This window comes from Pelodiscus sinensis, chromosome 19 (genome assembly GCF_049634645.1).
Source record: "Pelodiscus sinensis isolate JC-2024 chromosome 19, ASM4963464v1, whole genome shotgun sequence".
Taxonomy (NCBI): Eukaryota; Metazoa; Chordata; order Testudines; family Trionychidae; genus Pelodiscus; species Pelodiscus sinensis.
The window spans coordinates 22,259,563-22,325,183 of record NC_134729.1 but is presented as its reverse complement, the minus strand read 5'-3'; the positions used below and the strand labels follow the sequence as shown (position 1 = coordinate 22,325,183).

Genomic DNA, 65,621 nt, shown 5'->3' with positions numbered 1-65,621 from the left:
ACCTTCCATCCAACATTCGCAGCTCACTCTACGAACACGATCGTCTTGGCAGGTCAGCGGAGCCTTTACGCAAACAGGGAAACCGAGGCAGGAGGAGGCCAAGTGGTTTACCTACTTCGGGGCAGAACCCACTGGTCCCAAGCTTGTACTTTACCACAGACCATACTCCCTGCCAATGCCATCACTGCTTCCCTCTCATCAAATGGAAAAATAACCAGGGATTCTGAATAGTCTGTAACCGCGTCAGGTTTCAGCTCATCTCTAAGTGCTGCAAATCCGCAGATATCCATGGGTAGCTGCATCTGTGGACGTCGACGTGGCTACGTGATGCGGGTCGCCACACCTGGGGACGTCGACGCGGCTACCCGATGCGGGTCTCCACACCCGGGGACGTCAATGCGGCTACCCGATGCGGGTCTCCACACCCGGGGACGTCAATGCGGCTACCCGATGCGGGTCTCCACACCCGGGGACGTCGATGCGGCTACCCGATGCGGGTCTCCACACCCGGGGACGTCGATGCGGCTACCCGATGCGGGTCTCCACACCCGGGGACGTCGATGCGGCTACCCGATGCGGGTCTCCACACCCGGGGACGTCGATGCGGCTACCCGATGCGGGTCTCCACACCCGGGGACGTCGATGCGGCTACCCGATGCGGGTCTCCACACCCGGGGACGTCGATGCGGCTATCCGCGGCTCATTTTTGCAGGTACAGATGGGGATACAAATATTATATCTGCACAGGGCTGTACTGATCTCCATCCCCTTTCTCATGACATGGGCCTTATGGCTGAGCGGGAAGGAGGCAGCTACTGCAGCCACTAACGGGAAACTCTTCCAGCAGTGCTACGCAGCTGGGAGACCCGGGGAAATGCGTGTCTGAGGGAAGCCGGCTCCGATAAGGGTTGACAAGCGCTGCCTGCAGAGGATGATAAAGATCTAGGAGGACAGGACAGTGAAGAATGGAACGATTGGGGAAGCAATGAGGCAGAGATGGATACCCCGCACCAGGCGGTAGAATGGAAAGCCCCTAGTAGCAGGTGATCGGAGGGGAGTGAAGGAGTGGGGGTAAGTGGCCATGGCAGAGTGGAGGATCCCATGGAGCAAGGAATGGTGAAGGCACATGGGAAAGGGTCACTAAAGACAAAGATCCATAGCAGGCAGGCAGGGGCATTGGCGGGGAGGGCTACGAAGCAGGGAAGCAATAATGTAGTCGATTAACCGATTAGCAAAAGCTTATCAATTAATCATAGAATCATAGAATAATAAGACTGGAAGGGACCTCGAGAGGTCATCGAGTCCAGCCCCCCGCCCTCAAGGCAGGACCAAGCTCTGTCTACACCATCCCTGACAGATGTCTATCTAACCTGTTCTTAAATATCTCCAGAGAGGGAGATTCCACCACCTCCCTTGGCAATTTATTCCAATATTTGACCACCCTGACAGTTAGGAATTTTTTCCTAATGTCCAATCTAAACCTCCCCTGCTGCACTTTAAGCCCATTACTCCTTGTCCTGTCCTCAGAAACCAAGAGGAACAAATTTTCGCCTTCCTCCTTGTGACACCCTTTTAGATATTTGAAAACCGCTATCATGTCCCCCCTTAATCTTCTTTTTTCCAAACTAAACAAGCCCAGTTCATGAAGCCTGGCTTCATAGGTCATGTTCTCTAAACCTTTAATCATTCTTGTCGCTCTTCTCTGGACCCTTTCCAATTTCTCCACATCTTTCTTGAAATGTGGCGCCCAGAACTGGACACAGTACTCCAGCTGAGGCCTAACTAGTGCAGAGTAGAGCAGCAGAATGACTTCACGAGTTTTGCTTACAACACACCTGTTGATACAACCTAGAATCATATTTGCTTTTTTTGCAACAGCATCACACTGTTGACTCATATTCAACTTGTGGTCCACTGTGACCCCTAGATCCCTTTCCGCCATGCTCCTTCCTAGACAGTCGCTTCCCATCTTGTATGTATGGAACTGATTGTTCCTTCCTAAGTGGAGCACTTTGCATTTCTCTTTATTAAACCTCATCCTGTTTACCTCTGACCATTTCTCTAACTTGCTAAGGTCATTTTGAATTATGTCCCTATCCTCCAAAGAAGTCGCAACCCCACCCAGTTTGGTATCATCTGCAAACTTAATGCTATGGACTACATGCATTTCCACCCCCCTCGCCAGTACATTTTTTAGCAGGCTGGCCAGCAGCCCAGTCCCGGCTTGCGCTGGGTCCAGGACCTACCTCTGCTGTGGCTCCGCATTTAAAGAGTATTAGGAGCCCAGCTGGCAGGCAGCCCGGCTCAGTTCTGACTTCCTTCGGGTCTGGGAGCTCAGACGCCCCTGGATGGGGCAGCTGCCACCCTGCACTGCTGCCTCTGTATCAGAGGCAGCAGCGGGGGGTGACAGACAGCCGGTCCGCAAGAGGAGCTGGTTTTTAAAACTGGCTCCCCTCGTGGACCAGATCCCTCCTGGCACCCCACGCTGCTGCCTCTGATTCAGAGGCAGCAGCATGGAGCGGCGGGGGCTCGTCAGGAGTGAGCCCTGGAGTGCACTGGCTGCCAGCTCCGCCCCCGGGGACTATAGAATAGTCGAGAAACCGGTAAGAATTCATGAGGTTAATCGACTATTCAATTAATCGAGATTTAACATCCCGACTCCAAAGCCCCCACTGACAATGGGGCTAGCAGGCTCTTCTGTTTACCTGGAATGAACTGAAACCTCTCAACTCCTCATAGTCACATGGGGCTCTAGGTCAGTGGTTCTCGGCCTTCCCAAGCTACTGTCCCCCTTTCGGAGTCTGCTTTGTCTTGTGTCCCCCAAGTTTCCCCTCCCTTCAAAACTATTTGCTCATAAAATCAGACACCAAACCCCAGAAGCACCCCAGCCCCACACACTGAAAAACAGCGTATGGTCTCCTTTCTACCACGGCGTTATAAAATAAATCCAGTGGGAGATAAATACGATACTCACCTTGCCGCGTGCTGTACACAAACACATCATTGCAGGACATCTCTGCTGGTACGGACTTTGCTAGAGCTTTTCAGGGAGCTGGTTATAAAACTAGGCAAATGGCTGGATGAGTTGATGTGACCTCCAAAGACCTCTGTGTACCTGCACATCCCCCGGGTTGGGAACCAGGGCTCTAGGCTGCCCTAGAAGCTGAAGGAATAAGGACCCTTCGCTTGCTGGTGCATGGCAGCAAGACAGAGGGGCTTGCCGAGAAGGCATCAGCCTGGGACTCTGAAGGACAGAGTTCATGCCCCACCTTTGCTGCAGACTGCCTGAGTGAACTCAGCAGGACAGATATAGGAGCCCTGGCCCTTAGCAGCCATCTTCTCTACTCTGAGGGTGTGTCTAAACTACATGGCTCCATCGATGGAGCCATGTAGATTAGGCTGATCAGCAAAGGGAAATGAAGCCGCGATTTAAATAATCGCGGCTTCATTTAAATTTAAATGGCTGCCACGGTGAGCCGATAAACAGCTGATCAGCTCTTTGTCGGCTCAGCGCGCTAGTCTGGATGCTCCCGCGCCGACCTGAAAGCCCTTTATCGACCTCCCCGTTATGCCTCGTTGGATGAGGTTTACCAGGGAGGTCGATAAAGGGCTTTCATGTCAGCAGGGGAGCGTCCAGACTGCCCCGATCTGCTGACAAACAGCTGATCGGCAGAGCGGGGCAGCCATTTAAATTTAAATGAAGCCGCAATTATTTAAATCGCGGCTTCATTTCCCTTTGCCAAACAAATCTACATGGCTCTGTCGACGGAGCCATGTCGTTTAGACGTACCCTGAGAGGCCAGGACAGCCCCACTGTAGGGGTATGAACAGCACTTAGCACAATGGGATGCTAATCTCACCAGGTTTGCTATTATGACACAAATAAAAGGCGAGTTGCAGGGGCTAAAAGAGGGATAGAGGGAGGGGAAGCTTGGCACGTGGGAAACAAACTTCCATTCTCCAAACTTCTCCAAACTTCCATTCTCTTTACAAAAAGTAATGGAGAGGTAGCCCTGTTAGTCTGATCTTGCTAAAACAAAAGGAAAAACTATGTAGCACTTGAGTCTTTAAAGTGCTACATAGTTTTTCCTTTTGTTTGTACACACAGTGTTACCCAGCAGCTGTGGCCACGCAGGTGCAATGGTCCAGTCCGAACCAGCTGCTGCGAGAGTGCCTGATCTCAGAAAAGGAATGTGAAGGACTAGTCGACTATCCAATAAGCAAAGGCTTATCAAATAGTTGACTATCCTGTCAACTAGTCCTCCCCCCACACACACACACTTGCTGCCTCTATCAGACAGAGGCAGCAAGGTGGTGGGGAGGGAGGAGAGACCCGGGCTCCGTGGGGCACTGCTGCTTTAAAGTGGCCACACAGCTGACTCCGGGCTCCATGCAGTGCTGCCCCTTTGAAGCGCCACGGCGTTTCAAAGCGGCAGTGCTGCGTGAACCCCGGATCAGTGGGGAGTCCTTAGCTGATCCCGGGCTCCGGGCAGCGCCGCCCCTTTAAAAAGCCGCTGCGGCGTTTCAAAGGGGGAGCACCGCCCTATCAACTAATTGAACAGTCGATGCAAAAATGCATCGACTACTCAATTAGTCAATTACACGGTACTTAACATCCTTACTCAAACACTGGTGACATTATAAGGAAAGTAAGCCATCCCTGCCAAAGGCTGCAGCGATTTCTGGCAGCAGCAAAGTGGCGCAAGAACATGGAGTCCTCCTCGCTGTCATCGCAAAAGAAAAAAAAGAGACGGCGGCCCAAGAGAAATGGGATTCCAGTGAGACAGAGCCGTCCCATCGATCGCCGTGAGTAAACTGGAGCTGTAGGGCTGCTACACACATGGAGGCAGCAGGTCTGGCGGACGCAGCACGGCACAGCTATGCCAGCAAGGCTTGGCTACTCCTTCCTCGGCTGCCCCTGCAGGCGTTTGCTCACCCTTTTTAGATTAATCTAATTACTAGTGTTCTGAAAGCCATTAATGTCTCTCCACGGAGTTAGCGTCTCCTGGCTGCTGGCTCCTTTCCGGGGCCTGGCCGGGCACATCCGTGAAGACAGCATGCAGTTCAGATGCAGGCAGCACAGCCGGAGCAGCCTGGCCACTGTTGTCTGAGAGCTGCCCCCCAAGAAAGGAGGCAGGAGGGAGCAAAACCAGGCAACAGCACTAGTTGATAGCACCCAGCTTGAGTCCTCTCCCTGCAGCTGTTGGTTTGACCTTTGTAAGCCTGGCAGGAGCTCAGAGAGCTGCTCCAGTGCACAGCTCACCCTGCTTTAAAAGCCTGCCTGTGATCAGACAAGGCTCTGCTGTGATTTCCCCGAGCAGGACTTGCAGCCTTAGCAAGGGCCGTCTCTGGCTTTGCACACTCATAGGTGCTCACACTTGTATCCTCCTGGCCTCTGGGTCACTCTCCCCACTGCCTGCTCCCGAGCCTTCAGGTAAAAGCAGCTGACGGAGCCCTGATGGGAAAGGGGGCCCAGGGGCCCAGGCTGAAGTCAGGAATTGAGACAGAGGTTAACGCCTAAGTACTGTTGTTTGACCTCCGCTTCTTTGACTCACTCCAGTTAGGCAGCCACAAGGAGACAGAATGGGGGGACGGGGGAGATCTAGAAATCCCCACTAATACTCAAAAGCAAGAAACAGCATGTGGAGAACACAGGGAATGTACATGACAGAGCTAGGGAAGGACTTGGGGAAACAGACACCACAGGGAGGTTTGGGGTTTTTTTTCTGACTCTTTTGAGAACCCTTAAGACAATGCAAAGTTCAGGGGGTGGGGGTGGGGATTTCACCTTCCTCTGCAGCATCAGGCCTAGGTAACTTGTGGGTTTAAACTAGTGTAAATGGTGGAGTCTCTGTAACTTGAAGTCTTTACTTTTTTGTGATTTGAAATAACAAATAGTCCTGTGGCACCCTAGTGACTAACAAAAACATAGTATCATAGGCTTTGGGATTATTTTACATTTTTATATGTTACATATTTTTGTTAGTCTCTAAGGTGCCACGGGACTACTTGTATTTAAAGTTACAGACTAACATGGCTACCCCTCTGAGACTAAGGGTATGTCTACACTTGCACCCTCTTTCGAGAGAGGGATGCAAATGAAGAGATTCGAAATTGCAAATGAAGCCTGGATTTAAATATCCCGCGCTTCATTTGCATATTCCCATTATGGCGCTAATTTGAAATAGTGCTATTTGAAAATAACAGACGCTGTTAAGAAGCGGTTATTTTGAGAGAAAGCCCTTCTCTCGAAATAACTGGTAAACCTCATTGTATGAGGAATAAGGGTTGTTATTTCGAGAGAAGGGTTTTCTCTCAAAATAACCACATCTTAACACTGTCTGTTATTTCGAAATAGCGCCATAACGCAAATACGCAAATGAAGCGTGGGATATTTAAATCCCGGCTTCATTTGCAATTTTGAATCTCTTCATTTGCATCCCTCTTTCAAAAGAGAGTACAAGTGTAGATATACCCTTAGTGATTTGAGGAATTCAATAACTCAGCCAAACACTAAATGTCTATTGTCAGGGGGGGTGGGGGGGTGGGGAGAGGAGATTCTGTGGCCTGCAACATGCAGATCAGATTAGGTGCCCAGACGAGGTGCGGACAAAGAGCGAAGGACACTCAACAATAGCATGAAGCACACTGTTGCAGAACTCTCTGCTCGCCCTGTGTATTCTGTGGGCAGAGGTTCGATCCAAGACTTGAAATCTTTTCCATCCCTCACGCCACAAATCCTATGAATTAATCACCCGCAGCACATTTCTGCAGACCTCTTGAACAGGGAGTTTAGTGACACCCTGCTTCTCAGTTGAAACGGTCACATCCTGAGCCAGCAAGAGGACTCCGGGTCCTGGCTCCCAATCTCCTACTCTGACCATTAGGCAATACTATCTGGAGACTTTACAAAGAATGACAGGGGAAGGGAGACGTGCTCTTCAGAATCCTTTATTACATCTGAAGTTAAACAAGGGTGTTAAAAATTGCACCATCCTCATGGGAAATACGAGGCACTGGCGCTGCCTCGAGATGCACAGGCAAAATGTTGCAATGTTGGAGTGGACCCAAGAGTCCAGCAAAAAAAGTTACATGTTAAACCATGGCCTCACGCCAAGATTTCAGTCCTGGTGAGAATGCACAGAGGGGTCTGGAGACAGACTGGGCTGCACAGGAACACCAAGCGACTGTTTCTGGTGAGGGAGATGCTGGTTTATGGAACCACCCACTTCATTACACCCCACTTAGCTGTTGATGACAAGGCTTTTGATAAACACGGTATGATGGATTCCAGCCAAAGTCGGTGACCTGCTGCTCTCAGCTCCTTCTGACATGCTCTGGGGCCCAGCTCCAGCTATCAGGCTGGGCAGCCACTGTCTACTCCCCAATCTCCCAAAATACATGGGCAGGAACCTTGCTCCAAGGATGCGGGACACAGGCCTGAAAAGAGGGAGCTTGTCTGATCTAATAGAGATTCTTCCCCTGGGCGGTTCTGCTTTGCTGGTGCCACCATCATTTGTGACAGGCTGTCAGGAGCCCGGACTGATGAATGTGTAATAGGAAGAGATGCCGGGAGGCAATTCGGCCACAGCGGAAGCATCCTCCTGTATCCCAGCTTGAAGGAATGTTGCCACATGACAATATATTGGGGCTTTCCAGGAAGGGAGAGCAGCTCTGATTACACACAGCTGGCCACGTGTGCAGTCAGCCTGGGAATCCCCTAGGGATCTTCTATGCACAAGGATGCCAGCTCAATGGCAGAGTTTGGTTGTTAGGACAGTAGCTGCCTAGTGCTGGGATGAAGAGAGGAAACTCGGCCCTCTTCGCCCCCCATTGCCAACCCCTGGCCTCGCGCTGCTGCAGCTGGGCACGGCAGCAGAGCGAAAGCCCTCAGCAGAGACCTACAGACTCAGTCACTGGTGCTGTCGTCACTGTCGGAGTACGCCCCCAGCAGGCTGAGGGAAGAGCCCTGGGCAGCTGCCGGGGGCTGGGACCCAGCAGGGAATGAGGAGCTCCGACTTCCAGCATCTAGAAGCCAAAGAGAGCAGGTTCGATCAGTCACACCACACACCCACCGCCGGGGAACAGAGCGCCGCAGCGGGCAGACGGCTGATGAAATCAGGAGTCCTAGCACTCCTGCTGCTGCATGGATGGGCTTCTACCACCGCGCCTGGCCCAGGCTATGCCAGGCCCTCGCCCTGGGCATCCACCGCGACACTAGGCATTAGGGCCTGGAGTGAAGCTGTTTTCTCAGTGCCCTGCCTGAATCTCAATGAGGATTAAAAGGTTTCCCATTGCTAGGGGAAGAGACTGTTGCATTGCTACTGAGGCCCAGCTCCTGCCCCCTTGTGGTGCCATAAGAAAATGGAAATGTCGGATTTTCTTCCGGGCATGGGGACTGCCTGTGGCTAGAAGAGGGCGAGGGGAGTCAAACCTGGGAGGGGGCCTCTCGTGTGTGAAACTGTCTGGTTTGTACAAGCGCCGAAGCTGGAGGGGGGGCGGAGGGACGGGTGCGTGGATCACGTCGGGAAGGCATTCAATCAGGCTGTTAAAGCACCAGGTTTGGCTCTGCGCCAATGTCATCTTACATAAGCACGGCCGGACTGCGTCAGACCAAAGGTCCATCTCGCCCAGTATCCTGTCTGCCGGCAGCGGCCAATGCCAGGTGTCCCCGAGGGAGTGAACAGAACAGGAAATCATCACATGGTCCTCCTGGCAGCCATTCCCAGCCTCTCGCAAACAGGAGAGGGACATCATTCCTACCCATCCTGGCTAACAGCCACTGATGGATCTAACCTCCATAAATTTATCTAGTTCTTTTTGGAACCCTGGTCTTCACAGGAGTTCCTGTCATGAACAAACTACATGCAGCCCCAGGATCATTTCACCCACCATCAAAATGCAGTCACCTCGGTGACAGAACACAGCCACTGTTCAGTAGAACAATGCAATCCCACACCACAGCTTACAACAGGAAGTAAAGAATACCGTATCCAACAGGAAGGGCAGGGACGTTTGGGGAGGGCAGAACAGCATTACCCAAATAGCACGGCATACAACATTATCTTCCCTGTAGCAGCAAAGGGAGATTTAACCAACATAAAAGGAAGACAGAAGGTTGTTTCTGAGCTGTTCCAGGCTGTTTATGTTATCGCAGTAGACTCCTGTGCCGGTTGTTTCAATATCGTTATGGAAAGTGTATTTTGGAGCAGCACAGTAAATCAAACTCCGTGCCAGACCTCATGTTACCATCTGTATTGCTGGAGACCAGGGCCCTTTTGGGTTAGGTGCTGTGCAGACACAGAATCAGAGGAGCTCAATAATTTGATGAGCAATAATAACTATATTATTATCATGGTGCTTCCATAGACCGCACTGTCACTGTATGGGAGCATGAAAATGTCTATATAGAAACTCAGCTGCTGTCCATCAGCTTTCATGCTTCAGGTCACAAGCTCTTTGCCAGAGTGGTCAGGAAGGAATTTTACTCCCCCATAACAATGCACTCTATGGAAGGCTGGAGAGAGGAGACAGCTTCCTCTCTCAAACACTGGGCCTTGACCCCTACTGGAAATCCAACACCAGACTCGATGCCAATCTCTTGGGGCGTGAATGACTCAAGTGCAACGTGTCACTGAAGCCAGCACAAGCACATGTATGATTCAGCTGTTTGATGCCAGGTGAGACGGCACTAAAGTTACCTGAGCTTAGTGATGTAGTTTGCTTCTCCACGCCGTTAGCTGCAGCGGAGCTCGGGGTTTGTTTCTTCACAGTGACCAGGCCTGCCAGCTGGGACTTGCTGTTCAGTTTGCCCACACTCTTCTCCCAGCTTTCGGTCTTTAGCTTCTTACTCTGGGGCTCCATATCCTACAAAAGGAAGCACAGATATTAACCGTCTCTGTCTGTGGGGCAGCTGGTGGGGAAGAGAGGCTATAACGACAACGTCAAAATCAAGGATGGTTTGGAGCTGCGGACACAGAGGTTTCATGTCACAGAGCAGCAAGGAAAGAGGGTAGCTAAAGGGGGTGAGGAAAGGGTTTGGCTAGGATGGGACCCAGCACTGTTAGGCATCAAGGAACAAAACGAGCACACGAAGATTCAGGCGGGATCCTGCTGTCCCCAAGATCAAAGAGGCTGTGGAAGAGCATCCCCACTGGGTTTAACACACTCCTGACTAGATGGCTCCGGACAAGTAGCACTGGGACTGGGAACATTTCACAGTTCAGCTCCAGCCTGGCTAAGGGGCCACTGGAAAGCTTTCACCAGCCTGTCAGTGGATGAAGATCAAAGAGACACCTGCAATCAGCACTAACTGGCCTGTTTGCTGGATTCACTGTGGCAATTCACACCAAGGACCAACCGAGCTCCCTCTGCCTCAGGGCTACCAGAACAACAGGCTGGGCCCATGCCAGAGAGCTCGCTCGCCCTGCTGTGAATAAGCACAGGGCTTCAGCCTTCAGGGCTGTCCAGACAACACTCCCACCACTGCTAATCTTGTACAAATGTAAGCCGTAGCAATACAACAATTACACCATTCTGATCCTTTCAGGTACAAGCCGAGACATGCTGACCACTGAACCCTCGTCAGGCATAGCGCTGGGGGTAGGGCTCTCCGCGGCGGCTCACTCCCATGGAGATGAGCCCTTTTGTTAGGTGATACAGGCTGACATTTACTTAGACCACAACCTCTCATTTCTTCCTTTCCGTCTAGTACACGAAGAGCCACATTTTCTAAATCGCATACGACAGAGGCAGTTCTGTCTCCGAGTCTGCAAACCAAGGGATTTCACATGCAATGTGGTCTGCTGGGTTTTAGTTTGCCTCCTTGTGGAAAAATATCCCACCCCTGTGAGCCACAGTGCTGGAAAAGCCCCTAGCTCCAGGATTTACCTCTTGCAAGATGTCTGTGGGTTTCATTTTTGGTACTGATCTCGAGGGCACTTTGTCAGCTTCCTCATCAGAGTCAGAGTCTTCCAGGAACCGCCTGCTCTGGGCTTGCTCCAGCATAGCTCTGCAAAACAAAGGGATCCCCCCACGGAGGTGTAATGGAACAACTTGATTACAGTTTAGACATAGGGTAGGCAATAATTTTAGATGGGGCCACTTCACTTATTTTTTAAGTGGCCCTGGGCCACCCCGGAGGGGTTCTGAACAGCTAGCGGGTCTCTCTAGGCACCTGCCTCCTTGCAGGGCAGGAGGAGACTTTGTGAGCTCCCACCTCACACCAAGGCCAATCAGGGCCTGGGGGCAGAAGGAATGTGCAAAGTGCTCCCCGCCCCCACCCTGCATGGGGTGCGCAGCACTTAGAGTGAAAACACTGCGCTCCCTGGCAGGGCAGGAGGAGACTTCGTGCATTCCTCCACCCCCAGGCCCTGATTGCCGGGGGGCGGGGGAGTGGCAGGACGTCCGCGGGCCGGATCCAGCCCTCAGAGACCCCTTTGTCCACCCCTGGTCTAGAGATACCCGCATGGTATTTGATAACGGCTCTCCAATCTAGCAGGAAAAGGCAGAGCACGCTCAAATGGCTGGATGTTGAAAGCAGACAAATTCAGACTGGAAGTGAGGGGCTATGTTTTTAACCTGAGAGAATAATTAACCATTGGAACTAGTTACCAAGGGTGCGGGGGAGGGGGGGGGGGATTTTCCGTCACTGGTAACTTTTAAATTAAGACTGGGTGATTTTTCTGAAAGATCTGCTCTGGGATCTATTCTGGGGCATTGCACAGGAGGGCTCGCTCAATGATCACTATGGACTTTTGGTCTTGGATTCTAGGACGCAATGAAACCCATCCACCTTCAGGAGCCCTGCAGCGAGCCATGGTGTCCTGCACACGATACGGCTCTGCTATGCTACCACTGAGCTGGGACAGCCTCTCCTGCCAGAATTCAACAGCTGCCTTAGAGCCGCTGGACACAATCAGCCGTTCCCAGGCTGTTAGCTGCTACAGCATGGCAGGCCTGGAGTCTGTCAGCGCTCCAAGTCTTCTTTTTCAGGAGCAGTTCAGCGCTGCTGAAAAGTCCATCATGTCGCCCCAGAACAGCAGCATGGACGAAGAGTTAGGAGTTTTCCCCACACCCGGACACAAAGGCGCTTTAGCCCTCCTACACCCTGGAAGAGGCTTCCTCTCAACGAGTTCAGTCTCAGAGGCCAATTCAGCTGTTGATCTCTTTGCCAAAGGTGCCGGCTGGGACAGTGATTTTTGGCATGCAAATACCTCTCCATGGAGGAACACGTCACTTACATTTCCCTTACCTGCCTCAATACTTGGGCCAGCACACCTGGATCTCCTCACATCCCAGTTCACACCACCACCCAGCTATGCACACGTCCCACAACCTCAGATCGCAAGTGTTGCCACCCGCCCCTACCCCCCTTGGCCCTGTCCTTCCCATTAGAATACCGGGGGGGAGGGGGAAGGGGGAGAAGATTGACAATACTGCCCAGCCCACAGATGTTAGCCTGGAAAGTTTCATATACCTAGGTGTGACCAGAACTCAAATATAAGCAATGTTTTCAGCAGACTCACTTCATCTCCTTTTCATCTTCCTCTAGTTCCCTTCGTTTCCGCTCCTCCTCGTAGTCCTTATACTGCTTCAGCATGGATTCAAAGTCCACATTTGCCTGACGCTGGTTCAGCTCCTTCAGCTCTTGTAGGTTCTCCAGCACCTCCATCTCCAGCTTGGAGTCCTTTGTTCGGTTCTCCAACACCTAGCAGGGAAAGCAGGAAAGCCCTTGAAGCACTGAGTAAGCCACATCAACAACTCCTGAACTGTAGTTTCCATTACTAGTATGGAAATTCTCAAGTGTCTGCTGCTACGGATTAGCATGTGTAATAGGCAAGCAACAGCAGGACTGTGGGAAGCCTCATTTTCAGATCTTAACAAGCACAATTAAAGACTATGGTAAAATCCCTTTCCTCATCCTAGGATACGACAGAACCTAGCAAAAGCAGAGACCTCAGTTACCATTTCTGTTTTGCCAGTTCCAAACGGTTGCTGCAGAACCGGGGCAGTAGCTTCCTACCATGCACCGAAAAACAAGTGGCCTGTGACTTGCTAATCTAAGTTGCCCATTCACCATGGGGGAAAGGGCACATTCAAATACCTTCATGGGATTGTTCAGCTCTTCCTCCTCTCTCTCCTTCTGCACCCTCTTCTCCTCTTCCTCCAACAGCTTCTCTGCTTGGAAGTTCCGAGTGGCGCCATGCTCCATGGTATAGTCTGTGTTCTCAGGATCCGTCTGAGGAAGACATGAGCAGCATAAGGGAATTATTGCAAGTGTGCCACATGCAAGACAGGCTGCTATTGCTCCAGTCATTCTTAATGTATTCTGGGCTGGTTATAAATGGCCAGGGTGACTTTCAAAGCAACACATGAAGCTACACAAAGCATTTCAACCTTGTTTTAGTCACATCCCTGCTCCTGCCAAAATAATAATTAAGCCCTAGAAACACTCATCATTTGACCAATAATAGTGCACTATTCAAACTATGAATGGGACACTTCACTGTTTGTTGTAAAGGGAACAAAGATCAAATTTGACCTATGATTATCTTAAAACAGCAGTATTTGTTGGGTGCCATCTAGGCCTAGGACTGAAGTCTCCTGACACACAGTGCCTCAATCTCTAGACCATGCTGCCTCCACAGAGAGTCCAGCTGATACAGAACATTCAAAATCTCCACCTTGAATGTGATTTCTGCCAGGCAGCGGGTGCACTTGATGTAGAAGCGAAAGATGGGAAGCCCCAAGTACACTTCATTCTGAACCGTCTCCTTGCGAGCATTAAATTTCTTGCCTTTATAGATGTACTCGCCACATGTCTTGCACCTACGTGAAGCAAACGGAAAGTGAATTACGTTGACAACATATAAAAGAAAACTAGAGAAAAAACAACAAGGAGTCCAGTGATACCTTAAAGACTAACAAATTTATTTGGGCACATGCTTTTGTGGGCAGGAAACTTCAGTGCATCTGACAAAGTGGGTTTCAGCCCACAAAAGCTTATGCCCAAATAGCTTTGTTAGTAAATAAATGTGTTAAGTATTTACAGTTCCACAGGACCTGTTGTGTTTGCTGAAACAAATGAACATGGTTAGCCCCCTGAAACTAGAGAAAGACAAGAGTCTGACATACAAAGGAGCTAAGCCCAATTTTCGTAGGCAGTGTCAAATTGAGAATCACATTCCCACTTGATCATTTTGTACCTATTCTTGTTATACATAACCTTTAAGATGACCAAAACAGAAAGACATTAGATACATAGCTAATTTTTCCATTTAATTTTTGATCAGTGTTACTTCTGTTGATTGACACTTCCCTCCCTCTCACATAATAGTTGGGGGGTGGGGTGCTCACCTGCACACTCTGGATATTTAGGTACTTATATGACCTACTTCCCCCTCCCCACCCTTCTGGCCACTTTCACTTCACTGAGAGAGCCTGTTGATGCTGATGATGTCATTCTGCCATCTGGCAGGAACAACTTTTTTATTCAGAGAGAGATTATTAGTGGACAGATATGAACTGCTATGAATTAAAAAAACAAAGGACTGAGGCAAACGACCGATTGGGTAACTTGCCCAAGCTGACAGAAGGAGGCAAGGCAGGAATTGAACTCAGATCTCCTGAGTCATGATGCAGTGTTTTATCCACTACCCCATTCTTTTCTATCCACCTGTTTTTGGTGAGGTGTTTTATAGCAACATGGAAGCTGAATCTGAAGAGGCAGATGCATCAATCACAAGCAAATGGCTGGCTGGACTTGAGTCTGGTCACGCTGCCTTCAAGCCTGCTTGAAAGACCCTTACAAGTGCAGCAGCTGAACATTTGCTCAGCCTTACTATTTAAGCATCTGGCTATGTATGCACATATAGCCGTTGGGGTGTCTAAATTATGCCACTCTAGAGGATATTCGGCTATTTAGTTTACAGCTATACAAGGTTGGTCTGCCCCACAAAAGGAGTAAATTGTAAATATTCTGGTGCACACAGGAAGTTGCTCAAAGGAAATCAACTAAAGCCTCAAAAGCATTCCTTATTAACAAAATCCGGTCAGTACATTCTGCAAGTAGCTGGATTCACTCTCCACTCCAACATATAGTCAGGTCAGCTCGATGGAAACATAGTAAGAAACCACGGCAGGGATATGCTAGGTAACACGCCAAACTCTTGTGACAGAACGCAGTTCCCGTAGGCCCTCTCACCTCATGTTGAATGGAGCCATCAACCGCACAACATATTGACGATCCTTTGGGAGCTTGAGCTTTGGGATTTTAGATGGATCGAAGTCTGGCGGGTAGTATTTCTACAAGAACAAAGCAGACAGGCATCAGCTGGGAGGGAACAAAGCCTAACATGGGGAGGGTGACATGAGAGGACTTTGCTCCTGCACTTTGGGATCCACAGAGAATCAGAGCAGGGCCAATGTCGCGCTCACATTAGGAATCTGCCCATTGCCTCCCACGCACAAAACTTATAAAGGCCTCCCAGAAGCACAGATGTAGCTGCCCCCTCCCCCACTACAGGACCCCCTATGTCTCCCCCACTACAGCCACCCCGGTTTTCCCCTCCCCCACTACAGGACCCCCCCATGTCTCCCCCACTACGGCCTCCCCGGCTTTCCCCTCCCCCACTACAGGACCCCCCCATGTCTCCCCCACTATGGCCTCCCCGGTTTTCCCCTCCCCCACTACAGGACCCCCATGCCCCTCCCCCCAATACGGACCCCCTGGCCCTTCCACTGTCCCCTCCCCCCCATTACGTCCCCCAACGGGTCTTCCCCTCTTCCCTCCCCCCCCAGCCCCCTCCCCCACTATGGGGCCCCTCCCCGCGTCTCCAGGCCAGGCCGCCGCCCGCCCCCTACTCACATTCAAAACCTTCCTCTCCGACATTTTGCCCCCGGTCTGTGCCCAGCTCGGGCCGTCCCGCTAATTCTTCCCCTCCGCCGCAGCGCAACGGGCACTTCCTGGAGCCACCCCCTCACCCTCCCATTGGTCGGAAACAAGAGGACGCCGAAAATCCTTATTCTCTATTGGCTCTCGCTGCCGCCCCTCACGATCTAATCCCGCCCACTGGGCTCGTGCGCGGCCACTAAAGAAGCCCGTCTACACGCAAAGCCCTGACGAGAAGGGTTCCGGGTGGAGCTGTGTCCTAACCAGACCCTCTAGCGAGAAGGTGCCTCAGCATTAGAGGCTCTCGGGGTTTCGGTGCATTGGCTACGCCTAGAGACTGCTTTCCCAGGGCATTTAGCCACCTCCTCTGTGGTATACAGAAAAGCCAGGCAACAAGCCGCCTGCTCCCGAGTTTGCCCATGGCAAGGAAATATGGAGTGATGTGGGGTTTATGGTGCAATGCCAGACAGACCTCACATTCAGCATGACAGGGATAAAAGGGCCCGGCTTCACTGCAAGAGCTCTCTCTGCCCCTTAAAAGAGCATGCTACAACATTTCTCCAGCTTCCTACACATGCTCCTGCCGTTATCTGGTTCTACACAATCCCATCGTCTAACCGTTATCTGGTTCTACAAATTCTATTGTTGCCTATCATCTTCCAAAATCACAACGGAGGGTCTAAAAATCTTGAGATTATTTTAAAAAAAATACATTTTCATTTGCCTTCTGGCTTGTGAGCCTTTCGGATGTACTTGGGTCTCATTCTCAAACTTTACAGCCATGAGGACCTATAAACTTTCTTACAAAAATTAAAGCCAAGAGTCTTGTGTGTGCTCATTACTACAGCTGCTGGGGCTTTCAAAAGCAATCAAGGAAATCTCATGAAAGCAAGCTGTGTGATAAAATTGCAAGAGTTGGCAACACGGCTGAACATGTTCCCAAATGAAAGCCTGGCTTCAAATATATGTCATCACTAAGGCTAGGCAGGACCACTGTGATAATCTAATCCAGGGGTGAATAAGCAGCCTTTGGGCCGGATGTGGTTCACCCGGGTTAGCCCCTGGCAAGCTGCCAGATGTTTTATTTATTTCCCTCATGTCCATAGGTACGGTTGCTTGCAGCTCCCATTGGCTGAGGTTTGCTGTTCCCAGCCAATGGGAGCTGTGGGTAATGGTGGTTTAGCCTTCCGAGCTTCTAGCAGCTCCCATTGACTGGAAATGGTGAACCCCACCAACGGGAGCTGCAAGTGGCCATACTTGTGCATGAGCTGGTGAATGAAGTGTCTGGTGGCCGCCAGGGGCTAAGCCTGACGAACCACGTCCAGCCTGTGGGCCACCTATTGCCCACCCCAATCTAGTCTGACTCCTGCCTAGTTAAGCTTGCAGGGATTCAATTTTTTATTGGTAAATGTTGATTTCACAGTATCCACAAGGACAAAAAAGATGTCTATGAATAATAATCAAAACCTACAGCCAGGCAAAGTACAAAAAAAGCTACTCAAGAATTTAGTTTGATGTAAGGATACTTACATGGGATGTTGACAATTTGTGCTCTCATGATTATAAAGCTTTAACTTTTTGACTCTCAACATCTATTGTCCTTAAATAATTATTGTTTCCTGTAAGCAAGGGCTAAACTACTCCTTGCTATCAGCCAGCTAAAAGGAGAGAGCTGCCCTGGGGGTGGGTGTGCTCACTCAAAGGCTATGTCTACACTGCTGGCTTTTTGTGCAAGAACAGATGTTCTTGCACAAAAACTTACAGACCGTCTACACTGCATGTGCATTCTTGTGCAAGTAAATTTACAGTACAGTTTCGGAAAACAGGGCTTCTTCTGGAAGAGTTATTTCTCCCCATGAGGAATAAGCCTTCTTGCGCGAAATCTCTTCCACAAGAAGGCAGTGTAGACAGGCAACATTAATTTCTTGCGCAAGAAACCCCTATGGCTAAAATGGCCATCAGAGCTTTCTTGCGCAAGAGAGCATCCACACTGCCATGGACGCTCTTGTGCAAAAGCACATGGCAGTGTGGACGCACTCTTGTGAAAGACCTTTTGCACAAGAACTCTTCCGCAAAACAGTTCTTGCACAAGAAGCCTGCAGTATAGATGTAGCCAAATTGTTTAGCTCTGCAAGATAATTAACTGTTAACTGTTGATATGTGAATACAGCTCATGCCAGGATGGGGAAGGAATCTGAGGTGTGGTTATGTAAATCCAATTCAGCCAAGGCTGATGGAGGATCAGTTGTTGGAATGGAATGTGATGTATTGTAACTAATTTGGGCTGTTGTGGGGGTCACAAATCATGCTACCCCTAAATGTGGGAACTGTAAAATATGACACCAGTGCTTACAGGAGACCCACCATCACTGCAAGGGGTCTCAGATGAACAAGCCTCCCCCTTCCAGAGTTGAGTGGGGGGGGGGGGGGGGGGGGAGCTTGAGCCAGCCTGCTCATGCCTGCCAGTTGTGAATTGTAAGACTGGTTCAACCTGCCTCTTTCCCCTGGCTATGTCTAGACTGGCATGATTTTTTGCAAATACTTTTAATGGAAAAGTTTTCCGTTAAAAGCATTTGTGGAAAAGAGCATCTAGATGGGCACAGGTGCTTTTCTGCAAAAGCATTTTTGTGCAAAAGCATCTGTGGCCAATCTAGATGCACTTTTCTGCAAAAAAGACCCGATTGCCATTTTTGCGATTGGGGCTTTTTTGCACAAAACAAATCTGAGCTGTCTACACTGGCTCTTTTGCACAAAAGCTTTGTACAAAAGGACTTTTGCCTGAACGGGAGCAGCATAGTATTTCTGCAAGAAGCACTGATTTCTTACATGAGATTGTCAGTGTTCTTGTGGAAATTCAAGCAGCCAGTGTAGACAGCTGGCAAGTTTTTCTGGAAAAATTTGCCAGTCTAGACACAGCCAAGATGATCTTGCGCAAGAAGCCATGAGTGTAGACATAGACTAAGAGCTGAAGTCACTGGTTTGGCCTACAGCCAGACCCACTGCAGCCAGTGGAACGGCTGGCGGGAATGACCAGAGGGTGGCCAGCAGAGCAGCTGGCGGGAACGGGAGGCCAGCGGGGTGGCTAGTGGGAATGACTGGCGGATGGCCAGTAGGAGCGGCTGGTGGGAATGGGTAGTTGGCGGGAATGGCGGGCGGCCAGTGGGGCGGTTGGTAGGAGCAGCAGCCAGCTGGGCTGCCGGCGGGAGTGACCAGTGGGTGGCCGGTAGGCCTGGTGGCAGGCGGCACAAGCGGACCACAGGAGCAGCTCAAAGGTGGCATGGCCTCAGGCTCAATGAGTGGAGTCATCAGGGTGATGTGTCAGAGTCCGCACTGACTGGACAGAGCTGTAAGTAGGGCATTTGAAGTGGGGTAGGGAGAAAGTTTGGGTAAGTGAATGGGACCCTTACACTGATGGGCTGTGTCTAGACTGCATCCCTTTTCCATAAAAGGGATGCAAATTAGACATATCGCAATTGCAAATGAAGGGGGGATTTAAATCCCCCTCGCTTCATTAGCATAAAAATGGCTGCCGCTTTTTTCCGGCTCGGAGCTTTGCCGGAAAAAAGTGCCAGTCTAGATGCGGATCTTTTGGAAAATAAAGCCTTTTCTGAAAGATCCCTTATTCCTTATTTTAAGAGGGATAAGGGATCTTTCAGAAAAGGCTTTATTTCCCGAAAGATCCGCATCTAGACTGGCGCTTTTTTCCGGCAAAGCTCCGAGCCGGGAAAAAGCGGCAGCCATTTTTATGCTAATGAAGCAGGGGGGATTTAAATCCCCGCTTCATTTGCAATTGCGATATGTCTAATTTGCATCCCTTTTACGAAAAAGGGATGCAGTCTAGACACAGCCAATGACTGGTGAGCCTGAGGGCAAAGGACATTGCTCAATCCCTTGGAGATGGGATGGTTACTCGTGGGGGGTTATGAACTCTGTTTGTGGTATTTTCCCAAGTTAATGCCATGTGACTTTTCTCTCTCTTTCATTAAAAGTTTCTTTTCTACACTCAGGCTGTACCTAGACTGGCAAGTTTTTCCGCAAAAGCAGCCAGCTGTCTACACTGACCACTTGAATTTCCACAAGAACACTGATGATCTCATGTAAGAAATCAGTGCTTCTTGCAGAAATACTATGCTGCTCCCGTTCGGGCAAAAGTCTTTTTGTGCAAAAGGGCCAGAGTAGACAGCTCAGATTTGTTTTGCGCAAAAAAGCTCCGATTCTGAAAATGGCAATCGGGGCTTTTTTGCGCAAAAGTGCATCTAGATTGGCACGGACACTTTTCCGCAAAAAATGCTTTTGCGGAAAAGCATCCGTGCCAATCTAGACGCTCTTTTCTGCAAATGCTTTTAACGGAAAATTTTTCTGTTAAAAGCATTTGCGGAAAATCATGCCAGTCTGGACGTAGCCTCAGACTCTGTGCTTGCGAGTGGGGAAGCATTGCCTCTCAAAGACGCCCAGGGGTGTGTGAATTTCCTAGGCTACTGGGTGGGGCTCGAGCTGGTTCTGTGTGGGATGGACCCCTATATATTGAACCCGGCCCTACCCGACAGAAGGGTTACATTCCTATAACAGTGAACATTTAATTAGATAAAAACTGGGGAAAATGTTTAAAAGCAAGCAGCAATATTATCCATCCAAATAATAAAATAAAATTTGAATGCTGCCAATGTATAACACAGGCCATAGGGTATCCCTAAATTAATTCCTATTAACTGCTACTACAAACAATCTAGATTTAAAAATCAAATTTAACCTTACCAGGACATAAACAAAACTTTATGAAATATACTAGAGTAAGACAAAAATCCTGTACTAAGCTGTAGTTTCAAATGCATATGGAGTTCTTACTTCTCCCTGTCCTAGCCGTTGTGTCAATTAACCACCTGGCTCCACCCCAGAGGTGGCTGCATTCAACAAACTTCAAGTAGAGCATTTTAAGGCCTAATCCTGCTGACACTCCCTTCCTGGCCTAGTGCTTTCTAATGGGAGTTGTTTACTTGATAGGATTACTCATGATAGAAAGCAGGCCTATGCACAGCAGTAAAACATTGGCAGGATTAGGCCCATAAATTAAGATGCTACAGAAGACTCATATGCTTACATTTACACACATGAGAAGCCCCACTGGAGTCTTACTAAATATATGTGTAAATTTTTGCAGGGTTAGGATCTTATCCAAAGAGCACTTTAAGGAGTGGATGGAAGGTGCTATTTAAAAGTAAGATGTTCATTATATTCTTGACTTGTTTGAATTGCCTCAGTCTCTTGGCAATATCTAATACAATAGATGAGGAATAGAAATGTGATAAACATAAATCCCCAAAGCCAGAAGTACTTGAGACAGACTATCGCTTAATAGAAATGCAATTTATTTCTTTTGTCCGTTAGCTTTTTGACTGCTCTGCCGTACGGCTTCTGCATTAAAGAGTATATTCTTGGATAGAATACTGGAGCAAAGCCAGTCCTGTTACCTTTTGACTTCCTTGGCTAAAAAGTGAGCGTTTTTTTTGCGTATTTTGGTTATTCTAAATATATTTTAACCCAATCACAAGATGCCTCTTCTATAGGAAAATCAGACTTTCAGCGATGCCTGTGGACACAAAATATTCCTCCCCCATTCAGGCATCGACACATGTCAGTCAGCTACAAGGTCAGCTGCTGCTCACTAGTCATTCACTGCAAAGCCAGAAAATACTTGCATGGTTCCAAGGCACTGACAGATGGGTTCCCAGAAGCTGAGGGTCAGCCAGCCTGGAGAACCAGGAGGAGGATCCGACATTGACAAAAGAGGTGTTTGAAGCAAGCTGGCCGAAGCCAGCCTTACAGCGGGGCCCTGGAAAAGTGTGGCCGCTCCCGCTGCCAGCTTGGCTCGAATCGGTATCTGACCCACGCTCTGTCCAAAGAGCAGGATTTGGGCTCTCGGGAGCCACATTCTGAGTTGGCCCTGCTAGGAGGGACGGTTAACTGAGCACACGGTGCAGGCATGACAGCCGATGGGAGTAGGGTTGCCAGATGGTTTCAACAAAAATACCAGACACACTTGACATGACATCACAATCGACATTACATCTGATTTAGAAAATACCGGACAGTTCTATTTTCTCAGTTCTATTTTCTCATTTTTTCCCCCCAAACAGAAAGTTCAAATAGGACAGTCTGGTTCAAAACTGGACACCTGGCAACCCTAGGCAGGAGACCTCCGGTACCAAAAGCACAAAGGCTGCTCTGGAGATGGGGCTGTACTAGACTCATGTCCTCAGTGAATCGCCCCAGAGGGGGCTTGTCCCACACACCTACCAGTGGGGCACGTTCCTCCTCTGTGCTCAGGAAACCCATCCTGAGGCCCACAGAAGGTTGAATCCTGCAATAGCCCTTAGTAGGTGACACAGGGCAGCAACAACAACCAAGCCCCAGCAGCCAGGGCTCTGTCAGCCACGCAGGGCTGGGGGCGTGGAGAAGGACAGAGAGTTCAGCAGCAGACAGGCATATCACAGCATAGGAACCCTCGCCCAGCCCGGCCCAGCTCCTGTATTTTCTGCCAGGCGAATTACAGCAGCCTCAGTGGCGGGTGAAGGCAAAAGCAAGTCTAATCTGCACACCCTTGGGAGGCAGGTGTGAGTGCTTCCAGCCATGCCGGGCATCCCTCGGCTCACTGCTGCATCCAGGGGGTGCCGGACACACGCGGGCTCCAGGCGCTGTACTCGCCGTAGTCCGTGAAGTCCTTGGCGGCCACTTGCACGTGGTGGATGGCTCTGGGGCGGATCCCCGTCAGGATGAAGGAGGTCTGCTCGTACGGCCCGATCTGTAAGGCAACACACACAGCAGAGGCGGGGTTAGGCCGTGAACATGCCCCTGGGGAATCCTGCAGGGCCACACATGAGGGGAGTGGGAGGCAGGACACAGAGCTCCGACGCCCGACGGCCTTGGACTCGCCTTGTGGTCTTGGGCAAACCGGGCCCCCTCTCTGGGCCCGGGTTAGATGGTTCCAGCCTGCCTTTGGGAAGGGCTTTGAGAGCTGTGGAGGGAAAGGGTTGTATCCGGCTTGCATGTTAGCACTGAAGTGATGCTGGGCGGGGTGAGGGGGGGTGCAGCCCCTCTACTGCTTGCAGGGGCAGTTAGAGGGGAACCTGTCAGAGGTGGGGGTGGGGAAGGGCTGGCAAAGCTCAGGTATCTGGGAGGAGGCACCGCACTGAGCGATGTGAAAGATGGAGGAGCCGCTGCTGGATACCTGGAGGGCTGGAGGAATTGCCCAAGCGGATCAGACTCAGGGTCTCTCCGGCCCAGTCTCTCACCTCAGACAGTGACCAGCACTTGCTGCTTCAGAAGAAGGTGCAAGAATCCCCAGGAGGGCCAGAGCCAGGGGATGGAGAACTGGGGCAGGAGGGACGGATGGGGCTCCCCCTTCCTGCCCATAAACGAGCTCTCCAAGGCTCTTCAGAGTGCGCGGAAAAGCAAAGAGGCGTCTCTGCCTTCGCTCACCCCCTGCAGTCCTGGCGCAGGCAGGATGGGACTGGAGCAATTTCTCTGCCAAAGCAGATAATGGACTCGACCCGGGGGGGGGGGGGGCAAAGAGGCTGCCCTCAGCGCCCCCACAAAGCAAAGCGAACCCACAGCAGCCGACCAGCTGCCGGAGCCGAGAGCGCGGGAACTCACCGTTCGGTCGTTCTTGGCTCCCTCCCTCGCGTAGCGGATCAGGTACTTGAGGGGGAAATACTGCGGGAAGGGCCAGGAACTGGGCGGCTGCCACTCCAGGAGCAGCTTCTTGCTTTCCCCAGGGATGGGGGAGACCCGCAAGCCTTCTGGGGGATCCGGCCGGACTAACAAAACCCAGAGAACAATCACGGCTTGGACCGTCTGGCCAGGCTGGCAGCCTGAGTCCTACCCCAGCTGGGGGGCCCAGCACAGCGAGCGTCCCAGGGCTGTGCTCTGAAATCTACCAGGGCCCCAACATGCTCCTGGAAAGGCCCATCCAGCCAGTGCTGCAGACTGAAGCCGTCTGTCGTGGGGGGCTGGGGAGGTGCCCCCCACACAGCTCCCCACTGGAAAGGATCACGCCAGAGTTGGGGGAACACATCTAAGCATGGCCCGCTTAGACATTGCCTGCTGGTATCTGCAATCCCCAGCCCCCAGCCCCAATCTGGACCATCCCAGTGGTATCTGGTATTCCCAACTCCTGTCCCCAGTCTGGCCAGCCCTGCTGGTATCTGCAATTCCCAGCCCCCAGCCCCAATCTGGACCATCCCAGTGGTATCTGGTATTCCCAACTCCTGTCCCCAGTCTGGCCAGCCCTGCTGGTATCTGAAATTCCCAGCCCCCATCCCCCATTCTGCTTGTATTGTCAGATTCACTGAAATATCTTCTCGTTTTCTGGTGCCCCACATTGCGCAAAGCAGCCCTCCTCCTCCACCCCATTACCGGGGTCACCCAGTGCAGGGAAAGCACTGTGGGGGAGCAGGAGCGCTCCTGACTCCCTCGCCCACCGGCTCTGAGACTAGGACCCAGGAGCCCAGACTCCCAGGGCCCCGCTCTAACCCCCATGCCATGCACTCCTGTGCCTGACGCCCTGCGCCCCGGGGATCCCTGCCCTCCCCTCCCCACAGCGACGTAGCCCTGCGGCTGCGAACTCTCACTGATCTGCTCCGCGATGAAGGGGAAGAGGGTCATCGCCGCGCCCAGCGGGTTCACGGCCGTCACGTTCAGCACGTAGGGGGTGATGGAGAACAGCTGGATGTCACTGATGGTGCAGCTGCTGGCCCCGGCCCCCGGCTGGACACACTCGCTCTCCTGGGCCCCCAGGCCGTGCCTGCGGCATGAGAGGAGGCAGCTTAATGCCCCGTGGCAGAGACGCCGCTCCCTGGGGCCCTGAGAGCTCAGTCTGAGGCGACACCAGCACAGAGGGTCTCTGTCCGCTGCCCACCGACAGACCTTTGCCTACCCGGCTCCCCAGGGCGAGCGGGATCTGTGCTCGCCTCTCCCACCAGAGGAGGGTGATCTCACCGGGACAGATGGTCCAGCTAGAGCCTGTGTCTTCCCCCTCCCCCCCATGTCCTCAGCTGGGTCCTGGCTCTGGGAGGATTTCACCTGTATGTGGTGATGAAATCAGTCTCCAGGCCTGGTTCAGGTTGCAGCTTCCAGGTGCAGTTGACGGTCTGGGGGTAACTGACAGCCCAGCACTCAACGGCAGGCTTCTCGGGGGGCACTGCGGGAGAGGGAAGGACGGAGCATCACACAGACATCACAAGGGAGCCTGACGACATCCCGGGCCGCGATATCCTGGAGCAGCTCATGTTGCCCACCACACTCGGGCTGTGTCTACACTGGCCACTTATTCTGAAAAATCAGCCGCTTTTCCGGAATAACTTGCCAGCTGTCTACACTGGCCCCTTGAATTTCCGGAAAAGCACTGACAATCTAATGTAAAATCGTCAGTGTTTTTCCGGAAAAACCATGCTGCTCCCGTTCGGGCAAAAGTCCTTTTCCGGAAAACTGTTCCGGAAAAGGGCCAGTGTAGACAGCACAGATTTCTTTTCTGCAAAAAAGCCCCAATTGCGAAAATGACGATCGGGGCTTTTTTGCGGAAAAGCGCGTCTAGATTGGCCACGGACGCTTTTCCGCAAAAAGTGCTTTTCCGGAAAAGCAGCCTGCCAATGTAGACACGCTTTTTCCGAAAATGCTTATAACGGAAAAGTTTTCCGTTATAAGCATTTCTGGAAAAGGGTGCCAGTGTAGACGTAGCCTCGGTGTGGCACTTGGTTCCTGGCTGGGCCACGCTGATCAGCCAGCAGAGGCATTTACATCCAAGGGTCCCAGGTTCGATCCCCTATGCCTGACAGCCTGTGATAGTGAGTGCAGGGGCAGAGCACCCCTGTGGGAAGGGACAGCCCACTCACAGCCCACTTGCAGCCGAATCCTGCGCAGGGTCTTCCCAGTGCCAGGCTGGTGGCAGCTGTATTCCCCTTCCTGAGCCAGGCTGGCGTTCCGCAGCCAGAGCTGGCCCTTGTCTCTGGCCACTGCATCCTCGGAGGCAGCCACCTGCGTGCCATTCACTCTCCAGTCCACCCTGGTGGCCGTGTCGCAGTGGAGAAGCAAGTCGGTGCCGAGCGCCCCATACTGCTCGTGGCAGAGGCCTGGAATGCAAGGAGGAACCGTCAGAGGGCGCCTGGCGTGTTACCCGGAGCCTGGGCCGGCAGGGTGTGCACACGGGAGGGAGGTGCTTAAATTACATCAAAATGGGTCTCAGACTTTCTGGTCCACAGCCCACCCTGCTCGCTGCAGACTTTCCGCCGACAACCAGCCAACCATCCATATGACAAAATAGGTGCAGGATGGGGTGAGGCTCTGGCCAGGAGGTAGGGTGCAGGAGCGGGATGGGGATGTGAGGTGGGGGTGGGAGGGTGCAGCAGCAGGGTGAGGGGGCCTAGGTAGAAGGGAGGTTGGGGGTGGTGGGTCTGGCCAGAGGGTAGGGTACAGGAGCGGGATGGGGATGTGAGGTGGGGGTGGGAGGGTGCAGGAGCAAGGTGAGGGGGCCTAGGTAGGAGGTGGTGGGTCTGGCCAGAAGGAGCGGGATGGGGATGTGGGGTTGGGAAGGGAGGATACAGGAGCTGGGTGGGGGTGGGGAGCCTGGGTGGGAGGGAGATGGGGACACTTTACTTGGCTCCGTACCTCTCACTGCTCCCATTGGCTGTGATTCTGGCCAATGGGAGCAGTGGGGAAAGCCTCCAGGAGAGCGGTTGGGGGAGGGGCAGCGACAGTGCACGGAGCCGCTTCCGTCTCTGTGAGCGCCAATCTTGCGGGGGCGGGGCTAGAGCACCAGCGCAGGCTCCCCTCTGCACGGGAGGGGGGCAAGCCCTGAGCCCCTGCCCACCTGCAAGATGATGGCAGACCCTAGAGGTCCATAGACCACAGCGTCCATAGACCACAGCTCTAGGGAATTCAGAAGGGAGCAGATCACCTGGTGCGATCTCCCGGGTACCACCGGCCCCAGAGTTTAACCCAGGTGCCCCTGTAGTGAGCTTGGAAATGTGTTTGGACAACGCGCCTCCCCCGAGAGGCCACCGGAGCTGATCTGAAGACACCAAGGCTGTGTCTAGACTGGCCAGTTTTTCCGGAAAATCAGCCGCTTTTCCGGAAAAACTTGCCAGCTGTCTACACTGGCCGCTTGAATTTCCGCAAAAGCACTGACTTCCTACTGTAAGAAATCAGTGCTTCTTGCGGAAATACTATGCTGCTCCCGTTCGGGCAAAAGTCCCTTTTGCGCAAAAGGGCCAGTGCAGACAGCTGAGAACTGTTTTGCGCAAAAAAGCCCCGATTGCGAAAATGGCGATCGGGGCTTTTTTGCGGAAAAGCGTCTGTGCCAATCTAGACGCTCTGTTCCGAAAATGCTTTTAATGGAAAACTTTTCCGTTAAAAGCATTTCCGGAAAATCATGGCAATCTAGACACAGCCCAAGAGATGCAGAAGCTGCTGCTTTGCTCTGGAGCTCGTCCCGTTGGGTAACCCCCCCACCCCCATCACAACTGGAGCCCTGGCTCTAATCGGAACCCATCTGGCTTCTGCTCCCAGCCGCTGGCTCCGGTCCTGCTCTTTGCCTCTGGGCAAACTTGCCTAACTCCTCGGCCACTTCTGAAAAGCTCCTGGCAGGCTTGCGACCCCGAGGGGCCCAGCGGCCAGGACACCAAACCGGGAACGGGAGCGTCCGGGCTCCCACTGGCCTCGTTGTGAACGTGCCGTTCCCAGGAGGGGCCTGTTCCTGAGGCAGGGGGTTGGTTCTCCTGGAGCGATGCCGGCTCGGTCCTTTCTAGCTCGCAAAGCCATGTGACACCCCCCTCCGCCCCGAAAGGAGGCAGCTGTGCCCGGGGGCAGCCTTCCTGCCTCCCACCCTTCTCATCATTAATCCAACGCACCCAGCATGGGGTGAGCCCCTTGCTAGGACTAAGCTGCAAGAGGTGCCTGCCTGCCAGCGTCCGGCACAGGCCCATCGCCAGCTGGGATCAGGAAAAACTTTCCTGCCCCACCCCCGCATGATCTCGTACCCCCCGGGGGGGCGGATTTGCAGCTTTCTCTGCCGCTGGCTGGGTGAGAGTCAGGCTCGTGGGTGAGAGAGAGCAAGGGACCATCTGCTCGGGGGATCCCGGAGCCACTGCCAAAGGGCTGGAGAAATACACACAAGGCACCGTGGGGGCCACCGGGGAACGACCCTTCCCCCTCGTACCCTCCTCTCCATCGCTCCCAGCGGTGCTGCTGCAGGGGGCAGGCCAGGCCGGCAGGACCAGGGCGAGGAGCACCGTCCACTTCATCTCCCAGCGGGAGCCGGTCAGCAGTGCGGGTGGGGATTCGATCCTGCAAGTGGGTGTGGGTGTGGGAGTGGAAGTTCCCCCGGTGGCTGCTGCAAGAGATTGATCTCATTTACGGTGGGGCTTTGGGTCCCACGAACATCCACGGGTGGGCCTGAGACCTGGGCTCAGTGCCCAGTGGCTGGGCAAGTCCCTGCCCCCCTCTGTGCCTCAGTTTCCCCTCCCCCTTTGTCTGTTTAGGCTTGTGGACACTTCAGGGCAGGGTCTGTCTCTCTCACTGGGTGTCCATGCAGGGCCCAGCACGACAGGGCCCTGCTCTGGGGTGGGCCTTCTGCGTGCCGCTGGCGTGTGGCTAAACAAGCCGCCTACGGCGAGGAAAGAGCTGCCAGCCGAGCGCGGCCGATCTGACGAGGTCCCGTCTCCCAGCCTGGTGGGGGCCTGGCACGGGCGCATGCTGGTGGCTGTGCTCCCAGGGAGGGAACCCAGCCCCGGGGTGGGTCCGGCCGCCCCACACGGCTTCCATTGGGGTCAGGCCCCAGGGCAAAGCTGGTCCCTGCTGTGGCAAGCCCCTTGCCCCGCTGGCCTGCCCCCCACCCGAGGGCCCTGCAGCGTCTCCTGGGGAAGAGACAGAGGCCGGGCTGGGAGGGAGGATGCTATGCAGCGTCTCCTTCCACTTGGAGCTGGAGCACAGCAGGGGTTTTGGACCAGCCTGAGCCCTAGATCTGCCATTTAAACCCTTCTCCACCGGAGGCCAAGGCCCTGCTGGCTCTTTCCAGCGCCCCCGGGGTTAACAGGTCCAAGGGAAGGGGGTGGCGCTGCCCAGAAGGAAACATTAAGTGGGAGCTAGAGTGGTGAGCGCGGGGCAAGTCTCAGTGGGGCTTCCCCCGTCCTGGCCCTGGGCCTGAGCAGTGCCCCTCCAGGCTGTTTGGAAAAGGAAGGACCCAGTACCCCCTGCTAGGGGGGCCAGGATCGGACCCACCCAGGGACACGCGAGGGCACAAGAACCACCGTGAGATCGGCTCGTTTTCCTGGCAGCCCAGCAAGGCAGGGACAGAAAAGGGGATTTTTTTGGCTGACACCATCTGCTCTCGGTGAAACTGCACTTGGAGGCAGCCTGTCCTAGTAGTTAGAGCACCGAGACCTGAGCGCTGACCCTGGCCTGCAGAGTGTCCTTGGGCAAGTCACGCCCCTGCTCCGTGCCTCAGTTTCCCCAGCTGTACAATAGGGGCGATGACATTGCCCTTTGGGACCTGCTGCTGGGCAGGGTGAGCTAAACCGTAGGGCTTGGCATGAAGGTTCCCCGTGGGCCCAGAGCTCTGTTGTTTAGTGGGGTGAATTCAGAGCTAGGGGCGAGTGCCCAGGGAGGCAGGGCCCATGTGGACAGCAGCTTCCAGGGCAGCTGTTCTGTTCCTAGGGCTCTTGTTCACAGCCTCTTCTCTCCTTCCCAGCCCTGCTGCCCTTCCCCTGGGGGCAGTGTTCCCTATGAGCTGGGCGCTCAGGAGAGATTCCAGTGCTGCCCAGCTGACTAGCAGAGCGCCCCCCACCTATGCGGTGCACATGCCTCAGTGCACATAAAATTTATTCCGCACGTGGATGGAAAAAATCCGCACACGGATAGAAAAGCTTCGAGAGAACGTTGCCCAGGGGAGAGTGGATGTGTCCGAGAGCCTCACCCTCCCTCAGGAGTTTTAGCTCCTCTGGCAAGGAGGGTCTGATCCCTCCTGTTTTACGGGCAGGGGGCCTGAGGCAAGGGGTAAGTGACGGGGCATGTTAGGTGGTCTGCCCAAGACCAGTCCCCTGCTCTGGCCACTAGACCATGCTGCCTATCTGTCAGGAGGGCCAGTGGTGGTGGTTGTGGGGGGGGATTTTCTCTGGCACTGAGCTGAGACCCCGCGGCTGATTTCACGCAGCCACGAGATCCAAGCCGTTTGCTGTTACTGCCGGTTCCAAACAGCTGGTGACCTAGGCTTGACCCGGAGATTTAGGGGGCATCTCTTACTGGCCACCACCCCAGCAACTCCACCCCTGCGCTCGAGGGGCTGGCAGCGGCTCTGAGCTAGGCTAGATGCCACAAGGGTGTTTTACCCGCCCCTCTCCCTGGCACGGAGGAGGGCACGAAAGGCAGCAAACACAATGGAGAAGCACAACAGCCCCGGAGCCAGCCCCTGTCCCAAAGCGCAGCGGGAACAAGCGACTCACCCGACGCGCCCGGCTCCGCTCCCAACCGGAGGCGACTGCAGCAGCCTCGGGAAGCGAAGTCCCCGTCTGACCTCAGCACGGCCGCGGCTCACTTCCGCGCACACACAGCGCTCAGGAAATTCACCAGCCTTTCCCACCAGGCTTCCCGGAGACAGCGTGGAACCAACCACAAAACCCACTCGGCCCCTCCTGTCCCGGCAAGGCGGGGCCCTGGAACAGCGCCGGGAGGGAGCGTGAAGCCCAGAGAGAATGGGGGGGCTGGGGTGCACATGCCCTGGTCTCTGGGGACGAGGGGGCAGCTGGGGGTGGCTCAGCTGGTCTAGGCCCAGCTGAGCAAAGAGCTTTTCAAGCAAGGGCTGAGGAAAAGGCAGCGACGGGTTATCGGAGGCCTGTTGCTTGCCAGGGTTGGATCCTGCCCTGCACAAGCCAGGGGCAAGATCGCTCTGACCCCAGTGGGGGCGGGGTCAGGCTCCCAGCACGCGGGACTTGTGAGTCCAGGCCTCAGCAAGTACAAAGCATCAGGGCAGAGCCCGGACTCCAGGGGCCTAGATCTGTTGGGACAGCACAAACTTCCCTTTTTAATGAAGGTGTTTTGACTCCCAGGTGGAAACCCCTTTCCCAGGTGTGTGTATGTGCGGGGGGGGGGGGGACTCCCCTTCCCAGGTGTCAGGTGGGGGGCCCTCCCTTTCCCACGTGTGTCTGGAGGGGGAGGGCGACTCCCCTACCCAGGTGTGTTTGGGAATGGAGGGTGACTCCCCTTCTCAGGTGTGCTGGGGGAGGGGACTCAGCTTCCCTGGTGTGTCGGAGGGGGCGGCGACTCCCCTACCCAGGTGTGGGGGAGGGGGGACTCCCCTACCCAGGTGTGTCGGGGGGGGGCGGCGACTCCCCTTCCCAGGTGTGGGGGAGGGGGGACTCCCCTACCCAGGTGTGTCGGGGGGGCGGCGACTCCCCTTCCCAGGTGCGTGTGGGGGGGGGACTCCCCTACCCAGATGTGTCTGGAGGGAAAGGGCAACTCCCCTTCCCAGATGTGTGTGTGTGGGGGGCTCCCCTTCCCAGGCGTGTCCCTGGAACAGCAGGTGCTGCAGGGCCGGAGGAGCCGGACTGTCTGCCCAACAACTTCCTCCATTCTCGTGGCACCAGCTCTGGCCTAAGCCCCGCCACGTGCCCCTCCCCCCGCAGGAAAGCCGGCCAGCCTCTGCAGAGTGAGTACAAACGGTTTATTGCTGTGGCTGCTCTGCCGAGAGACGCAGGCAGGAGCTGGTGAGTGACGCCGCTTCTCCCCTGCACGGCCCCCTGCTGCCCACGGAGCCACGCCGGTCCGTGCTGTGTCCCGGCCCGGTGCCTGCCTCCCCTGCCCCCTCAGAGGCTGCGGAGGTCAATGCCCCAAGGAGAGGGCAGAGTGAGCCCTAGACCTGCCATGAGGCACCTCCCAGCACACACGGCCCAGGAGCTGGGTGCAAAGGTACAAAGGCGCCACCCCCCGTGGTCACCCGAACCATGCGGGCCTTGCTCTGGGCGAGGAGGGGTGGGCAAAAAGGGCCGGCGGGCCACGGGTGCTGTGTGCGAGTCCACCCCGGCGGGCACTGGGCCGTGCTCCCTCGCCCCGGGCGCTCATCTGCCTTGCTCCTGCAGCCGCTGCATCATCAGGATCTGGTACAAGAGTCTCTGCACGTCTTCGTCCATGTGGCCCTGCAAAGGGGAGGAAGATGGAGGGGGGGATGGGGAAGGGGAATGACACGGCCCCAAAGTACCCCTCCTACCCCGACTTACCCCCCGGCCAGCCCCCCTGCTACCTCTGGCTAGGACCAAAGCAGGCGCCAGCCGTGGTGGGTCCTGGCAGCCAGGGCAGCTCTCTGAGCTGAGCAAAGCCCAGAGCCCTGCGCCAAACCCAGGGCGGGGGACGGGCCGCTCCTCGCACCCAAGGCAGGAGCACACGGCCACGGCCGGAGGGTCAGACAGAGAATTCCTTAGTTCTGCTAGAAACGGGCTCAGGAGGCAAAGTTCAGCGCCAGATCCCAGCTGAGGCCCCGGTGTTCAGAGCTGCAGGCTGGTTTCGGCCCAGTGCTACGTTTCAGGAGCACAGACGGAGGAGAAAAAGGCTGTTCCTGCGTTGAAGTCTCTGCTTTGCCCATACATGGTCACGGAGACACACACCTGGGACACGCTGCACGCCCCGGGCACGGACACGCAGAGATCGCCTGGTGTGCACCACACGCTTCCAGCACGCAGCATGTCCCAGGCAGACTCACACACTGTGGTGAGGAGCAGGAACATGACGTGCACGCAGATGTGCGTACGTGTACACACACACACACACACACACACACACACACACACACACACACACACAGGCTCCAGTGTTCACACACACACAGGCTCCAGTGTTCACACACACACACACACACACACACACACACACACACGCTCCAGTGTTCACACACACACACACATTCCAGTGTTCTCACACGCACACACACACACACACACACAGGCTCCAGTGTTCACACACACACACACACACACACAGGCTCCAGTGTTCACACACACACACACACACACACACACACACACACACACACGCTCCAGTGTTCACACACACACACATTCCAGTGTTCTCACACGCACACACACACACAGGCTCCAGTGTTCTCACACACACACACACACACACACACACACAGGCTCCAGTGTTCACACACACACACAGGCTCCAGTGTTCACACACACACACACACACACACACACTCCAGTGTTCATACACACACAAACACACACACAGGCTCCAGCGTTCTGCACAAGTATCCTTCCACCCATCACGACCTGCCAGCTCCTGTCCAGTGCACCCAAACTCTCTGCCCTTCCTCCCAACTCCTGCCCGAGCTCCTAGGAACAAGCCAGAGTTCCCCATGGCCACCTCCCAGGAGTGGGGCAATTCCAAAGCGTCCTTCAAATGCTGAGGGGCAGGGGCGGTAGTGGGGGGAGGAAGAGATGTCGTTTCTGTCAGTGCAAACAGGCCTACGAACCACCCTCTGAAACGCTCAGACAATACACCCCCCCCACACCCACTTATACAGACACACATGTGCAAACACCCAGTTATACTGACACCCGCCCACTGACACGTGTGCAAACATACCCACTTATACAGACACACCCAAGTGTGCGGGGACATACAACTGTACCGGTTCCGACACACCCACAATTCTATCTGTACACACCCACAGAGGACAGCAAACACCCCTCGCAACCACAACCTGATGCGGTGCGCCCAGCCCAGCCCCCGCACACTCACCTGAATGGCGCAGAGCAGGTGGCTCCGGTACAGGGAGACGACCTTGCGATGGTGCTTCTCTGTCTCCTGGAACCAAGGTGCGAGTGAGGGTCACATTATGGAACCAACAGGACCGGGCCACTCTGCTCATGGCCGCTCTGACCAACCTCCCACCCCCCTGCCTGACACAGCACGGAGCTGGGGGAATCGGGTCCTGCTCACACACCAGACACAGCCCAGGGGAACCAATTTCACTCCCCTTGTGGCACCCAGCGAAAGCAGCAACCTCGGTGCGGTACAAAGATTTAGCACAGGGGTTACCACTGGGCCTCTCCTGTGACCAGGGGCAGAAGGCATCGGCCTCGATCCTTAATGGTATTTAGGAGCCCAACTCCCAGGGGAGTTAGGAGCCTATTCTGCACTTTGGGGACGGGGCCCTTGAACCAGGCTGGTAGTGGCGGCTCTCCGCGCGGCTGTCCCAACGGCTCTGCAGCTTCTCCCCTGCTCCTAAGCTGCATGTCAGTTTCCAGACTCAGCCTTAAGCGCTGCCTCGCTCAGCATCTAGCCCCTGCGGTCCCATCAGGGGACTAGCACCACCAAGCCCATGGGACTCTCTCGGTGGTGGGCTTTGCTCCTCCCCTCGCCCAGCTGGTCCCGGATACGCACGGCCAGCTGCTGCTCCAGGGCCTTTATTGTGCTCTGCAGCTTTGCCGCCTCCTGCGGGTTCTGCGGGGCTGCCTGGGGCGGGGTTCCCCCCTGGCCAGAGAGCACAGACAGGCTGGTCAAAGCCTCCTTCAGCCTGAAGATTTCCTTGGACAGCTCCGTGATCTGCAAAGGCAAAGGGACCGGTGGGTCACCAAGGGCTGGCCGAGTTCACCGGAGCGGGCTCGAGTCGAGGGCAAAGCCTTGCAGGATTACGGGACACGCAGCAGCACGACGGATTCAAAATCCCAGGTCCCCAGCATGCACCCGCCACAGGTCTCAGACCTTGGCCTTCAAGTACCTAAAAGGGTGTTGCAAGGAGGAGGGGGAAAAATTGTTCTCTTTGATCTCGGAGGACAAGACAAGAAGCAAGGGGCTTAAGCTGCAGCAAGGGAGATTTAGGTTGGACATTAGGAAACACTTCCCAACTGTCAGGGTGGTTAAACACTGGGATAAGTTGCCTGGGAGGGTTGTGGAATCTCCATCTCTGGAGATATTTAAGGGCAGGTTGGACACACACCTGTCAGGGATGAGCTAGATCCGAGGTGTCCAACCAGTTCTGAAGCAGAAGTCCCTGCTGGCCAGTGAGAGACTCATAGAACCAAGGCAGGACCAATCCCAACTAAATCAACCCAGCCGGGGCTGTGTCAAGCCAGGACTTAAAAACCTTTAGGGATGGAGACTCCACCCCCTCCCTAGGGAACCGACCCCAGTGCTTCACCACCCTCCTAGGGAAATAGTTTTTCCTAATATCCAACCTAGACCTCTCCCACCACAACTTGAGACCATTGCTCCTTGTTCTGCCATCTGTCACCACTGAGAACAGCCTCTCTCCATCCTCTTGGGAACCTCCCTTCAGGAAGTTGAAGGCTGCTATCAAACCCCCCTCACTCTTCTCTTCTGCAATCTAAACAAACCCAAATCCCTCAGTCTCTCCTCATAGGTCATGCGCTCCAGCCTCCTTATCATTTTGGTTGTCCTCCGCTGGACCACTCTGTGACCAAAGCCTGTGAAAAGTTTGGTTTTGTTTCAATGGAGGGAACTGCCCCCCCCTCCCCATAACCTCTTTTGCACCCTGTGCCTCGCAGGAAGAAGAGCCAGACAGTGGCATTCCCCCCTCGAAACACACGCGTAAAGAAACTGAAAAATCTGCAACCAAAATGAAAATTTCCCATGGAAAAGAAAAGTTCCCTTCTGCCAGTAAAACAGTCCCCAGAAGTTGTGGGCCACAGGTAGTGAGTCCCTCTAGCGTGGCTCTGTATGCAGAGCATGACGGGGTCACCAATGCCTCTGCCGTGGCTCTGTCGCGGTATGGGACCCCCCGACCCACCCTTCACCCTCCCCCCACACACAGCTCTATCATGGGCTGGGATCTCCAGCCTCACCTCGGTCCCCCGATCCTGGGGCTCTCCCGTAGTGCTTCTTAAACTGTGTTCCGTGGCACACCGGGGAGCCGCGAGGCAGTCGGAGGTGTGCCACGGAGAACAACAGAGTTCAAAATGGCCACCCTTAAGGGGACAGGTGACTTTTTTTCTCCCTTCAATAACTTTTCCCCAGTGACCCTATTTTTTTTTGCTCAATAACTTTTCCCCGGACTCTTGTTTTTTTTTTGCTCAACAAAAAGTCCTTGGTGTTCAAAAAAATAATTGTTTGGTGTTCCCTGGTCTTAAAAAGTTTCAGAAATACTGCTCTACTGGGTGCTAGGATCCCCGCTCCCCTATCTGAGCAGGCTCCAGCGTGGGCGTGGTCACGGGGAAGCCCAGACCCACCTTCCTGTCCTTCTCCTTGACCAGGTTGGCCGAGTCCTCGATGCGGCCGTGCAGCTCCTGGATCCTCTCGGACTCGGCCCGCAGGCTCTGCAGCTGCTTCTCCGTGGCGGCCAGCTGGGCCTCGGCCGCCTGCTTCTCGCTCTTCATGAAGAGGGCCTCGCGCTGCACCTGGAACACCTCCGTGCACGTCTTCTCGTGCTTGCGCCCCAGGTCGCTCAGCTTCAGGCTCAGCGCGGTCACCTCGGCCTGCAGGCTGCTCCGCAGCTGCTCGTGCTCCTCCCTGGGCACCGTGCCCTCCCGCGTGCTGGCCAGCTCGCCCTGCAGCTGCGAGGCCTCCTGGGCTTTGGCAGCCAGCTCCTGCTCCAGCCGCCGGGCTCTGGCCTCCAGGGCCTCCTTGGCTCGGGCATGCTCGGCCAGCGGGACCGACTCCCGCCTGTGGCGCTCCGCCGCCTGCTGCAGCTCCGCCACCTCCCGCTGGGCAGCGCCATGCTGCTCCTCCAGCTCCAGCAGCTTCTTGCTGGCCTCGGCCAGCGCCCCGCTCAGCTTCCCTGCCAGCTCCTCCTGCTCCTGCCTGGAGAGGCTCTCAGAGGCCAGCTGCTCCTTCAGGGCGTTCAGCTCCACTTCCTTCTGGCCGTGATCCACGTGGAGCTGCCGGAGCCGGGCCCGCGCCTCCTCGTACTGCCCGCTCAGCTCCTCCAGCTGCTCCCGGAGCTGCCGGCTCTCCTCCTCCCACTGCTGGCTCTCTGCCAGGCGGCTCATTGCTTGCTGCAGCTCCCCGGCCCTCTCCTCCAGGTTCCTCCTCAGCTCCTCTGCTCCGGCCTCCGCTTGGCTGCACCTCGCCAGCAGCGCGGCCCTCTCCTCGGTGGCGGCTTCCAAGGTAAAGGTGAGGGACGCCTTCATCTCCTCGGCGCAGCAACCGCCACTGGCCGCCTCTTCCTGGGCCTCCAGGCGCCCCTCCAGGTCCTTCAGCCTCTGGTCTCTCTCCAACAGGGCCGCCTGGGCCTCCTGCAGAGCCGCCCTCGCCATCTCCAGCTCGCTCCCGGCACTCTCCCCCACCGGCTCCTCCACAGACAGGATGCCCAGCTGCATCTGCTCCCGCAGGAGCTGCACCTCGGCCACCGCCGCCTCGTACTTCTCCCGCGTCTCTGCCAGCACGCTGGCCAGCTCCTCCACCGCCGCATCTCCAGCTCCTCCTTCCCCACTGCTTCCGCCTGCCTCCACCCCGGCCTGGCCCAGCTCCTGGCTCTCCCCCTCGGGCACGGCTGAGCCCCGGCTCCTGTGTAGCGCCTCCTCCAGGGCCTGGATCCGCGCCTCGTATCCAGCCTTCAGCTGCTCGTATGCCTCCACCGGGACGAGCTCGCAGGAGGCCCCGTGGGGCCCGTTGCCTTCCAGAGCTCCCAATGCAGCCTGGGCCTCGGCGTGCTGGCCCTGGAGCCGCTGGAACTCCGACCGGAGGGAATCGTAGAGGGCGACGGGGACGAGCTCTTCCGACAGGACCACGTCGCTCTCATCTTTCTCGTAATTCTCCAGGATCTGCCAAGGGAGGGGATCAAACGTGAGACTCCCTCACGGGGACCCTGAGCTCCCGCTCCACAGGAGTATTACAGCAGCACCCCACTGTGTATCTCACCCCCCACCCTCTCCAGCTCTCCTGCCCCATAGCTCTTGTCCCCATAGATCTGTGGTTCTCAACTGGTGGTCCATGGTGACTTTTTCTGGGGTCCACAGGAACATTGTCCAAAGTCACACAGTGTGGGCAGCCCCCAAAAATCTGTTAGTAAGAAATAAATTTCAAACCAAAATGTTCGTTGGCTGCTCTTATCATGTCTCAAAAAGGAGGTGGGTCCATGAAAACTTTTTGATTGGCCTGGGTGTCCGTGGACTGAAACAAGTTGAGAACCGATGCCATAGATGTTTCCTAGGGCCTGGCCTCTCCTTCCAAACTTTACCCCAGTCCTGGGCCTTTGCCATGAGATACCCCTGATTTATACCAGCATGGGACAAGAATCAGGCCCTCTAGTTTTGGCTACCAGACTGAGTCAGGGTTAAACAGCAGGGCTGTGGAGCCGAGGGGTAGCACAAGGCAAAGGGGGACAGACTGGAATTGTAGGAGCTGGCAAAGGGAAGCCCCGCGGAAAGCCCGCACCCGAGGCCAGGAACTGCCCTCGCACAGTGACACTGCCCGGGTGGGGCAGGCAGGGGGAGAACAGAGAAGAGGCCAGAACGTGACTTTGGCAGGTCTTCCTAGCACATGCGAGCCGGGTCGTACGAGGCAGGGAGCCAGCCAGGCACAGGGCTCTGCACACGCAGGCGGGGGTTCTCTGCCTCTGGGAAGCAGAACAGCAACGGGCGCCAGGGAACCAGAGGGTCTAGCCTGGGACCCCCACCAAGACAGAGCAGGGGCAGTGGCAGGAATGTTGCAGGAAAAGGAGACGGGGAGAAGTCCCCGTGAAGGAAGCTGCCGACAGCTTCTGCTACAGACACAGGCTGTAATAGTGCAGTCGATGAATCGGTAAGCAAAAGCTTATCGGTTAATGCTATAGACTAAGGATGTTAAGTATCGACTAACTGACTAATCGAATAGTCGATGCATTTTTGCATCGACTATTGGATTAGTCGATAGGGCACCTCTGCCTTTGAAGTTCAGCCCTAGGATTGTTGCTACACTTCAAAGGCGAAAGCGCCACGTGGGCAGCTGATCCCGGGCTCCACGCGGCGCTGCCTCTTTGAAATGCCGCAGGGAGCCTGACACTGGGCTCCTCGCGGCATTTCACAGTGGCAGCGCTGCACGGAGCCTGGGGTCAGTGGGGGAGTCTCCAGCTGATCCCAGGTTCCACACGCCATGTGCAGCCTGGGGATACCCCGGCTGGCCGCAGGCTCCGTGTGAAGTATCCCTTCCTCTTCCCCCCATTCCTGCCTCTTTCTGACACAGGCAGCAAGAGAGTGAAACGACTAGCTGACTAGCTTGTGGACTAGCTGATAAGCATTTGCTTATTGGACAGTCGACTAGCCCTTCACATACTTACTATGGACAACACTCATTTCCCCCCCTTCCCCTTGCCAGTAAATGTTTTCGCAGGCTGGCCAGCCATCCGGCTCAATCCGGGATCTACCCCTGCTGCAGCTCTGTATTTAAAGTGTATTAGGAGCTAGGCAGGCAGGCAGCCTGGCTCAGTTCTGGCTCATGCCGGTTCTGGGAGCTCAGACCCCCCTGGACAGGAGCTGCTGCCCCCCACGCTGGGATGGCAGCGCAGAGCGACAGGCAGCTGCTCCGTGAGGGGAGCTGGTTTTTAAATTGGCTCCCTCACGGACCAGCTCCCGCCTGCCACCCTGCGCTGCTGCCTCTGATCCAGAGGCAGCAGTGCAGAGGGGCAGGGGGCTCCTCAGAAGTGGGGCCAGAGCGCACTGGATGCCGGCCCCACTCCCAGGGACTACAGAATAGTCGAGTAACCGATAAGAATTCACGACATTCGATGAACTGATATTTAACATCCCTGCTACAGACAGAGCTGGGGGGAGGGGCTGAGCTGCACATAAGCATGGGCCGGGGTTCGCTTCCCATGAGGGGGAGAAACCTGCTGCCTGCGTCCGTCACAAGGCAGCAGCTTCGCCCGGCCCTGAACCGGGGCCTTGAGGAGCTGCTGGCTCTGGGAGGGTGCCCAGAGAGTGCCCCCAGGTGCGGCCTTCACCTGGCTGCCGGGGAGACGGGCCAGTACCTGTATCTTCTCCAGCAGCTCCTTGTTCTGCAAGGTGAGCGACTGCACCTGGCCCTGGAGCGTGGCCACCAGCTCCTCCGCGGACAGACTCAGGGTCTTCTTGGACAGCAGCAGCTCTGCCCCTGAAAGAGCAGCCCCGGGCCCCCCAGAGACCCGTCACGAGCCCACTCGCTTTTGCCCCTCCCCCGGCCGCGGCAGGGCACTTCTTCCTGGCCGACGTGCTCCACGCAAACCCTCCCCAGGCGTTTGCCAGCACTCGCTCAGGCCTGCCGGGGGCCACGTACCCTGGGAGCCGCTCATGGGGCCCATCCCTACCCAGTGCAGCTCCGGCCCCCCGGAGAGCTGGGGACACCGGTGCAGGGGCCTGCTACATGCCTGGCGAATTCAGCTGCAGCGGCCAGAGCCAATTCCCTGCCCTCGATGCGGCCCACGCCCGCGCCTGGCACTGACTGACCTGGGAACTCCAGCAGGTCGCCCTCTTCGTCCTGCAGCGTGTCGATGTCGTAGCTGGTGTTCTCCTTCTCGGTCTGGGGCACACGCAGACAGGGAGTCAGGGACCGCCCCAGGGCCACTGCTCCCCTCGGCCACTCCCTGCGCTCCCCCAGGGCGCCAGCCGCGGCCGCTAACCCCGCCAAGGTCGGCGACCGGCCGAGGCAGCGAGACCAGGCGGCTCCCACCCTAGCGCGGCCGAGCCCGTGTCAGGGACAGCCCCGCCGCCCGCACGACTCAGTAAGACGCAGGGCTCCGTGTCCTCTGCGCTCCTACCTCCAGCGAGGACAGGCGGCTCCGGAGCTCTTCGACCTCCTTCCCCAGATGCTCCTTTTCCCCCTCTCGGTCCGCCAGTTGCTGCTGGAGCGCCTGGATCTGGGTCAGACAATTGGACGCCTCATCAGAGCCGGGACCTCGCTCGGATTCCTGCTCGGACCATCCCAACCAGCTGGGGTGGGTCTCTCAGGAGGCCCGAGAGCCAGAGCAGAGCACAGCCAAGGTCCATAGGATCACAGGAGTGGAAGGGACCTCGGGAGGCCATCGGGTCCAGGGCCCGGCCCTCACGGCGGGACCACGCACCGGCTAGGCCAGTGGGTTTCAAACGACGGGTCGTGACCCAGGACTGGGCGGTGGGATGGTGGGCGCTGGGGCTCGGTGCTGCAGGGGGATCGGGGAGCAGTGGGGGCACTAAGGCAGCTCCCTGCCTGGCCGGGCACTGCAGACTGCACCCCAGAAGCAGCCGGCAGCAGGCCCTGCTCCTAGGTGTGGGGGAACTCCCAGGGCTCCGTGCACTGCCCCTGCCCCTGGCACTAGCTCCGCCTGGCAACCTGCCGCTGGCTGTTTCTGGGGGCAGGCTGGTTTGCGGTAGAGAGGCAGGAAGCTGCCTTAGCCCCCCCTGCTCTGCACCGCTGACCGGGAGCCACTCCAGGCAAGCCCCTCCTGCCTCAGCCCTGACCCCCCCCCCAAAGCCGGAACCCCCTTCTACAGCCCAAAGCTCTGTCCTCAGCCCCGCCCCGGAGCTCACACTGCAGTCACATTATGGTGGGTCGCGGCATCAGCCATTTTCTTCAACTGGGTCATGAGGGAAAAAAAGTTTGAAAACCGCGGAGCTAGACCAGCGGTCCCCAGGTCACAGCCGGCGGGCCGCTGACAGCCCTGCAGCTCCACCATCCCGCCTGCGCCCGGCGGTGGGCACGCAAATCCTTTGGGAGTGGGGGGAGACAGACCATCCCCTTCCCCCAAGCCCAGCCCCCCTCTTCCCACTCCTGCTCAACCCCCCTCCTTCCTCTCCACCAAGGGACACAGCCTAGCCTGAGTGTGGGGTTACGCCAGGCATGGGGGTCTGTCCTGTGGATGGGACCACTCTGCATACACCTCCCCTAGGCCACAGGGACCTGCCGGCAGCTGAGCTAGCAGCCAGAAGCTGCTCTAGCCCCCAGCACTGCCAGTGGTGGCAGCAGGAGTCCCTGGGGGTTATTAAATCGCCGAGGACAGCAGGTGGGGGCAGGGGAGAGGAGCGTGTGGGTCAGCAGACACACGGGGGAGGGGACAATGTGTAGAGGGGCCGGGGGAGGCCAGTGGCCCACTAGGAGGATTTGAGGACTGACAGTGGCCCTAAAGTAAACTGAGTTAGAGACTCCTGGTCTAGACCATCCCTGACAGGTGTCTGTCCAACCTGCTCTCAAATATCCCCAGGGATGGAGATTCCACAGCCTCCCTAGGTGACTTATTCCAGTGTTTCACCACCCTGACAGGCAGGAAACTTTTCCTAATGTCCAACCTAAACCTCCCTTGCTGCAATTTAAGCCCCTTGCTTCTTGTCCTGTCCTCAGAGGCCAAGGAGAACAAATTTTCTCCCTCCTTTCAGATACTTGAGAACTGTTATGTCCCCTCTCAAACTTCCCTTTTCCAGACTAAACAAACCCAGTTTTCAGTCTCCCCTCACAGGTCGTGCTTTCTAGACCTTTCGTCGTTTTTCATGCTCTTCTCTGGACTTTTCCAGTTTGCCCTCATCTTTCCTGAAACGTGGCGCCCGGAACTGGACACTATACTCCAGCTGAGGCTTAGTAAGCACAGAGTAGAGCGGAAGAATGACTCCTTGTATCTTGCTCACAACACTCCTGTTAATGCCTCCCAGAACGATGTTTGTTTTTTTGAAAAAGTTTTCACACTGGCTTATATTTAGCTTGTGGTCCACCATGACCCTTTCTGCGGGACTCGTTCCTAGACACTCGCTTCCCGTTCTGTACGTGTGCAATGGATTGTTCCTTCCTAAGCAGAGCACTTTGCATTTGTCCTTATTAAACTTCATCCTCTTTACCTCAGACCATTTCTCCAGTATGTCCAGATCATTTTGAATTAAAGCCCTATCTGCTGAAGCACTGGCAACCTCTTCCAGCTTGGTATCATCACCAACTTTATCAGTATAGACTATTGTCTATGCCAATATTTAAATCCTTGATGTAGATATTGAACAGAACTGGCCCCAAAACTGATTTCTGCAGAACCCCACTTGTTACGCCCTTCCAGCCTGACTGTGAACCATTGATAACTACTTCCTGGGAATGGTTATGCAACCAGTTATGCATCCACCTTATAGCAGCTACATCTAGGCTACGTCTAGACTGGCATGATTTTCCGGAAATGCTTTTAACGTTAAAAGTTTTCCATTAAAAGCATTTTCGGAAAAGAGAGTCTAGATTGGCAGGACGCTTTTTCGCAAAAGCACTTTTTGTGGAAAAGCGTCCGTAGCCAATCTAGATGCGCTTTTCTGCAAAAAAGCCCTGATCGCCATTTTTGCGATTGGGGCTTTTTTGCGGAAAAGAAATCTCTGCTGTCTACACTGGCCCTTTTGCGCAAAAGTCTTTCGGAAAAAGTCTTTTGCCCGAATGGGAGCAGCATAGTATTTCCGCAAAAAGCACTGATTTTTTACAGTAGGAAGTCAGTGCTTTTGCAGAAATTCAAGCGGCCAGTGTAGACAGCTGGCATTTTTTCCGGAAAATCTGGCCAGTCTAGACACAGCCCTAGGTTGTATATTCCTATAATGAGAGGGTCACGAGAGACTATATTGAAAGCCTTACTAAAGTCCAGGTATACCACATCTACCACTTCCCCCTTCTCCACAAGGCTTGTTATCCTGTCAAAGAAAGCTATCAGGTTGGTTTGACATGACTTGTTCTTGACAAATCCATGCTGGCAATTATTTTTCAGTTTATTATCTTCTAGATGTTTGCAGACGGATTCCTTAATTATTTGCTCCATTCTCTCTCCTGGCACAGAAGTTAAGCTGACTGGTCTGTAAGTCCCTGCATTGTCCTTATTTCCCTTTTTATAGAGGGTCACTATATTTGCCCTTTTCCAGTCTTCTGGACTCTCTCCCAACTTCTAAAAATTTTCAAAGATAATCGCTAATGGCTCAGATATCTCCCCAGTCAGCTCCTGGAGTATCTAGGATGCATTTCATCCAGCCCTGGTGACTTGTACCAGCATATGTAAAAATGAATAGGGGTCTGAGATTGTTGTACACTGGTGGTTAAGAAGTTCAGCCATGGCATTACCCTTGAACATGTTTTTTCCCTTTGTTTCTAAGTCTGGAAAAATAGATTAAAAGTCCAGCCAAAACAGGTATTATCCTTCCTGATGTATAAACATGCTCTTTCCCTTTGTTTTTGTAGCCTACAAAAATAGATAAGTATGCAGTTGCTCTTCTTTGTTGTGTCTTTTACATACCCTCCCTGGCACTGTATAAGATATTTTCAGGGCTACATCTCTTGTAATCTCTGTAAACTACTGATTTGGAAAGTTTGTAGCGTAGGAAAGTGTTGATTTAATTAGCTTCAGGGGGTGGCTGAGTTAGTCTGTACAGGATAAACTTAAAAAACAACCAATGGTCTGGTAGCACTGTATAGACTAACAAAACATGTCGATGGAATCATGAGCTTTCGTGGGCACAGCCCACTTCTTCCAGACTATTGGTTGTTTTTTAAGTTTATCTTGATTTAATTAGAAATTCTGTAAATAGTAATTAGGCAGGGGTATAATAATACTCATCCCCTGCTTATTCATATTCATTGTGTAGGAGTTAACATTACAAATAAGGCTTTAGGGAAAGTAAAGAAAGACGTGTGAACGAACATACTAAAATAGATAAAAGCTGTAATTGGTGCCAAACTGTTACCGCTGGGACGTTGTGTTGCATGTCCGAGGTAAACGTGCGTGGCAATAAAGCAGTTCCGTTTACCCCATCCGCTCCTGGGTCGCCTGTTTCTTCTCTAACAACTTGGAGACATCGAAGTTCTCCAGGTAATTTTTAACTTGTTCTCACCTGGTTTATCAGGTCTAACCTCTTATTCCAATGGTGGCGGGCCCCACGGATGCTCAGAACAGGCCCACCAATGGGAGGGGGCAAAGGGGGCAATTGTCCCGGAGCCCAGGGAGCTCTGGCCACCTCCACTACCACAGCTGCAGTAGAAGCTGAAGCCCATGCCCTTTAAATCACCGTCAGAGCACTGCCTTGTTACCCTGTGTGACTGAGGGGGCTGCAGGGAGGGCAGCAGGGGGAGGCACGCTGTGGGTAGCGCTGAGGGTTGGATGCCCGAGCCCTGCCCCTTGCACCTAAAGCTCTGCCCTTTCCAGGAGCACGGAGCCCCACACACACCTTGCCCAGGGCCTGGTGAGGCGGTCAGCCCCACTGGCTGTGCAGGATGGGGTAACGCTCTGTTGTATTCCAAACCCGGCACCGGCCTCCCAACATTTCCTCCTGACCCCCAGCTGATGACCAGTTCATGCCCTGAAGCATGACGGTTCCTCCACCTCAGCATCTGCACAAAGCCATTTTCCCTTCCCACCCCATCTCAGAGAACGTCCGGAGCTCTCCGGGTCCAGAGACCTGGCCTACCTGCTTCTCCATGGAGCGTAGGGAGCCCTCCTCCAACTCCAGCCGCTAATGGGAACACAAGGAGAATCCAAGACGGTTAACGAGCTGTGCAGCCTGGTTATCCCCATGGCAACCCATCTGCACGTCTGTTCCTGGGCTCAGAGCGGCAGAGGGGGCATTCCCAGCCACGAGGGGCCCCCCCGCAGCTCGCCAGGGCAAGACCCCGCTGGCAGTTGCCGTGGTGATGCCAGAGGCGGCTTCCTTCCACCAAACGGCCCAGAGCCCATTGGGGCGGGTCACCTCAGTACCTCCCGTTTCTGCTTCTCCTGCTGATGCTCCAGGCCCTTGATCTTGTGCAGGAACCGAGCCCGTTCCTGCCTCAGCCGGACGATCTCCTCGTAGGCCTCCCTGTCCTCCTGGGGGGAATCCCACAGTCAGGGCCCTGCGGGGGGCCCCCAGCCTGCCCCATCCCGCTACCCCTGCCAGGGGATCCTCACCGTGTCGGCTGGGCCAGGCCGAGCCCTGGCAGGCTTGGCGGTGACTATCCGGCTGCTCGGCTCTGTGGAAGGGGAACTGTGCTCCGGAGAGCAGGGGACGTGCTTGAAAACAGGAACAGGCGTCAGTCACACAGACAGAGCCAGGAGCAGACAGGAGGGCAGCCGGCTTATCCCAAGCCCTCAGCTCCGTTCCCACCCAAGTCCCATTACGCCTCCCGCCCTAAATGGTCAGCATGGCTTTACGCACACGCCCAGGGCTTACTCCCCTCAACGCAGCCACCTCTAGGGTGCAGCAAGGCAGCACCCTGGACCCAGGGGATTTCGGGGAGCGGGTCTGGCCCCTCCAGCGGAGTTCGGCCGTGACGTGGGGAGGATTGCCTCGCAATCTGAGTGCTGTGCTGGGACGCAGGAGACCTGATCCTGCCCCTGCACTGCTGAGCCACCATGGGCAAACCACAGCATGGCTCCGTGCCTCAGTTTCCCTGCTGGAAAACGGGACACCAATACTGCTGACCTCCTTCGGAGTCCTACACCGCAGCACGGGGTAGAGGCACAGACTCAGAGACGAGCCCCCCACTGACTCACTAACAGGACTGCCAGGAGCCCTGGGCCCTTTTGACCCTCCAGGCTCGGGGCTTTTAGGCCTGCTCAATGGTGCCACCTCCAGCAGCACGCATGGGGTCTCCCATCCAGCCACTGACCAGGCCTGCCCTGCTTAGCACCAGGGATGTGGCAGGATCGCAGAATCCCATGGCGGGGCTCTCACAGCCCTGGGAAATCCAGAGGCGGGGCAGGGGCTGGAGTTTTGCTCCCCATCCGAATCCCGTGATCAGCCACACGCTGAGGGCGTACCCATTCCCTGCCTGCTGCCACCAACCCCCCAGGGGAAGGGGGGTGCACCCAGCAACCAGCATGGGAAACCCCGGGGCAAGAGAAATCCACGAGGATCCTTGATGCCCGTCTGGGATCTACCCATGCCAGGGCCAGTCGGCGGCTGGACCACGTCCCTTTGTCAGAGCCAGGGGCCAAGCCGCACAGGCTGCCTGTCTCCCTGGACGGACACAGGCTGATCATGCCCTTATGAAAGGCCCTGAAGAGATGCTGCTGTGTTAGCGAGCTCCCCTGGGCAGATAAATGCCTTGGCGGGGAGAGAAGGGGGAGGGAAGAGAGACTCAAATGGGAGGATGGCACAAGGGCCAGGGCCCTAGTATAAGGCATGGGCAGCCCAGTCTCAATTCCCTTCTCCGCCACAGACTCCCCGGGTGACTCTGGGCATCTCACTTATGCCCCAGTCCTCAAAGGTACGTTGGTGACGCATGCCCACAGAAATCCAAGATTTGACCTTGAGGCTCTGGGCCTCAGTCTCCCCTTCTGTGATACGGGCGCACTGCACTGGGGTGGGGTGAGGACAAAGCCGTTGAGGGTTGAGAGGCGCCCGGACGCAAGGCATGGCGGCCAGAGGAGAACCGCAGCGAGTGCTACGCTCCAATCCCTTCGGGCAGGCCCGCTCCCCCGCCCCACACTGCTGTGTCCTGGGGGTGCACGGAGGCTGTCGCCGGTATGGCTACTAGAGGGGGTGTCCCCACCACCGGGGACCTGCCTAGAGAGCCCCTCCTCAGGAAGGACGGAGCTTGAGGGTGGAGGATGCCCATCCAACACCACAGCTCCTGGGAACATCACAGCACCCGCTGGGGTGCGTGCGGGGTGAGGCAGAGCTATGGCCACCTCACCTGGCTGGCGGTGCCCGGGGGCGGCGGAGGGGCCTTCCTCTTCCGCGGGCTGCTGTTCCTCTCGGTGAGCAGGGGCTGGCTCGGCGATGACGTCTGCAGGGACACCGAGAGGAGAGGAGAGGGCTCCAGCAGCTCCCCCAGCAAACCCCGACTGGGCAGGGGGCAGCAAGAATCCCTAAGGGCTCCTAACCTCGCCCCCACCCCAGCCCCTGAAAAGCCCCATGTTCCACAAGGGCTTCCAGGGGCCTCTTCTCCTGCCAGCCCCCTGGAGAGCCCTTCCCCTGCCTTCCTGGGACGCGGCCGAGCCGGGCAGGACGGCCCAGTTCTGCTGTGGGAATGTGCCTCCAGCGGCTACCACGGGGCTGGGCCCCCAGCGTCTTTACCTGGGACGTCCGCTCAGCCGACTCCTCTTCTGTGGGAGGCAGAGAGGAGAGGAAACAAACCAGCAAGAGGTTAGAGGGGCCGGGGCACTAGGCCACCTGCAGCCTGGTCCCCTCAGCCGGATGGGGAGCAGACCGGCTCTGCCCCGAGGCTCCGGGCTGCCCTGTGGTGGACCCAAGCCCTCAGCTGGCAGCCGCACCTGGGAAGGGAGCGCGGCCCATCACGCTCCAGCGCCCCCCTCTGGCTGGTCTAGGGAGAGGCACTTCCCAGCCAGCGCTTATGGGGCAGGAGGAGTAAAAGGAGGGGGGCTCCCTGACTCCATCCAAGCTGGACGCCCCCCTGCAAACCAGGACGTTATCGCCTCCCTCTGGGCAGGGGCGAGGTGCTCTGAGACCTGGGGGGGATGGGGCTTGTCCCCGGCATCTTACCGCTGGCCAAGGAGTGGCGCTGGGAGGCGTCCTGCAGGTAGTGCTGGATCAAGGCGTTCCCCGTGGCCAGGCTGTAGCCAGCTGCGTCCTGACCTCGGGCGTCCACCATGCCGACCCGGGCCCCGGCATGGACAAGGATTTCCACCGTCTCCGCGCTGCCGATCTCGCAGGCCAGCATCAGGGCTGTTCTGCAGCAGGGGTAGAGGGGGAGAGAGACACCTCGCTCACCCTCCAGAGCCAGCGGCACGAGGCTGCGGAGCACGATGGGAGCCCTGCGTCTCCACTGGGCCCGGCTCTTCTAACTTCTCTCCCCCCTCGCCCTGTCTCCTGGCCCCCTCTGCTGAGGACACGACTGCCCAGGTTTGCAAGCAGGATTGGGGCTACCACATAGCCAAGTATCCGCCCCCCCCCCGGTGCCAGGCTGGGAGCGGGAACCCGTCAGACTCCAGCCTGTAGAAACCCCATCGCACGGTGGGGTAAGGGCAGGATTCGGGCAGGCCGTTCCGGTTACAGCTCTATAAGATGCTTCCTTGCAGATTCGGTGTCTGCCTGACTCCTCCAGCCCTACCCCAAGACAGATGCAGCCCTGAGCAGCTCACCCAGAGGTTGTCAGCTGGAGACCTCTGGCCCCTTCTCAGACCCAGGCTCTCAGTGGCTGCCCGCTCAATATTGACTAGGACTCATTTCTCTGCCATAAGAAATGCCACCCCTGTCCTTTAACCTGCCCTCTCCAATCCCAGGGCCCTTCCGAAGGAAGGCTCTCACCTGCCTTGCAGGTCTCTGCTGTTCACAGCAGCTCCGCGATGCAGCAGGTACCGGCACAACTCTGAGTGCCTCATCTTAGCTGCCAGGATCAGCGGAGTGCAGCCATCCTAAAGCAGGGGGTGGAGAAGGAAAGTCAGTTGGGAACAGCCCCTCCCTCCATCCAGAGCCAGATCCCACTGTACTCGGAGGAGCCCACAGAGTGTGCACAGTAGTCAGGGAAGGACTACCTCCCTGGTAGTTAGGGGTGGACACCTCGTTTGCTTCTAAAACCCTTCCCTAAGCCATGAGACCTGAATCTTCTACAACGCTTTCCAGCAGGGGTGCTCGCATTTTTTAACAGCCCCCGTGAGGCAGGGCAAGGCTATCGTCACACTGTCCAGAGGGAGAAGGGAAGCAGTGGCAGGCTAAATGACATGCCCGAGGTCACACCGTCTGCCTGTGGCAAAGCTGGGAATGGAACCCAGGTCTCTCAATGCTGAGGCAAGTCCCCTAACCACTGGGCCGTCCTTGCTGGTACTGGATGAGATATTATTTTGCAAGGTGAGCACCACATGCAAAGAAAGCAAACGAAACAGCTGTAAAACCCAGGACCTGGTCATTAAAAATTCCAGGGTGCTTTCTGCACCAGATGGCATGTCCTGCCTCCTGCATTTCTTCTGGAGCTTCCCTCGGGTACATCTGTGTGTGAAGTGCTGACGCTGAACTAGCACAGCTGCACTACTGCATCACATCCGGCGGAAACACTCTTGGCCGAGGGGGGACAGAGCTCTCCTATCAGTATTAACCCCCCCCACTCCCGCAAACAGAAAACACTTGGTCAGTGGGAGAAACCCTCCTGCCGACTTAGCACTGAGCACGTGAACGCTTCTATCAGTGTAACTTATGTCGCTCGAGGGGTGGAATATTCACACCTGTGGGTTACATGCATTTTATTGCCAATACATGCTGTTGTGTCGCCTTCAATGCAAGATTCCCATATCCCTGAGCATTATTCTGTCTATTCCGGGTACTTACACAGCAACATCCATTAGGAGCTAAAGATATAACAGGTATATGTGTTATCATTGCAGTCTGTTCACCAGCTGCTGCGTTCCACCTGAGAGGTGGCTGCATTTCGGGGGGGGGGGGGGGTGATGGGATCTCTGCACATCTGGTTCTCTGCTACATGACACCAGCTTTCCAGTGGCGTGGAAGGGGCACCCAGGCTTGTGGGGCTCTCTGTGCAGGGGAAATCAAACCCCAGAAGGTCACCAAGACCTGCCTCACCTTGTCCTTGGCATTCAAGGAGGCCTTGAAATCACAGAGAATCTCTGAGCATGAGATGCAGCCGCTGACAGCTAGACAAGAAGGGAGAGACTGTTAACCCCAGTTCACTGCCTTGGCATATCCCTTCCCCTTTCCCGGATCTAGCCCAGAATGGCAGAACCCATGATGCTACTTAGGAGAGAGCATGGTTTTCTGTCTAGGCAGACTAGATCCCAATGTTGAGCCTGGGTACATGCCTGATTCTGGCCCCCTCACCTCCCTGTGCATGCATCCGTCTGCACAGTCGCTGCCTTTGAAATCCTCACTGTACGTCAAGTTACCAGCTGGCTGTTTATGCAGCTGATTTGACAGCAGCGTTTGAAATGGGGGGGAGATGCAAGTGAGATGGAGGGTCCCTTGCTGACCTGCATAGTGGAGCGCTGTCCGACCGTTGCTGTCAGCTCCATCAACCGGGCAAGATGCCTAATGGGCGGAGAAAACGGTTGAGTGACAAATGGGTGACAACCACCTTCCCGGTGGTAAAAAAAGAAGAGAGACTCAGGGTTAAGTTACTGCTCTGTGTCACCGACCCTTGTCAGGCCTGACACACTCAGTACACCGGACACACTTGTCATGATACAGACCCAAAAGGTTTCCTGTGATATAGCAACAGAAAACTAATAATTCACTGGCCGTTAATAGCCTTGCACGATGTATGTACAAAGAGCTGTGTACGCCAGAATGATGTGCTTCGACTGTGTTTGGCAAACAATGCATAAAACAAGTCTGCCTTGATAAAGGAATGTGCATTTGTTTGTCTGGTCGGCAGGCAGAGTCAATGAAGGTACATTTATATAACAGGCACACAAAGCCATCAAGCTAGAGAGCAGGGAGGAAAGGGAGAGTCAGGTACAAAGAGAAGAGGTCTGAATGAACCCCTTGATAAGCAGATGACTCAGCTAATTGTTTACAATGTTACTGTGTTATAAATAGGGCCCTACCAGATTTCACGGTCTGTGGCACGTTTTTCACAGCTGTGAATACGATAGGGCCTTAATTATAAAAGTGCAACAGATCAGGTCTTTGATTGATCTTTGATTGCCATCTGAGGCTATGTCTAGACTGCAAGCTTCTTTTGGAAGAAGCTTTTCCGGAAGAGATCTTCCGGAAAAACATTTTTCGAAAGAGAACGTCTAACACAGCAAAAGCACAATGAAAAAGCGACGTGCTTTTTGGAAAGATAACGTCCACATTAACTGGACGCTATCTTGCATTTCAGTTGTGATTATTGTGGATGGAGTGGCTACCAGGGCACCCGTGCTTTTTCCTGGAGGCCTCTTCTTTAGAAAAAAACACTCTTCTGCGTCCACAGAATTGCTGGGCCCCCAGGCAAGGGTGGGGTGCAACAGCTCCGTGCTCCTGGAAGGAACGGGACCTCAGGTGGAAGGGATGGAGTTTGGGGCCAGAACCAGAAGCAGCGGCCAGGAGTCCTGGACCCTTTTGAATCGGGGCAGTTGCCCTTTTTGCTCCCCACCTTCCCCACTGGCAGGCCTGGGTTTCCTGGGCGATAAAAAGAAAGCAGAGCAAATCCCACAATAGCCCAACACTTGGAGGATTCAAGGGACCAGAGCTCTTGAAATCACAGAAGGTTTGGTCCTTCCACCCAGGGGCTGATGTGTCTGGGAACTAGCTTTGAGTGAGAAACCTACTTAGGCCAAGACTGTACATTTCTCAAATCAAGTTTTAGTCAAAGGCGTTTGTTTTACTGCTGCTCATTTGTAATCCTTTCTATCAGGCCCCCTTACATTTGGGATCACACAAGCCTCTGGCTGTTTAATACCCTCATTTTACTGTAAACCGATTCAGCGCTGGGATTGAAATCCCAGTGTTTGTCAAACCCCAGTTCAATTAACAAGCTGTCTCTTTAAAGGGACAATACATTTAATACCCTCTGTGTCTCCCAGGAGAGGGCTAGATTCTACAGAGGCAGGCGGTTTGGGGGGAAATGCAGGACTGGGGCGTATGGGGGTCACTCTGATGGAGCAATGGAAGTCAGGGTGTGACCTGCATGTTTGTCTGTTGGTGACAGGGATGTGAGCCACAAGAACATCGAATTCCGGCACCCAGAAAGTCACAGGTAAACTAACTGGAACTAATAAGCATTCTCATAGACTTTAAGGTCAGAAGGGACCATTATGATCATCTAGTCTGACCCCCTGCACAGTGCAGGCCACAGAATCTCACCCACCCCTCTTAGAATAATCCTCTCACCTATCTCTCAGATATTGAAGCCTTCAAATACTTTAAGGCTCCAAGATGCAGAGAGTCCTCCAGCTGTGATCTGTGCCCCATGCTACAGAGGAAGGCGAAAAACCTCCAAGGCCTCTGCCAATCTACCCTGGAGGAAAAGTCCTTCCCGACCCCAAATATGGTGATCAGCTAAACCCTGAGCATGTGGGCAAGACTCACCAGCCAGACACCCAGAAAGTTCTCTATAGTAACTCCCATCATCCCTCCATTGACCTATTTCCCACTGATAATGAATGGTCAATTAGTTACCAAGATCATGTTATTTCATCAAACCACCCCCTTATCACAGAATCATAGAACTGGAAGAGACCCCAGAAGGTCGTCAAGTCCAGCCCCCCGCTTTAGGCAGGACCAATCCCATCCCATCATTGTTGGGATCTGTAAAATGAATAGGGGCCTGGGATAGTGGGAAGGAGTTCCGCCACAGTACGCATTACCCTTGAACATGCTCTTTCCCTTCGTTTTTGCTTCCTAGAAAAATAGATAAGCGTGCCGCAGCTCTTCTTTGTTGTGTTTTTTACCGACCCTCACTGGTGCTGCATAAATATTTCAGGGTTACTTTTCTTGTAATCTCTGTAACCTGCTGATTCAGAAAGTTTGTAGCATAGGAAAGTGTTAATTTAATTAGAGAGTTTGTAAGTAGTAATCAGGGGTGGGTATAATAATATTAATTGCCTGCTTATTAATATTCATAAGGCTTTAAGAAAAGTAGTGATAGACGTGTGCATGAACATACTAAAATAGATGAAAAAGTGTGATTGGTGCCAATTTGTTGCCACTCGGATTGTGCTGAATGTCCGAGGTAAAAGTGAATGGCGATAAAGAAGTTCTGTTTACCCCATCTGCTCCCGGGTCGCCTGTTTCTTCTCTAAGAACCATGTTCCCCATATGAGAAGTGGATAAACTCCCTTTCCCCACTTTTACTCTCAACTACACTCCAGTGCCTTCCCCTCATTCATAGGCACAGCTGCTTGGAGGTGACACCTTTAGCAAATCTTGGGCTGGTTCAGCAATGTACTATCTGAAAGTCACCCACAAAAGGAAGGTTATCTGGCCAGGATCAAGGTTCCCTTTCTGGGCAGTTGCCTGCACTGTAATGCTAAGCAACAGACTCCTGCTGAGTCCAATCATTCAGAGCTGGGTTCCATAGGGGAGGCAGAAGAGAGAGGCTGAGGGGTGGGATGTATTGACCTATACTCTGTCTTGCCGGCCTATTCATGCAATAACCTCTGGAGCAGACCAAACAGACCAGGGGGCCACCAGACAGATCTGGTCAGAAAATGGGATTCCCCCCCCCCAGGAAAAATGTTGATTTTTTTTTTAACCAAAAATGTGCACACTGAAAGGTTTTGGTTGAAAAACTGAACAGTTTCAAATGCTGCCATGATGCGTCACGGACATTGTAGTTTGGGTGCCCAGGCTCGCATTCTCCTCTATAGGTAGGACTCCCTGGCCAGACTACAACTCCCATAATGCTCTTTGGTCTCCCTTCTGGGAGAGGGGAAGCAGATGCATCATGGGAGTTCCCACAGTGCATTAAGGGAGACCTATTTGGCCAAGGAACTCATGCTGTAGAGAGTACGGACATGACGCAACTGAACTACAACTCCCACGAGGCACTGTGGCAGTACATCCCTATCAAAATATTTTGGTTTTTGAAGGATTCCGGGTTTTTTACACACACAAAAACCCAAACATTTTTTCCCTAGGAAGCAGACACGTTTCACAGAACACTGGGTCAAAATCCCAATTTTCCACTGACCAAGAGTTTAGATGGAAACCGTCTGACCAGGCCTATGGGGATTTCACTTGCAGATGGCAAAATGCCAACCTCCTCCTTGGCAAAGTAGGTTGTGAAGACCAGGACTTTAACAGGATTCAAGAAAGAACTAGATACATTCATGGGGGTTAGGTCCATCAACACTTATTAGCCAGGACGGGTAGAAATGGTACCATTAGCCTCTGTCAGAGCTGGGAATGAGTGACAGGGGAGGGATTGCTTGATGATTCCCTGTTCTGTTCACTCCCTCTGGGGCTTCTGGCGTTGGCCGCTGTCGGAAGACAGGACCCTGGGCTAGATGGACCTTTGTTCTGACCTAGCCTGGCCGTTCTTATAACCCTGCTTAGGTTGTTCCTTAGACTTAAAGAATCCTGTACACCCAGGATCTTCTGCAAGTGAACCCTAAGAGGGCTGAAGCCTGCTACTTTCTCCCCAAGCTCCCTGTACCCCCCAACCCTTCTCCAGCCCTTGGTGCTTCAGCACCAAGAATGGACAACACATTTACGACGGACCTTCCTCCCCCATCACGCTTTATGAAATGGATTTACGGCCACGAATGCACATCGCTCAAAAGTGCTTTGTAACCCTTCAACCTTTATGTTATAATCCGCTGGGATTATGTTTATGGTTTTTAAATGTGTGAATGAGAGCCAGCATGGGTGTTAGTCATCAAAACATTGAAGGTAATCGTTAAACAATCTCTTTTGTCCTTTAAGTCTTAGCAGTGGTTGGTCTGGGGAAGTCACCTTCACCCCAACCGGTCAGGTAACTTCCCATGCAAAAAGGGAATCTTTAAAAACAATAGGGCTGTGTCTACATTGGCATCCCTTTCCGGAAAAGGGATGCTAATGAGACACTTCGGAATTGCAAAGAAGGAATAAGGGATCTTCCGGAGAAGGGCTTATTTTTCGGAGAATCACGTCTACACTGGCGCTTTTCTCCAGCAAAAACCCCGAGCCGGAAAAAAGCGGCAGCCATGTAAATGCAAATGCTGCGGGGGATATATAAATCCCCCGCGGATTTGCAATTCCGAAGTGTCTCATTAGCATCCCTTTTCCGGAAAGGGGTGCCAATGTAGACACAGCCTAGGAAAGGAGAAGTCTTTGGCTGGGACACCCAAGGCAGGGGGAAAGAAGATGGCTCTGGTCTGCAAGGCTTGGCCAGGAAAGAACCAGTTTTAGGGTGAGTTCGCAGTTAAGTTTGTACTGAAGTTTCGGTGTAGAAGTACTAAACGTTTTCTGTTATTTTGAGTTTGTAATCTAGTTTGCTCTGCCTGTTCTCACTTCTTGCCTCTTAAACCCTACTGCTTGTACTTAATAAAATCACTTTTGTTTCCCATCTGACCCAATGTAAATAATTATTACCCGGGGGAGCAATCGGTGTGTGCATTCCCCCTTTTGTTATTAAAAGGGGTTTACCCAAATAATTGGGGGGGGTTGATCCCATTTGGGGAGTTGTATCCCAGGAAGCTGGGCCCAAAACTGCATTTTCCTCAGACCTGAAGTGATTCAGTATTGGCACTGCTTCTGCGGGGGGAGGGGAAGAGGGTGTGATTCTCAGCTCTGTGCCTTGGCTGGGGGAGACCAGGGAGCTGGCCCGGCAGGACAGGGTGACGAGAAGCCCCAGAGAGCAAAAAGGAGGGTGGCAGTGCAGTTGTCAGACCCCCAGGAATCACCCCAAGGGGTCATCTGTGACCTTCACCCCGTCACAACTTTCCTCTGCTCCGACTGCTCCTGCCTGCTGCCTTACCTGCAACAGTTTGCTCACGCACTGTGGGTGGCCGTGTTTTGCCGCCAGGTGGAGCGCATTGTACCCTGGGAAGAGACAGACTGGCAGGTCAGGATGTGACAGTAGTGATGGTGATACTGTACACATGCACCCAGGGAAATTAAAAAAAAATCGTCAGCATTAAGCAATTTACTCTCAACCCGTCCCTACGTAAGGCAGGTCATCAATATCCCTAGATCACATCACCCACCACCAAACTGCAGCTTTCTCTGGGGCAGGACACAACAGATCCCTGAATCACTATGTGGTGGCTTGAGTAAGGGGGACTCCTCTATCCAGTAAGAACTGTACAAGAAAAGCAGGAAGGCAATGTAATTTACCAAACTGAAATGTGACTAGGAATCGAGGGGTAGCTCATAGACTCATAGACTTTAAGGTCAGAAGGGACCATTATGATCATCTAGTCTGACCCCCTGCACAGTGCAGGCCACAGAATCTCACCCACCCCTCTTAGAATAATCCTCTCACCTATCTCTCAGATATTGAAGCCTTCAAATACTTTAAGGCCCCAAGATGCAGAGAGTCCTCCAGCTGTGATCTGTGCCCCATGCTACAGAGGAAGGCAAAAAACCTCCAGGGCCTCTGCCAATCTACCCTGGAGGAAAATTCCTTCCCGACCCCAAATATGGCGATCAGCTAAACCCTGAGCATGTGGGCAAGACTCATCAGCCAGACACCCAGAAAGGTCTCTATAGTAACTCCTATCATCCCTCCATTGACCTATTTCCCACTGATAATGAATGGTCAATTAGTTACCAAGATCATGTTATCTCATCAAACCAGCTCTCCTAGTGTAATAAAAAGCACCATGGACGTCAGATCTGGAATCATCCATACGTGGTCAGGAGCCAAATGACAGCAAACCCAGCTGCACGGCGCCCGCTAGCACCCAACTTTATATCAGCTTGGGAAAAAAACGCTCACCACTCACAGAATCACCAACATCCCTTTCCTGATACATCCCAGTGCCCACGGAGGTCTCCCATCCAAAGCGCAAACTGACCACACCTTGCTTAGCTTGTGAAACTCAACAAAAGCCCAGCACAAACAGGCTGCAGGATTTCAGGGGAGTGGCCCCTGTCGTGTAAAACAGAGGTGGGGAACCTAAGGCCCGGGGGCCAAATGCGGCCCCCAGCTTGCCTGGATCTGGCCCCTGAGGCTGAGGTCCTGCTTCCCCAGCATTGGGGAACCTGTTCTAGCACTCCAGTCCCCCCACCCTGCCATCTCCCCATGGGGCTGGAGCACACAAATCGACTAGCCTAGGGCCCCCCAAGCTCTGGCATGTGAGGGGTACGTGGGGAGTGTCTTTCTCCTTCTCAGTTGGGGGCCATGTCCGTTTTTGCTTCTCATGTGTGTGCAGCTCCGACTGATTTTTCGGTGGGTCAGCGGCCCCCGACCCAAAAAAAGGTTCCCCACCCCTGGTGTAAAATATTACGACCATTTTTATTTTGAATCTGAAACAGAGAGCACCTGTGGGGCCTCCTCCTAGGAACACAACAGCACACACTCATATTTGGGAACAGTCAGTACCAGACATGCCTGCTACACACCACGGCCAGAACCTCGTCCGCAATTAACAAGCGAGTGATGATGCTTCTCCGCCCAGGACTGGGCTCCTGCACTAACCATTCAGGTTAGGACTGTGGGAGAATACAGGATCCCGACACCGGGCCAAGTTCTGACCGACACAAGCTTTTTCATCCCCCCGTTAGCCCGTGCTCTGCTCAAGCCCCCAGGGGAGTTTTTAAAGTAAGAAAGCTGAGCGGCTTTGCCACCTTCTTTCTAAGGATCACCAAGATTATCCATCGGCTGTGTCAGAGATTACAGGGATTTGGAGCCGTCCGCTCCTTTTGTGCCGGGGGAGGCTGGTGAACGACCAGGAGAACAATGAAGACGGGACTACACTTGGATGTCAGAGGAGCCTGCCACCCTGCGAATTAGAGGGGGCTCCTGGAATGGGTTTGATCCTATGGTTGGGAAACACAGAAAATGAGAGCGGGCAGAGATCTCTTAGGTCCCATTTCACTCACGCCCCGTGGGCAACACAGGAGTGGTCCCTGCAGGATGCTTTGTCCTTAATGGCTCAAGTCAATGCCCCACCGCCACGTCATGTCAGAGCGGAGTTGGACTGTGCTGCCTACCCGAGCGGTCTGTGACCAGGGGGTCGGCTCCATGAGCGAGCATCACCTCCAGGCAGTCCACGGTCCCCCTCATTGCAGCCAGGTGGAACCTGTGGCACAAGCGGGCAGCCCGTCACCATTCATCCTCCAAAGACCCCTCCCGCCACCACCCGGAGGCTGCTTGAAAGGCTAGAGTGCGAGAAGCTTCTGTATTTACAAGAAATCCTTAACCAACTCCCCCAAGCGCCTTACTAATCTGTTCCTTTGCCAAGCTCTTCCCTGGTTTGTTTTTGTCGGGTGGTCAGTACTCTTGGCCGCACCCACGGGTTTGTTACCACACAGCAGGGTTGGTCAACCTGTGGCTCTTCCCCCCCCCCCCGAAAGTGCAGCTTGCAAAGCCGCCCCAGTGCCCCTGAAAACGGCCCCCACCTCCCGGCTCTCTGGGGCAGGGGAGCCATCTGGTGCGGCCATTCAAAATGGGGGCAACTGCTGGGAGCATTTTTTTTTTTGCTCAACAACTCTGGGGAGGCTTCCTTTTTTGCTCAACAACTTTGCCCCGGCTCTTCGTACTGTATCCACTGCTATTTTGGCTCTTTGTCCAGAATGGGTTGGCCATCCCTGCCATACGGACACTTGTGGGAAGCAAAGCAGGTGTGAGAGCAGCCTGGGGGTTGCTCTCGTGTACACCACAGCCCCGGCAGGCCCTATGCTAGGGAGGGGAGTATAGCAGTACCTTAAAGCTATCACCCCAAGCCCAGGGATGGGGAACAGAGACTCTGGTCTAGGCATTTGAGCAGGGGACTCACGCAGATTTGCCTTCCGAGTCCAGTTTGGTGGGGACCAGGCCCTTGCGCAGGAGCAAAGATGACACCTTCTCGGGGTCATTGTAGTCCACAGCTTGTAGAAGCTTCTCATCATTCTTACCCCAGTCCTGGCTCTGAAACCCAAACAGAAGCAAAATCAGGGACTTTGGAGCCCTACCCCAGCCCACCAGAAGGGGAAGGGGAAAGGCTACATCTAACAGAGGCAGTGGGATGCTAACCTGGGACCTAGGAAACTCTTGCTTCAATTCCCTGCTGCGCCACAGATTCCTTGTGTGACCTTGGGTGTGTCACTTAGATCCTCCTGCTAGGCACTTACATACCTTGGAGGCTTTGGGCTTTAACCTCTCTGGGCATCAGCTCGCCATCCAGGCACTGAGATAACAGCACTGTTCTGCCAGAGAGGGATGCCGTGAGGACAGATACATTGACTCACAGACTACAGGAATGGGGCAAGGGAGCGCCATGGACAGGCAGATCACTGCCTAAATGTCTTAGCCATCGTCAGATCTTGGGAGGGAAGTGAGACCCCTGGCAAGGAGATGTCCCCACGCTCTGCACGCAGGATACTTTCCACTGTGCATAGAAATGGAAAACACCCATTGGTCCAATTCCTTCAACTTAGGCAGGGCTGCACCCTATATTTTCGCATGCTTCATCCCATCCAATTTGAAAGTGGGCCCCTTTCAATGGGGATAATATTCCACAATCTTAGGCCGTTTTCCTGCTACTTACCCTACGGCTGTGTCTACACTGGCCACTTATTCCGGAAAATCAGCCACTTTTCCGGAATAACTTGCCAGCTGTCTACACTGGCCCCTTGAATTTCCGGAAAAGCACTGACGATCTACTGTAAGAAATCAGCCGCTTTTCCGGAAATACTATGCTGCTCCCGTTCGGGCAAAAGTCCTTTTTCTGGAAAACTGTTCCGGAAAAGGGCCAGTGTAGACAGCACAGCAGTGTTTTCCACAAAAAAGCCCCGATCGCGAAAATGATGATCGGGGCTTTTTTGCGGAAAAACGCGTCTAGATTGGCCACAGATGCTTTTCCGGAAAAAGTGCTTTTCCGGAAAAGCATCCTGCCAATGTAGACGCGCTTTTTCCAGAAATACTTATAACGGAAAACTGTTCCGTTTTAAGCATTTCCGGAAAAGGGTGCCAGTGTAGACGTAGCCGACATGTTCTTCATTTCATCCAGTTCCCCCTAGCGCTTTTGCCACCTTCTGCCAAGCTTGATAATTCTGCTCTTTCCTTGATATTTATGCCCTTCACTATGGGGTGTGTGTGTTTTCAAGGAGTGCCCCGATACTATGGTGATGGGCCAGGTAAGAAACCAAATAAATAGAACACCACAGAGGCAAAACTCCCCTGGACCTCAGCATCAGGCTCAGATCCACTTAGTCAAACGAGACAAATTTGGGTCATCGTTGCTAGCAGGGACCAGTGATTTTGGGTGCTGCAGCCCCGCTCCACACATAACACCCAGGTCATCCTCGGTCTGGTCTACGCTAGGAAGTGAGATTGGGAGTTATGTTGCTGTTGGGTGTGAAATATTCACACCTCTGAGCGACACAGGTAAACTCACCTAACCTCTTATGCAGACAGCGCTATGTTGATGGGTGAATTCTCCCAGCCATCTAGCTCCTGCCTTTCAGGAAGGTGGAACCCCCGTGCTGACAAGAGAGCCCCTCCCCTCAGCCTAGGGGTGTGAAAAATTCACCCTTCACACAGCTGGAGCCTGATTTTCAGAGCTGCCCAGCACCCTGTCGCCAAACCTGTCTGGAGCGCAGAAGGCAGCCAACAACTGCGAAGTTACTGGGTTGTGAGAGGTCTTTACAGATCGTAGTTGCAAACGTATAACAGTGGTTGCAACAGTGATCTGTAAAGACACCCCAAGCCACCCCCTCGCTGCTCTTCTCTTGCTCGGGGCTGGGCTGGCAACATGGTTCCTGGGAATCCCAGCTGATGTCAGGCTTTGATCTCGGGGCCTGCCGGAGACGTTTTCCTGGCTTTCGAATGGCTTTGCATTTTACTTCCCTGTAAAATGCTGAAAAGCCCCTGGTCTGCCTTGCAACCTGCCGCCGACACCAGGAACCAAGAGAGCTGGACTCGACCCAAAAGTCAAAGGAGATTTTGTGGGAACATGTGACTTTCCACTGGGTCCCGCCTGTGCCACCAGATTAAAAATCGCCTCCGTGGGGCTCGCCAGTCACTGGACGCTTGTTTCCCTATAGCCAAGATGCAGCTGCTGGTCCCCATTCAGGTCCTGAACCTGCAAAGACCTAGGGGCTTGCATACGACACTGCGTGCGCACAAACCTTCGCAGAGTCAGGGTCTATTCACCGTCCCATCGGAGCCCTGGGACTCCACATTTGCTCTCCCCGGGAACTGAAATGCTGGGGTGCAGGCTTAATTCACTGACACTGGGCACCGGGGGAGGGAAAGCATCGAGGCTCCTAATTGAATCCAGAGACCGGCTGCCTATGAAGGACAATTCGGCTGCAGTAAAAATGGGAGTCACCTTTAGAGAGCTGGGAATGTCATCTCTCCCCACAGCCCGGTTCCTACTACTCACAGGGCCCATATTGCCACTAGCCAGGCCAGCTCCGAGCACCCTGCATAGCAGCGACCACACTGGCCCTGATGGGTGCTGAGCCCTGCAGTTCATCCAGGAGCCAGGCAGCTGGCTCCCCTCGGGCGCAGGTCCCATGGTCCTTAAGGATCCCATTCACTCGCGCTCACACTGAAGCCAGAAGCCTAGAGTCACCCGTGGGCAGGTAGATGGGTGCAGGGCATGAGGTGCGGGGAGAGCAGCCTCCCAGGGATGAGAAGGTTGCTGACGGTATAACCTGTGCTCCCCCTCCCCGGCTCAGACAGGGAGCCTAGGCCAGGGCACCAGCTGATAGGGTGGGCAGGCGAGGGACGTTCAGGTGTTATAGCAGGGAGGGGTCCCCCGATAATGCCATCCCCGAGCCAGAACCCACAGGCCCCCAGTCCCTGACACAGGCAGGGGCAAGGGCTCATGCCAGGGGGCAGCAGGTGTGGGGAGAAGGGCAGCAGGTGCAGCTCTGGCCCAGGGGCTGGAGGTGGAGGAGGTGCAGGGAAGGGAGGAGAACTGGGGCAGGCGGAGGAGCTGGGGTGAGGGCAGAGGCAAACCAGGCAGCGAGGGCAGGCTGTGTCGTAGGCCACCCGGGAGGTGATTCCCAGCAGGAGGTGGATGGGGGAGAGGCTGCTGGGCAGAGAGAGGAGCAGCACAGAGAAGAGAAGAGGAAGCACCCACCTGGCAAGGGCAACAGGAGGGACATGCCCGGCCTCGGGAGCAGGGGGTGCAGTGCAGGGAGGGCAAGTGCACTGTCGGGGCGAGGGGGGGGGGGGACATATTCTCCCTGCAGAGGGAGGAAGCAGGAGCACAGGGGCACTCTAGGAAGCGAGGAGGCAGGGGGTGCATGGGCAGCTCGCATGGGGGGGCAGAAGTGCCTGGGCAGTTCAGCTGGGCGCAGGCACAGGCTGCCCAAGGGAGGGGGACAGGGGCAACCTGGCTGGGGGCAGGGGCAGCTCAGCCGGGGAGGTGGGGGCAGGAGAATCCCAGCCAGGAAACTGGGGGGCAGGAGCAGCTAGGGGGCCGGCCGGCTGGAGTCGGGGACAGCCCAGCCAGGAACCTGGGGGCAGAGGGAGCTGGTGGGGGGGGCCAGCCCGACCAGGGAGCTGGGGGGCAGGAGCAGCGGGGGGGCAGGGGGCTGCGGGAGGGGGGGCTGCCCGGCCAGGGAGCTGGGGGGCAGGAGCAGTGGGGGGGCAGGGGGCTGCGGGAGGGGGGGCAGCCCGGCCAGGGAGCTGGGGGGCAGGAGCAGCGGGGGGGCAGGGGGCTGCGGGTGGGGGGACCAGCCCGGCCAGGGAGCTGGGGGGCAGGAGCAGCGGGGGGGCAGGGGGCTGCGGGGGGGGGGACCAGCCCGGCCAGGGAGCTGGGGGGCAGGAGCAGCGGGGGGGCAGGGGGCTGCGGGAGGGGGGCAGCCGGGCCAGGGAGCTGGGGGGCAGGAGCAGCAGGGGGCTGCGGGAGGGGGGGCCGCCCGGCCAGGGAGCTGGGGGGCAGGAGCAGCGGGGGGCAGGGAGCTGGGGGCGGGGGCAGGGCCAGCCCGGCGCTGCAGATGCCCAGGCGGAGCCGGGCTCCGGGACGTACCGCGAAGGAGGCGGCCGCGCACAGGCAGATCTGCTTCATGGTGCCCAGGAGCGGCCGCCCGCCCATCCGGCCGCCTGCCCGAGGAGCCCGGCGGGGACGCTCCGCAGCGGCCGGGGCCCGGGGCCGCCGCCCCTCCGTGCCGGGCTCCGGCGGCAGCTTCAATGAATCACGCCGAGGACCCGCCTCCCTCCCGCGGCCGGCGCCTGCCCCCTGCCTGCGGAGAGCGCCGGGCGGAGCGGCGCCGCGTGCTGAGTCCCCAAGCCGGGGGCAGAGACCTCTCCAGGCCAGGGGGTGCGGACCCCGGGCGCCGGGACCCCCAAAGTCGGGGAGCAGAGACCCCCAAACCAGAGCAGCCTGGCCGCTCCTCCCCCCCCCCATTCAAGGGGCTAGTGGCCCCACAGGATGCTCACCCCCTACTGTGGGCCATTGTACCGACCGCCTCTGGCCCTGAGGACACTGGTCCCTGTTTCCATGTGGCGCTGAATAAGGCCAGAAGTCTGGGTGCCTACTTTGGAGGGATACAGGTCCTGGGACCAGGCTGAGGCGGGAAAGATACCCCTGACATGATAGAAATGTAGCCGTGTTAGTCTGGGGTAGCTGAAGCAAAATGCAGGACAATGTAGCACTTTAAAGACTAACAAGATGGTTTATTAGATGATGAGCTTTCGTGGGCCAGACCCACTTCCTCAGATCAAATAGTGGAAGAAAATAGTCACAACCATAGATACCAAAGGATACAATTTAAAAAAATGAACACATATGAAAAGGACAAATCACATTTCAGAACAGACAGGATCTGGTGAGCAAAGGGTTATGCTCAGCTCAGCTGGTCCTTGCAGAGATGCCCTGGGCAAGGATGGTGCATTCCTTGCCAGGAAGGAGGTCGGGGGAGAAGGCCTGTGGGAAGACCGGGCTTTCTGTCCGGAGCCACACGGCCTGTCAGGAACATTGCCACAGTGCCTAGTACGCTGTACCCCTGTAATCTCTAGAGCTACCAAGCCGTACGTATCTTTATCCGTTTTATAGACTAGGGGAAACTGAGGCACCGAGCTGCTAGGGTATTTCTAGAGGCACACCGTGAGTCAAGGACAGGGTTGAGACGATGCACCAGAAGTCCTGGCTCCCAGGGATGTGCAGACTGCTTCCACTATGCTATGCCGCTTGGGAATTTTGAATTAGGCACACTGCATGCACGAAACTCAATGTGGAGTCCTGCCTTCCTCCTGCTGGTTGCTAAATAATTGAAGAGTGTTGATTTTCTGTCTCCTCCACTTAATTCCGCCCCCAGGGAAACCTGACCCTCTTGGCTCGGTGGATCCGGAAACCTGAGTGAGAGAACTCAGAGCTGCTGCCTCACCTATGTCCCAGCAAGCCAGCCACCCTGTTCTGTTGGACTGACCCCTGCAGCTGCAGCTGGAGAGCTCTCAGGGGCCGGTGGTCTCTACATAACCATCCTGAGCAGCTTGGGATTACAGGAAGAGCCAACTTAACTGCATGTCTCACTGACCAGTGAGTGCCCATTGCTATCCAGAATACTTGACCATGCAATTTCCTTGAGTGAATGCCACACAACATCCCCAAGCCCGCAGCTGGCTGTGCCAGGCAGAAGGATCTGTCCATGCAGAGTCGGCTGTAGCATTGAAGCCTAAAATCCTAGAGCTGGAAGAGACCTCAGGAGTCATCAAGTCCAGCCCCCTGCCCAAGGCAGGACCAATCCCAACTAAATCAACCCAGCCAGGGCTTTGTGAATAGCCATCAGAACTTTCTTGCGCAAGAGTGTCCATGCAGTGTGTCTCTTGCACAAAAGCACATTGCTTTTGCAATACACTTTTGAGGTGTGGACGTGCTTTTGATTTCTTCCACAGAAAGCTTCTGGCACAAAAACCCTGCCTTCTTGACAAAGCCTGAGTCAAGAAGTTGGCTCTTTCAAGAGGGGATCTAGAAATTGGGCTGAGAACTTTAGAGGGAGGAATGCTAGGAAGAGCCAACCCAGGGCAAAAGGCATGATCTAAGTTTTGTTGTGCTGTTAATAGCTTTTTGCTAATAAAGCCAAATCTCAGGGAGCGTGTACCTTTGGATGCTACACTGCAGGTGACCTTTGTAGAGCGGATTGGAGAAGAAACCTGCTCACGTGACATTAGTTAGTTGTGGGGTCTTTTTCTCAAGTTCCTGTCACTCCTTGCTCTTTTGTAGCCTCTACCCAGCCCTCCCTGGCTCTCGTGAGTTTCTTACTATCTCTTCACTTTTGTTTCCTGCTCACCTTTCTCGATCCTTTGTTTCCTCTCTGGTTTATTTCACCCTCCCCTTGCCCCCATGTGAAAATGGGGAACGTGGACTGAGGCAGGTCTACACTAAAGAGTTAGGTTGACCCAGCCAGGT

General features: G+C 54.8%; 3 protein-coding genes across 4 annotated transcripts; all 3 read right to left on the bottom strand.

The window, feature by feature from the left end:
• Nucleotides 1-6,935: 6,935 nt before the first annotated feature.
• On the bottom strand, nucleotides 6,936-15,991 carry YJU2 (YJU2 splicing factor homolog). The gene is made up of 8 exons (XM_006135602.3): nucleotides 15,869-15,991; nucleotides 15,206-15,306; nucleotides 13,686-13,830; nucleotides 13,106-13,240; nucleotides 12,528-12,709; nucleotides 10,891-11,011; nucleotides 9,702-9,867; nucleotides 6,936-8,028 (listed from the first exon to the last, which is right to left on the bottom strand). Exons 1-8 carry the CDS (start codon nucleotides 15,890-15,892, stop codon nucleotides 7,910-7,912), a joined length of 993 nt encoding a protein of 330 aa, XP_006135664.1. The 5' UTR covers nucleotides 15,893-15,991; the 3' UTR covers nucleotides 6,936-7,909.
• Nucleotides 15,992-21,221: 5,230 nt separating this feature from the next.
• EBI3 (Epstein-Barr virus induced 3) lies at nucleotides 21,222-30,534 on the bottom strand. Of its 2 annotated transcripts, none has more exons than XM_075903019.1 (7): nucleotides 30,382-30,534; nucleotides 28,101-28,271; nucleotides 25,780-26,016; nucleotides 24,971-25,088; nucleotides 24,520-24,692; nucleotides 23,543-23,706; nucleotides 21,222-22,691 (listed from the first exon to the last, which is right to left on the bottom strand). In XM_075903019.1, exons 2-7 carry the CDS (start codon nucleotides 28,183-28,185, stop codon nucleotides 22,539-22,541), a joined length of 930 nt encoding a protein of 309 aa, XP_075759134.1. In that variant the 5' UTR covers nucleotides 28,186-28,271; nucleotides 30,382-30,534; the 3' UTR covers nucleotides 21,222-22,538. The 2 variants fall into 2 exon arrangements, with proteins under 2 accessions (XP_075759134.1, XP_075759133.1); XM_075903018.1 differs by having other exon boundaries at nucleotides 28,101-28,274; nucleotides 30,382-30,533.
• A 1,049-nt stretch (nucleotides 30,535-31,583) lies between these two features.
• ANKRD24 (ankyrin repeat domain 24) lies at nucleotides 31,584-63,394 on the bottom strand. Its single transcript, XM_075903017.1, has 20 exons — nucleotides 63,243-63,394; nucleotides 59,055-59,185; nucleotides 58,270-58,358; nucleotides 56,090-56,154; nucleotides 50,676-50,733; nucleotides 50,272-50,342; nucleotides 49,006-49,112; nucleotides 48,241-48,428; nucleotides 47,815-47,843; nucleotides 47,432-47,524; nucleotides 45,702-45,803; nucleotides 45,513-45,620; nucleotides 45,226-45,270; nucleotides 40,605-40,703; nucleotides 40,294-40,366; nucleotides 39,840-39,961; nucleotides 36,124-37,656; nucleotides 34,319-34,480; nucleotides 33,674-33,739; nucleotides 31,584-32,070 (listed from the first exon to the last, which is right to left on the bottom strand). Exons 1-20 carry the CDS (start codon nucleotides 63,306-63,308, stop codon nucleotides 31,993-31,995), a joined length of 3,285 nt encoding a protein of 1,094 aa, XP_075759132.1. The 5' UTR covers nucleotides 63,309-63,394; the 3' UTR covers nucleotides 31,584-31,992.
• Between the last annotated feature and the right edge of the window lie 2,227 nt (nucleotides 63,395-65,621).

Excerpts from the sequence above, each read along its gene's own strand:
- YJU2 (XM_006135602.3), bottom strand. The coding sequence starts at position 15,892 with ATGTCGGAGAGGAAGGTTTTGAAT. Across the intron at positions 15,307-15,868 it reads CGGAGAGGAAGGTTTTGAAT|AAATACTACCCGCCAGACTT; the intron begins GTGAGTAGGGGG and ends TTGTTCTTGTAG. Across the intron at positions 13,831-15,205 it reads ATGGCTCCATTCAACATGAG|GTGCAAGACATGTGGCGAGT; the intron begins GTGAGAGGGCCT and ends TGCTTCACGTAG.
- EBI3 (XM_075903019.1), bottom strand. The coding sequence starts at position 28,185 with ATGAAGTGGACGGTGCTCCTCGCCCTGGTCCTGCCGGCCTGGCCTGCC. Across the intron at positions 24,693-24,970 it reads GATTTCATCACCACATACAG|GCACGGCCTGGGGGCCCAGG; the intron begins GTGAAATCCTCC and ends CTCATGCCGCAG. Across the intron at positions 22,692-23,542 it reads GAGCCAAGAACGACCGAACG|ATCGGGCCGTACGAGCAGAC; the intron begins GTGAGTTCCCGC and ends GTTGCCTTACAG.
- ANKRD24 (XM_075903017.1), bottom strand. The coding sequence starts at position 63,308 with ATGGGCGGGCGGCCGCTCCTGGGCACCATGAAGCAGATCTGCCTGTGC. Across the intron at positions 45,804-47,431 it reads CCCCGGGCACCGCCAGCCAG|CACGTCCCCTGCTCTCCGGA; the intron begins GTGAGGTGGCCA and ends CCTGTTTTCAAG. Across the intron at positions 40,704-45,225 it reads TACGCTCCATGGAGAAGCAG|ATCCAGGCGCTCCAGCAGCA; the intron begins GTAGGCCAGGTC and ends TGTCTGACCCAG.